Source organism: Diceros bicornis, chromosome 27 (genome assembly GCF_020826845.1).
Source record: "Diceros bicornis minor isolate mBicDic1 chromosome 27, mDicBic1.mat.cur, whole genome shotgun sequence".
NCBI classification, from domain to species: Eukaryota; Metazoa; Chordata; class Mammalia; order Perissodactyla; family Rhinocerotidae; genus Diceros; species Diceros bicornis.
This window is the reverse complement of record NC_080766.1, coordinates 33,081,032-33,134,293: the sequence shown is the minus strand read 5'-3', so window position 1 is coordinate 33,134,293 and position 53,262 is coordinate 33,081,032. Positions and strand designations below refer to the sequence as shown.

General features: G+C 47.0%; 1 protein-coding gene across 1 annotated transcript; it reads right to left on the bottom strand.

Moving 5' to 3' along the window:
* Positions 1-1,285: 1,285 nt before the first annotated feature.
* On the bottom strand, positions 1,286-52,779 carry EVA1C (eva-1 homolog C). Its single transcript, XM_058570619.1, has 8 exons — positions 52,764-52,779; positions 50,624-50,820; positions 47,508-47,631; positions 40,158-40,310; positions 20,143-20,286; positions 11,658-11,738; positions 9,877-9,966; positions 1,286-1,815 (listed from the first exon to the last, which is right to left on the bottom strand). The coding sequence occupies exons 1-8, from the start codon at positions 52,777-52,779 to the stop codon at positions 1,439-1,441; spliced, it is 1,182 nt and encodes a 393-aa protein (XP_058426602.1). The 3' UTR covers positions 1,286-1,438.
* Positions 52,780-53,262: the final 483 nt, after the last annotated feature.

The following is a 53,262-nucleotide window of genomic DNA, read 5'->3' as shown; positions in this document are numbered from 1 at the left end:
CTGGGGAACCGAAAGAGAAATGCCTTCTCTCGTTATTAGTCATTGCTCGGGTTCCTGAGGGAATAGCTAATATTTCCTGATTACCTTACAACGAAGTCAGCTCCAGCCCCTTCTCCCATGTGAATTGGGCCCCAACACTTAGCCTGCCAGCCTTCAGTTTCCTCCTCTACATACGCTGCTTGTAGGGTTGACGTGATGATGACGTGATGAAGAAGTAAGATAAGGCAGGGAGAGTGCGTTCATAGTGGGCATGTAAGATCACTATAACACCATCATTTTTATAGTCTAAGCCCGGCTAGGAAAAAAGAAAAAAAGAAAAGAAAAGAAAAAAATGTTTTATTTTCTACTCCACAGCTATAAGCCTCCTGTCCACAGGGGGAGCCTTCTAACGGAACCCACCAGGGCTCCCCCACCAGGAACCTCAGTTTCCTGATCCTCTTTCCTCTGCTCCTTCACCTGCCCCTCCCCTACAATACGGTAGGACACATTTTTTGCAATGATTTGAAAGGTGACTCTACTTGATCCTTGCCCAAAGGACTGCTGTGTAATCTGGTTGACTGCTTGTACTGCTGGAAGCGTGTAAACGCTAAACAAGGGGTCGGCTAACTTTTTCTGTAAAGAGCAAGAGAGTAACGATGTCAGGCTTTGCAGACCATACTTGATTTAGAAAATCAGGTGGCAGGCCAAATCCAGCCTGCTGCCTGTTTTTGTACAGCCCACAAGCTCAGAATGGCTTTTACATTTTAAAACAGTTGATTAAAAAAAAGAAGACTATATGATATGTGAAACTTACATTCAAATCGCAGTGTCCATGAATAAAGCTTTATTGAAACGCAGCCAGGTTCATTCATTACGTATCAGCTATGGCTCCTTTTGAGCTACACTAGCAGAGGCGAGTAGCTGTGGCAGAGACTATTTGACCTGCGATGCCTAAAATATTTATTCTTTCCCTTTAAGAAAAATTTTGCCAACCCCTGCTCTAAACAAATCATGTTAGTGATTAAAATCTACCACCAGTGAACGTGTAATGACTGAACTCGTGCCTGCTGTCCTGAATATTAGTATAATTCTTTCATGGATGTATAGGGATCTTGGATTTACTCATCTGTAAAATGGGGGCGATGGCACTATCTCATGAGTTTGTTGGGAGGATTAAATGACTTAATATGTGAAAAGCAGCTAGAACAGTGCCTGGCATTATAAGTGCTCAATAAATGTGAACTCTAATTCTGTTAATGTATAGGCATGAATTTAAATAAATACAGAAAACAAAGACTTCCTCTCTCCTCATTTATTTTGAAATGTGCTGTAAACAGTTTGAAATGTCCCTTTGATAGCTTTCTGGCTTCACCAGGATTGAATGACACAACAAATTCTCCTTCATAGAAGGTACAAGTGAAACAGGACCGAAGGGATGGCATCAAGATGCATCTCGTTTTCAGTAGAACTGGCCCATGTTTCTGGGGAGTGAAGTATCCAAACCACTGTTCATCCATATTTCCTGGATGATTTGCTCCCTGCGCTCAATCCTTTCTGCTAGCTCTGCAGCCTCTGTGGAACTGTAGACAGGATATGAAGTCCTACAAAACCCTGACAGTTCCCCTGGAAAATCAGAGTCAGAGGAGTCCTCCTCCCCTTCTTCATCCTCGCTGTCCTCCTCGGCCTTGTCACTTCCTGGCACCAGGTGCTCCCTCGCCAGCTGCAGCTCCTGGAAGTCCTTGGTGCAGGACACTCTGATGACCAAGGCGCACAATGTGAGCGCCAGACCGATACAGACACTGGACACGAACAGCAGGGCAGCTCTCTCGGGGTGGGCTGTGGGGGAAGAGGACATGTCAGGAGCTGAGGGGAGCTGTGAGTCTTCACCAGTCCCAAGTCCCACAGAAACAGAAGCCTGCCCAGGCAGGCGGCTAATGCAGAATGCCAGTCCTAGATAGCATCCTTGAGACCATCCTCACCTAAGTGATCATATACTCCCATTGATTAAAAAAAAAAAGGTTTTGAGCATATATAGTCAATGTAAGTATGTATACGAGAGGACATACAGCAGAGGGACTCAGAAGCTGGTCCCCCTGAGTTCCAAATCAGATCTGCCACGCATTAGCTGTGTAACTTTGAGCCAGTTACATAACCTCTCTGTGCCTCAGTTTCTTCATCTGCAAAATGGAGCTAATAGCACCTTCCTATTATAGACTTGTTATGATGAAATAGGTTAATTCCTGTAAAGCTTTCAGAACACTCACTGACACATCATAAATGTTCAATACACTGTTAGCTATTAGTAGTAATAAACTATGAAAAATTAATTTATAAATAAAGTATATATACAACTAAGTACAAATATAGTAGATGTCAGCAGAGCTTAATTTCTTTTAGATTAAAAAATAAATGGAAATATGGGGGCTGGCCCACTGGTGTAATGGTTAAGCTTGTGTGCTCCACTTCAGCGGCCTGGGGTGTACAGGTTCGGATGCTGGGTGCGGACCTACACACCACTCATCAAGCCATGCTGTGGCGGCGTCCCATATACAAAGTAGAGGAAGACTGGCACAGATGTTAGCTCAGGGACAATCTTCCTTACCAAAATAAATAAACAAATAAATAAATGGAAATAAAAGTTCTAGTAGTTTTTCCTACATCTAAATGATTGTATAATAATAACGGAAATAGAAATTATGCTAATTTTCACTATGTATCCTGGTCTAAATCCTCACACATTTAATCCTTACATTAACCCTGCACGGAAAAGACTATTACTCTTCCCATTTTTCAGTTGTGCGCCCCTTGAGGTGTCAGCACTCCCACTTTGGGAAATAATGATCCAGCTAACTCCCTCATAATATAGATCAGGAGTTGGCAGACTTTTCCTGTCAAGGGCCAGATAGTACATATTTTAGGCTTTGTGGGCCGTACAGTCTGTTGCACCCACTCAACTCTGCCGTTGTAGCTCAAAAGCAGCCACAGACATACAGGTATGGCTGTGTTCTAATAAAACTTTATTGACAAAGTTGGCCTGTGGGCCGTAGTTTGCAGACCCCTGATATAGAGGCTCAAGCTGAGGCCCAGGGGGAAGCCACTGCCAGACACTGGCGGAACGAGGACTGGGACCCAGATCTTGAGCTGTGAGCTGCTTTGAGGCGGGCATGTGGAACCACTGGCACTTGCTCGGTACATCTCAACTGAACGGAGCCTCCTCTAGGCACACCGCCTCCATTGTACTACATGCAAATAATGAAGACTGCTGTCTTTGGCGCCCCCGTCTTTCCCCAGAGGTGCAGACTGGCATTTCAGAACTCTAGGGCTGTTAGGTTTCATGTACAGGCAAGGCATCCAGCCATTGTGATCCGACGGGAGAGACCTCAGTGGGACCCGCTATCTTCCTGAAACTTGAAACCTCCCCAGTCGGCTTCCTTCACTTGCAGCTCAGGTCACTGGCGGAGTTACTGCATTCAAATATGTTTTTCTTTGTCACCATCACCCCTACTAGCACAATCTCATCACCTCTTTAAGGCATAGACGTCTTCATTCCAATTTGATTTTGGCTGCGGGAGGGGCAGCAAGTTGTGTTTGTAGTGCTGCTAATAACAATACAGTTTTCCTAAGGATTAAGATATGTTGAAGATTTGGTCAAATAGAGACACATATCCTGTGTGAGAGAAGGAAGGGCTATTTTCATTTCTGGGAGTGGAGGTAGAACAGAGACTGGGGACACTGGCACTTTGGACAAAGTCATTAAACCATAATATGCAAAATGATTACCCAGACAGGTGGGTAATTATGAGCCAATTACGGTACCTCTTCCTTCCTTCCCTTCCTTCCTTCCTTCCTTCTTTCCTTCCTTCTCCCTTCCTTTCCCTTCCCTTCCCTTCCTTTCTTTTTAAGGACGCCAGATGGACAGAATTATATTAATCATAATCCTTAGGATGTGACACATTCTCTTCATTGGTCAATACGTGGCCCTTTTTAATGTTTATTTACTTAATTACCTTTAATTCTGTAATCAGCCCCTGTGCTGTGAATAAGCCCCCCCATCCCCCCATGGGAGCGAGGGCCTTGACAACAACCTGCGTCCAACCTGTGGGTTCCCCCTCCCCCCAACCTGCTCCCATCAAGGTAACTACCCCCTGAATTCCACAGTCATTACTTCCCTGGTTGCCTTTTTATATAGTTTATTGCATCTCTATGTATTCCTAAAAACTTTATGAAAAGGGTATCATGTTATAGATAGTGTTTGGAACTTGTTGTTTTGTTTTTAAAAAACTTAATATTATGCTGCCGTATCTTATTGCATTTTTTTGACTATACCGTAGTTTATTCACTCACTCTCCTGCTGGTGGGCATCTGGGTTGGTGCCAGCTTTCTGCCATGTGGGCACTGTAGGTGTGAACATTCTTGTAAAAGTCCCTGGTGGACATATGCAAGTGTTCCTCTGGGGTACTGATCTAGGAGGGTAATTGCATGGGTTTTAGGGTATGTGAATTTTAGGAAATACTGCCAAAGTGGTTTCCAAAGTCCCTGCAGTGTGGGAGGAATCCTGCAAATCCTTGTCTTCTCCAGCACTTGGTATGGACAGGCTTATAAACGTTTTCTAATCATCTGGGTATAAAATTGTATCTTACTGGGGGGGGGTCTTGATTTTCATTTTCCTGATCCCAAATTATATGTATATCTCTTCAGATGCTTGTATATTTCCTCTTCTCAAAATGCTGGTTCATGTCACAAGCTCATTTTTTTCTTCCTATTGGGTTGCTTGTGCTTTTTGTCTTGTATTTTCACTTTCGTTAAGGTGTCTTTTTTGTGTGTGTGTGTGAGAAGGACTAGCCCTGAGCTAACATCCGATGCCAATCCTTCCCTTTTTCCTTGAGGAAGATTGACCCTGGGCTAACATCCGTGCCCATCTTCCTCTATATGGGACGCCGCCACAGCATGGACTGACAAGCAGTGCGTTGGTGCGTGCCCGGGATCCGAACCTGCGAACCCCGGGCCGCTGAAGCAGAGCGCGCACACTTAACCGCTGTGCCACCAGGCCGACCCCATTAAGGTGTCTTTTGATCTAGTGAATTTACCTGAAAAACAGGAATGATAATGCTACTCTTCTCCATCTTCCCTGCCTCCAGCTCATCTCCTCTCTCCTCTCTGGCCCCTTTCATCCATCTTTCCCACTGCGGCCATTGTAATCTTTTTAAAAATACACATCACTGCCCTACTTAAAACCTATAAATGGTCCTCCTCCTCTCCTAAGCTAAACATCAAATCCTGACCACAGCCTGTGAAGTTTGCTATGACATGGCCCCTGCCACCCTCTCCAAGTTCAGCTCCAAAGACTGGTCCCTTTTGCTTTCTGCTGTCCTGCCACACTGGCCTCTTTCCATTCCTCACAGGGGCTGGATGACTTCACACCTTGGCACTTTTGCATTGTTCTTTTTGCCTGGAATATTCTTTTTCCCCCTCTTCATAGCCCTCTGTGCCTGCACTACCAGACTAGGCCAAGTACCCCCATCATTGGGTCTCATAACATCTTGAAGGTCACTAAATCACCAAGTGTGTTTCCTCCTTTCTGTCCCCATAGAATGCAAGCTCCATGAGGGCAGGGGCTGAACTGTCTTGCTCTTTGCCAAATCCCCGGTGCCCAGCACAGAGCAGGGATTACACAAGTATCTGTTGAGTGCATGAAAGGAGGCGTCACGGACCTAAAGCACCAGGCGTGGTGCCCAGTGGGTGGGGCTCCATAACGTTAGCTGCCTCTTTTCCTCTCTCCCTCTTCTCCTGGGAAGTGAGAGTCTGCATTCTCCTGCCAGGAGAGCTTCTCACTCATCAGACTCTCGGTGCCTCTTGGCTCAGGTATGCCTCCTGCCAAGTGATCACTCTCTAGGCCATGTCCACACCAAGTGTGCTGAGATCCAATGATCAAAGATGGAGAACATGGGCAACTCTTGGCAAGCCCATTGGAACAAGGTTTCCTAGTCATCTGAACCGACTAGTTTAAAATCACAGTATCACTAGACGTTAGTGAGATGGAACCTCGAGGTGAGCTGGCCCACCTCCTCCGGTTACAGCCGTCTCACTTGTCCCAAGCCACCACTTGGCTAGGGCCCCAAGCTCGGGCCAGGGCTCTCTCCACAGCCCCAGGCTCTACACTAAAGATGTATCATCTCTTTTCTAGAATCAATTTGGACCACTCTAGGCTTTTGTGGCTCCTTTTCCTAAAATAAAGGCGTTAGTCTCCATGTGGTTAAAGAGAATCTTCACACAGTTATTGTTGGTATTGTTCCCCATTTAGCCTCGGTTCATCACAGGCTCAAGGAAATGACTTTAATTTCATCAGCTGTAAGCCCTTGGGAATCTCACAATGGTGGCCCGTGGCCTTTAAGGCCCCTTGACCTTTAGATCTCAGGTCTGGAGCCAACACATGCTCCAGCTCAAACTTAATTGTGTCCAAATAAGACACTGAGAGGCCAGGGTGAGGGTTACCTCCTGGGGCCCTGCTGCTGGCGGGTAAAAGCACAAAGTCTGTTGGCCCTGGTCTCGCAGCACTTAGGGATGTGACCATAACTTTCTGTCATGGAACCAAAGATTAGAGACCGTGGGAACACATCAGAATCCACACCTACGTGACAAGGCGGTGCTGATTTCCAATTGTCCTCCCTGACAGGGGATCATGTAACTCTGACTTTGGAATGTGTTGTTATATTTCTATTTCAGTGCGGGTTTGTCTGATAGCCTAGGATTCCTTTCATATAAAACAGTGATGCCTCCCAGCTCAAGGGAAGCTCTGCTTTCTTATCCGTGGCCCCAGTTACCCCAGGACCCTGCGAGTCCACAGCAAGCTCTGCCAGAGGGCTGAAGACACACATGGTCCCCAGTAGGGGCAGTGACAGAAATATCAGGCCTCAACAGGCATGCCTGCAGGCACATATGAGGTAAACACACAAAGTACATGTCAATGAAACACTAAATACGTAGAATGGGAGATGTCACATTCTGAGCAAGACTCTAAATAAGTCTCCTAAGCACAATCTGCCAGGCGACAATGGCTGAGCCAGCTAATAAGTTGCCTTCTAAGAAGCTCCAACACATACACACACACACACACACCCTTTTCCATTTCTATTTTTTTTTATGTGAGGAAGATCGGCCCTGAGCTAACATCCATGTCAATCCCCCTCTTTTTTTTTTTTTTTTGTGCTGAGGAAGACTGGCCCTGGGCTAACATCTGTGCCCATCTTCCTCCACTTTATGTGGGACGCTGCCACCCCTGACAAGCGGTGCATCGGTGCATGCCCGGGATCTGAACCCGGGCCGCCAGCAGCGGAGCGCGCGCACTTAACCACTACGCCACAGGGCCAGCCCCTCCATTTCTCTAATTTCAAATTTTTTCTATGAGCTTCTTCAGACCCATGACCTAGATTCTAGAATGAATTCAACAAGTAGGTCTATTATTGAGGTGACGGTAAATTCAAACATTCCTGAGAAGGTGTCTCAATGGCCACACAAGAGAAAACGTTCATCAGGGACCCTGGACGTTCTCATGTCCATTCCGCCAACCTGTATTTCAACATTCCAGGACAAGCTCCTCGATTTTGGTTTCTAGTGCACTAGTCCCTCGCATATACTTGGCTGCACTAATGTGTCAAAGCCACTGGCAACCTGAGCTGGGAAAAGTCCTTTTGGCTTCACTCAGTCTACTGACTATGTGGCTGGTTTTGCTGAACCTACCCTGCTCCCTCTCGGCTCCCCGCTGTTCCCGCCAGTGGCCTCTCCTTCAGAGAGGCCTCCTCCCTCTAGCTTGGGGAGATGAATGTGCCTAAACATCCCTCAATAAAACCAAGTAACAGCCCATCACGTCCTTAAATTTCTTTAAAATTAGATACCTATAAATGGCAAATAGGAGATGATAATAAGGCATAGGATAGCTCATGACACCAGATGGGGATTCATCATAGGGTCATTCATTAATGGCTCACTGTGCACCTACCCTGTGCCAGCACTGTCCTAGGTGCTGGGATATGACAATAACTAAGATGACAAACATCTGCCCTTGGGACTCTTACTGTCTAGTGGGGAGATGGGCACTTAAATCTCTCCTATGATTTCTGGGAGTGATGAGGATGCCAAAGGCAAGACAGGGATGGAAGGAAGCTAATTCAGGTAACTTGAGGTCAGGAGGTTTCCATCCCTGAGAATTCCGAAGGGCACACTTTTTGCTCAGAGAAGCCAGAGCACAGGTCTTGCATCTGCTGAGTCTGAATCCTGGCCCTGCCGATGTCTACGCTGCGGCCTCAGGCAAGTGGCTCACCTCTTCTGACCCTCAGCTTCCCTATGTGCAGAATGGGGGACCAGAGTCCCCTCTCTCAGGGCGTTGCTATGGGCTGAATTGTGTCCCCCCTCAAAAGTCATGTGTTGAAGCCTTAACCCCCACTGTGATTATATTTGGAGACAGGACCTACAAGGAGGTAATTAAGGTTAAATGAGGTCATTAAGGGTGGGGCCCAGATCGAATAGGATTAATGTCTTTATAAGAAGAGACACAAGAGCTCTCTCCCCCTCTCTCTCCCTGCCATGTGAGGACACAGCAAGACGGCAGCTGTCTACAGGCCAGGAAGAGAGCTCTCACCAGAAACTGAATCTGCCAGGGCCTGGATCTTGGACTTGCAGCCTCCAGAACCATGAGAAGATAAATATGTGTTGTTAAAGCCGCCCAGTCTATGGTATCTCATGATGGCAGCCCGAGCTGACCAAGACAGCTATTGAGAGGAACTGACAAGGCCCAGAGTGGCCACAGCTCGGTAGGTGGCCTCATCACTGCTCCTCTTTGTTATTCTCTGTGTGGAGGATTCTCATGATGCCTTTCCTCCAAGGGGCTCTCCAGGGTCTTTGAAAATATGGGGATATTTTTGACAATAAAAATCTTGACATCTCTTAATGTCGACAATTATCGGGAACTTCGAGAAGTGGAAATGGGAAGGTGATTAGAAAAGAGAAGCTTCTCAGAGGAAACCACCAACCACACAGGGAGGAATGTTGACGCGAGAAGACGATGGAACAGTAGAGGATCCCGACTCTCCTCTCTGTCTCCCGTGTTGAGATGGTTCCTTTAGTCTTTATTTTCTTCTGAGGAAGGCTTATCCCAAACAGCCCAGCCCTGGCAGGCCTCCAGTAGTAATGCCATAATGCATCATATTAATGTGTATTTTACAAAAGGCCTCAGAGGTTTGGCCTCCCTGAACAGAGTCAGACAGGCATTGCCGAAACTTGCAGAATCAACGTTCCAAAATATGGCCTCCCCTAAGATGAACAGAGAAGGTGGGGAGGAGAGATGGCACGCACATCCCCTCATTGACAGCAATTTTGGCTCCGCTAATTAAGGAGAGCTGAGTCTGATCCTCTCGGGGAAGATTACCAAGGGAAACCTTGGCAACCGTGAGAAGCAACACTGGTGACTCAGAAAAGGACTCTGCCTTCACAGGGCATGACCTGTTTTGCCTACTAAGTGATCTCTTGGCTTAATTTTCTTCCAGCCGAGGATGGCATTCAATAATCCTCTGCCCTTCCCAAATTTTAGAGCTGGGAAGTGCATTCCTCAGGTACCTACTTTCCAAAGCAGAAAATACCCATGGCGCCCACCTCCCAAATAGTGTGACTCTTTCTGTTTGCTCCCTCCCTCCCTATGTGGTTCTCCTACTGCGAGCCCACTTGGCTACCATTCCTGCACCTGAATTCAGGCTTCTGTGTTTCTGGATCTTAGAAGACTACGGTTGCCATGTCAAACTTAAAGTCATTTTTCTTTAGCTATCTGAGTGTTGTAATTAAACAGTGCATCTGTTAGACTTCAGTAAATATATTGGCATTCTAGGAAGCTTCGATTCATTGACCTACCTCTAATGTAAGCAAATGCTGCCAGAGAGTTGCTAACAATAACTCCGTCTTTCCTCAGAACTCTTGGTTTGTTTGGGTCAAAGTTTATACCTGTTTCATAAAAAAATGCAAGACTGATTAATTACAGCTGTTCACAGTACGCCTTTTGCTCCTAACTCAGGACTGCCATAATAAATAAAAAGTCAGGGAAATCAAATAAATGGGCCTCTAACTAAATTACGGAAGACTAAGCCAGGAAGAGCAGTTAGTAAGCAGTCTTTGAAAATATTAAGTGACGAAAGGGATTTAGGAATTCTACAATGTGTTGGTTCCAACTTCAGACGCCACTCATCCACTCGACTGTGGAAGGGAACAAGTTTATTTTCCCATCCTAAAGGCAATGGCATTCATCATGCCTTTGGGAGGCTTAATAATGTCTTACTTAACCACAGAGCTGCTGTCTGCTCTGTTGACCACAGAGGAGAAGGCCTTGAATTACGGAGGGAGGTTGTGTTGGGTTACTGTTTTGGAAAGGACAAACAAATGCAGGGCGGAACTGGTTCCAGATGCCTGGTTAAACTGCTGTGATGGGGGCCGGCCCGGTGGCGCAGGCGGTTAAGCGCGCGAGCTCTGCTGCGGCGGCCCGGGGTTCACAGGTTCGGATCCCGGGCGCGCACCAACGCACCGCTTCGCAAGCCATGCTGTGGCAGCGTCCCATATAAAGTGAAGGAAGAGGGGCACAGATGTTAGCCCAGGGCCAGTCTTCCTCAGCAAAAAGAGGAGGATTGGCAGATGTTAGCTCAGGGCTGATCTTCCTCACAAAAAAAAATAAATAAATAAAAATAAATAAACTGCTGTGATGGAGCTCGTGAGCTCCTGATGGTGCAGCCTAAGGGCTCTGGGGACCCCTGGGAACGTCAGACCGGGCAGAAGTCTCCGAGGAAGGATGGGACAGAGCGCTCAGGCCTCCACTGCAGGGGCACCAGGATAATCATGGGAGCTGAGTGGGAGCTCTGTTATAAAGAGCAACGGGGCTGCGAGAGGCAAAGCCCACAGAAAGCTGCAGCGGCGAGCTAGCAGAACCTGGAACATGAACAACAGGCATCTCCAAGCTTTGAGACTAGGGGTGAGTTCTGTTGCTGGTGCTTTCCTGTGTTTTCCACGTCAAGCACACTTTACTTTTATACTTAGGGGGAAAAGATCTCACAAATGTAATAAAGTAACGCAAAACAAACTCTCAACATGCAAAGTGCAATGTCTTAGACAGATGTTCTATATCTCTCTATAAAGGCCACAGGGACTCTGCAGTTGCTGTCAGGAGCCCCAGGGGTCTCAATTCCATTCTAGATTTGATAAGAAAACCAAAATGGTCATGCTCCCATTTACAAAAGCCCAGTGAAAACCTAAGGAAGAAGGTGGCCTGTGTACGGAGGCCCACAGGTCCAGCTTGGGTCTGACCCACCCAGGTTCCTAACGGGAGCATCTTTCCAACAAGCTCACGGTAGAATACAAGAATGTCAAATTTATTTCTGCCCAGATCTCTTTTTCAAAGTGATTTTTCTTTTGGGAAATAAGAGGGGAATGGAGGGAGGATTTATTCTACTTATAATTTAAGCAACAAAATGAAATGTTGGCCACCATTTGCAACCATTCACCACAGCACTCCCATTATTAGAGCTAGTAGCTCGAACACACCTCCTAACATCCCCTTTCATTCTAACCAGTGTGCACCCGGCGCTGGTCCCACGGGGCTGTTTACCTTTACTTAAAGAGAAATGCTGGTAGTAAGCCATAAAAATTACCATATTCACCATCTTTCTGCTTCAAAGAAGGTTTTAGATTAGCAACGGCTGGATCAATCGCTGTGAGTATGTTCTTGGGAACTAAAAAACAAAAAGAACTCTTTTAAATACATTATACGCTTAATATATTTTTTAAATGAAATGTAGTTAAGACCAAAAAAATCAATTTTCAAATCAGTCCATAAATCACTCTGCTTTTCAGATAAACTCACATACACCAGTGCTACATTCACCAATGGTACGATCATAAAATGTCCCAAGAAGGTAAAATTTTAGGCCAATTTTGAAGTACTAAAAAAAAAACACACCACAATAAGAACAAATAAACAAGATACGGTCTATCTATCCAGTAGAATAACATTTAGCAGAAACAAGGAATGAAGTACCAGCATGTGCCACATGGATGAACCTCAAAAACATTATGCTTAGTGGAAGAAGCCAGACACAAAAGGCCACCTATTGTATGATTCCATTAATATGAAATATCTACAAGAGGGAAATTCATAGAGACAGAAAGTAAATCAGTGGTTACCAAGGACCAGGAATGAGAATGGGGAGCTGACTGCAAATGGGCATGCGAGAACTTTTTGGGGTCATGGAAAGGTTTTAAAATTGGAGGGTGGTGATGGCTGCACAGCTCTGTAAATTTACTAGAAATCACTGAATTGTGTTTACTTAAAGTGGGTGAATTTTAAGGGATGTAAATGACACCTCAATAATGATGTCATGAACTTTGCTGAGATATAGTGAAACCAAATGACTGTAACTCACTCAAAGTCCACCAGCAACAACTCTGCTTTTTACCCACAGCTCTTTAACTCCTTGCTTCCATAATAAGCCTGAAGAGAATTCTAAGACTTCATGCTAGAATAATCCTCTAAGTATTATAAGAAAGGATGATAGGGGCTGGCCCGGTGGCGTAGCGGGTAAGTTTACGTGCTCCGCTTTGGCGGCCCCAGGTTTGTGGGCTTGGATCCCGGGGGTGGACCCATACACCACTCATTAAGCCATTCTGTGGCAGCGTCCCACATACAAATAGAGGAAGACTGGCACAGATGTTAGCTCAGGAACAATCTTCCTCAAGCAGAAAGAGAAAGATAGACAACAGATGTTAGCTCACGGCCAATCTAAAAGAAAGGACGATAGAAAGATGAGGAGAGGGCCGGCCCCGTGGCTTAGTGCTCCGCTGCTGGTGTCCCGGGTTCAGATCCCGGGCGCCCACCAACGCACTGCTTGTCCGGCCATGCTGAGGCCGCGTCCCACATACAGCAACTAGAAGGATGTGCAGCTATGACATACAACTATCTACTGGGGCTTTGCGGGGGAAAAAAATAAATAAATAAAATCTTAAAAAAAAAAAAAAGAAAGATGAGGAGAGGAGGGCAGCGTAATAGCCTCCTTGGGAAGGTGGTGAAAGATTCCGCCGAGCTGACCCTAAGAATAAACCACCTGATCTCAAGATCCCCAGGCAGAGGGGATGAGACGACAGCTCCAGCTGAACCTAAACCGTGGGGCAAAGCAAGAATTCTGAAGGCCAAGCACACTGCAGCCAGCTGGAAAGAGGGAGAGGAAACCAAATATTTTTGCTGCAGAAAATTGCTTATTTTTGTTTGTTCTTTATCCCCGCTGGTATCTGGGAGAAGTGGCAACAGGAAATAGAAGTGAAGCCAATATAAACCGGGTAAGTTCAACTGCACTGATTTTCTAAAAAGAGCTGGTAAGATGTATTCGGCAGTAAGAAAACCTTATTTCCTTTCTCAAAGTGCTTAACTAAATTCTTTTGGGGATGTCTCAGGATCGACAATCAGAGAACATTCCTAGATTGTGAATTTTCCACTTGCAGGAGGCCTGGCGCCTTCGTGCCCATCAGCAGCAAGGGGCACTCCCCAGGATGGCACGGTGACAATGGTGGAGGCAGCGGAAGCTGTCCAGGGTCCCCGAGGAATGCCCCTTGGCTGACCACGCTGCTGATCCTGGGACCACGGCAGCGCCCCAGAGAGCTGCCCTGTGCTGCCGCAAATGCTCTCTGATGAAGCAGCCTCTCCACCACTTCTGCGCCCTGAGAAGGACGCCCCGATTCCTCGGCAGGAGCACGTCCTCCCTGCCAGGAGTGGCACTTCCTTCTCACGTCTGTCTCTTGGCTTGTTCTCAAGATACGGCCTGAGGAGGGCTTGGCTCTCTGCACGTGCCAGAGGCGTTCTAGTTCCAGAAAGAGGACGACCTCAGAGAGGAAGGACATTCTAGGACGAGCTTTGCAGAACAACCAGGCACCCCACAGATTAAACTGCCTGCGTGTGATACAGGCTCACGTCAGGAAATTGTCCATTTACTACGTGAAAATGGCTCTGATGGTGGGAGACTCTTTTAGGACCTTTAACAACAGGTGTCAACACACCCGTCGATTCTCGATTCTCGCATCTCCTTGTTTCGAGAACAAAGATGGGGACTGAGGCCTGAGTTATTACCACCCCTCAAACTTGCCCCTCCCACTTTAGGTACATTAGTGAAAACACAAGCAAATCACTAACGGAGCTCCTAATATATGCTGGACCCTGGGCTCGACGCTTAAATGGTGCATCTTGCTCCATCCTTACGGTGACCCTGTGAAGATGTGTATCATCCCCATTCCTGCAGATGGGAAAACTGAGGCCCAGAGACACGCCATTCACCTAGGAAGAGGCACAGCGTCAAATCCCGGTCTCGCCCACACATGCCCTTGATCTTTCTGTGATGCTGTACTGTCCATGGGACGTTCAGCCTTTGGGAACCGGAAAAAGAACTATTTCAAAGGATTATAAAGAAGGCAAAGTGACTCCCACTCAGGCAGTCCCCCTGAGTCTGTTTAGGCAAAACCAGAGATGATGATTCTAATGGACTTGAATGGTTCACTAAATTCAGGCTGGGCTCCCACCTTAAAATTTTTTGTTTTTCCTGAATAAATCTTCCGGGTCAAGCTTGGGTCAGTGCAGACTTTAAAAAAGAAGCCACCACAGGTTGAATTTAGGGCCCCAAAGAATTCTTCACATCAGAGACAAAAATGATGTCTGCTTAACTGTTCCCCCTTCTTAATAGGTACCCAGGCTGCATGAGCACCTCCAAATGCTGGCATCCCCCATCCTGTTTTGTCCCCAAATCCCAGCAACTCCCTAGCCTCTAGCCCCCAAATTCTGGTACCAGCATCCCTCTTGTCCCCAAATCCCAGCACCCATCCTTCCTGTCTCCAAATTCTGGTACCACCACCCCTCCTGTCCCCAAATCCTGCCACCCATCTGCCTGCCTCATCTTCTGGGAGGAGCTGTGAAGGCCCCAGGCTGAGGTCCACACGTTTCCTGTGCCTCGCAGGAATTGTGTGTGTGTGTGTGGGGGGGATGCTGGCTGTGCCTCTGTCTTGGTGATCCTGGAGGACCAGTGGCTATGGATATGGAGAGGAGTCCTCACTGCAGAGGCGAGGGGGAGAGCTGGCCGAGTTCTCCGGGTCTACCTTGTCCTATCAGGAGGAAAGTCTAAAATCTGGCACGTCCAAGAAGGGTGGATGATGGTAAAACTTGGAGGGAGAATAGAGCCAGCGAGGACATCATTGGAGCAGCGAGGACCTCATTTAGCCGTGCATTAAAGAAGACTACTCAGTGACGCATCTCCCAACCCAATCAACGACCAAGTGCTCGGTGCTCTGAGTGCTTTGACATCAGCCAGACGTGCTGCCTACAGTTAGAAAAGCAAAGGGCTCTCAGCCTGACTCATTCCCCCAAGGATACTTGAAGATGCAGAAATTCTCCGCCCAGCCTAAAAGCTGTGTGGGAGAGAGCCCTGACTAATAGAAGCTCTATAAAATAGGGAGGAGTGTTCTTTTTAAAATGTAAATTGATTGTGTCCCCTGAGAAAACCTTTCAGTGGCTCCCCATTGCCCTCAGGCACAAGCCAGGCCTTACTTGCCCATCCCCCGAGATCCCTCCAGTCCTGCTCTGTTGCTCACTTTGCAGCCTTTGCCTGTGCTGTTCCTTCTGCCTGCCCTTCCCTCCTCCCCACCTTCACTTTGCTGACTCCTACACATCCGGTCTCACTTGCCTCAGATGCCACCTCCCCTGGGAAGCCCTCCTGGTCCCCAGAGCCTGGAATTCACTACATTCTATCCCATAGCCTGTGAGGGCAGGGACCATATTGCTCATGAAATTCCCCTACCCCCACCTCCCTGTCTGCACATGGCTGGGGCTCAATCACATGTGTGGTGTGAATTAAGGCGAGGAGGCCACAGCACTCCCTGGTTCCTTTTATGGCCCCGTGGGTTCAGCCACAGGTGGTGGTTCAGGGCCCGGTGAAGGCCAATGGCCTTCTGACATACAGATGCTGACCCCTCCAGAATATTCTGGCTGGTTGTGCAACAAGGGTGAGCCGTGGGTGAGGCACCCCTGCCCCCCAGCCTGGGTCATATTGGAGATGGGTGACATGTGTTTCCTTAGATATGAGGGTCCCCACAGCAGGGCCTGCTTGACGCTCAGCTCTTGTCCCTGACACACCCTGCCCCTAACCCATGGGGTGGGGTGTCCCCTGGGTGGGCATAGCAAGACTGCTGGGGAGAACAGCAAAGCCCGGCTGGAGGCTGTGGTTGGAAGCAGGGTATGGAATAGACCCCTAATGGGGTGGATCTTCCCTGATCCTCTTATGTAAGAGCAGCTTGACCTGAGGGGGGCATTGGCTGGGCCCCTCTCTGGCAGCCATGTTGATAATCATGTCACATGGTCTCTGGCCAACACCGATCAAAGGAGGGGGGCTACCTGACCCCAGCCCAGCCCATTAAATATCCTTCTGTTAGAAATTTAGAATTAAGATTGCAAGACTGCAAGTCTTCATGTTGTTAGAACTGTAACATAAAAATCACTCAGGGCTGTGGAGGTGGCCATGCGCCATGCAGGCCAGGCTCAGAGGAAGGCCGCCTACAGAGGGAGAGAGGGGCCGGGGGGTGGGGAGTTGGGGGGAGAGAGAATAAAGTAGTAGAAGTGCTGTGAGAAGCAGAGAAGAGAGACAGGAGAGATGGCTGCCATCGCCTTGGGGTTTCCGGCTTTAGCGCCACCTAGAGGCCTTGCTTTCCTGCCCTGGCTTCTGAGGACGGCCTTCTAGCCATATCATATCTCCCCATGCCAATCTTTTTTTGGCTTAAACCAGCTCAAATTGGTTCCTTCACCCACATCCAAAGAGTCCTAACTAAGACAGATCTACTTAGAAATTAATTATTGACAACCTCTGGAATCTTCGTATCAACCTCCATATCTGTTGTGAGAATTTTTGAAAATGTAAAATCTCTCAGGCCCACTTGGTGATCTATAAAATATGCAGATATTGCAAATAATTTTTTAGTGATTCAGGTTTCACAGTGAAGAGCCATCTGGCAGAGGGAAATATTTTTAAAATGTCAACCACTTAGATGGTGATTAGAAGGTGTCGTAGAAGATGTCTGCTTGAGGGGGGCACTAACTTGCCTCACAGTGGGAGTCACCTCCTCCCTTTGGAACACACTGATGGACAAGGGGGCACTTCCCGAGGGCGATGGGAAGAACACACTCAACACTCCATTTCCTCCATGGTCCCACATCCAAAACCAACATGCACCCCCTTCTCTCTGACCTCGGCCTTCTGTGCTCAAGTGGACTCACTCAAATGCCTCCCTCTGCGATTCTTCAACCTCCTCCAGATCCTTCCACTGATCTCCTACTTCCTCTTCATCTCGCAGCCCCTCCTGTCTACACGTGCCTCCTTCTCCAGCTGAGATTCCACCATCCACCATTGTGATGACTCACTTGGGAATACCCAGCTCTAGCCCTCTCTCCCCCTCCTTTCTCGTTGCCCAGGGAGCCTCTCCCTGCCTGCTCTTGAGAGCTGGCCCTGCTGGAGGGAGCCACAGCACTGGGCAGAAGAGGGTCCCCGAGAACTGTGACTGTTAACCTCCTGCCTCCATGGCACTACTTCATACCTTCTCTTATCTCCTCGAACCCCTCTCCCCTTCCCCCTGTGCTCATAGCTGAGGACCTCATCTCATACTTATTTTGAGAAGACAAAGACCATGCAATAGGAAATCCCAGAGCCTCCATTCCCAGAGCCTCTTCCGCCCTGTTACGACAAGGGAAACATCCTTCCCGCCTCTATATGGTCAATCCCATCCCTCTCATCTTCCACCAGACCCCAATCTTTCCAATAGGCCAGGTCTCTTCAGCATCCCTAATGTGTTTCTACTTTCCAAACATTCCTCAAATCCATCTGATTTTTACCATGTCTATTAGCACCGCTCTAGTCCAAGTCATTGCTGTCCAACTGGTCTAACTGGTCTCCCACTTCCATCCCACTCCAGCCCATTCTCCACGCTACAGCCAGAGTCGTCTTTTAAGAGTCCAACCATCGTGATCGAATGACTCTCCCACTTAAAACCCTCCACTGGCACCCCCTTCCAGGATGCCTCGGGATCTGGTCCTGGCCCTCTCCAGTGCCACCTCCTGCCACCTTCCTCCTCACCAACTCCTCTCCTCCCCCACTCAGCATCTCTGCACGAGTTGCCCCACTGCTCCCACTGTGCCGGCTCACACCTGCCCGCCCCTCAGAGCCCAGGTTGCAAGTTCACCCCAGAGGAAGGCTCTCTTTGAAAAACTTCTCAAACCACCACCCCCAAGCTAAATTAGGGCCCATCCACCCTTCTCCTCCTGCATAGTATCCTGCCCTTTTCTGAAGCAGCATTTATCACGATGGGTAATGACAGATTTATGCGGTTATTTGTTTAATGCCTGTCTCTCTTCTCCAACTGATGATTCCATGAGGACAAGGACCATGTCTTTTCTTTTTTTACACTACTAAATCCTTAGCACCCAGCACAACCCCTGACACACAGAACATGCCCATAACGTGCTGAATGAGGGAAAAGAATCTCGAACTGGGATGCGCAACTCCCAGGCCCCGAAAGCCCATTTTCTTGGCTTAGCTAAGAACAGCCACAGCCCTAGGAACTGCTCTTGCCTCATCCTTGAAGGCACACCAGGAAATTCACCTTATTTGCAGGCTAAAGTCCCGCTCCTTCAACACTCAGCTGGAGAGGCCTGAAGTTACTGGAACTTCATAATGATCTATGTGGCTTCTCGGGGAACCTCAGCCAGAATGGGCTCAAAGGTACCCAGAGCTGCTTCGACGTGGAAGCAGCAATAAAGACTGAGAGGGCAAGTAAAGTCATGCTTCCTGGAATGTAAGTGTGGCTGCTATTATTTTGGGAATACATTTACATAGTCACTTCATTGTACCTACTACAGCTTTGAAACCGCAGAGGACAACATTTTTAGCTCAGGGTATAAAAGGCTGGGGATGCAACAGAATATTATTAGGCCACAAAAGAGAATGAAGTATTGACACATGCTACAGCACAGATGAACCTTGAAAACATATGCTAGGTAAAGAAGCCAGGCACAAAGGGCCACACATTGTACAATTCCAACTATATGAAACATCCAAAGAGGCAAATCCATAAAGACAGACAGTAGATTGGGGGTTGCCTGGGGGAGGGGGCTGGGGGGATGGAGGGTGGATTGGGAGGTGACTGCTCAAGAGTACAGGGTTTCTTTTTGGGGTGATGAGGATGTTCTTTAATTGTGGTGATAGTTGTACAATTCCCTGAATATACTAAAACCACTGATTTGTATGCCTTAACGGGTAAATTGTATAGTCTTTGAATTATCTCTCAATAAAGCTGTTACCAAAAACAAGAGGCTAGGGGTAGCTGGTAGGGGGAAAAGGGGTTTCCATGATCACAAGTATCAGGTTCTTCAGCTACGGTGCTCTTTGCTCTTTGCTTCTATGCTCGTTTGTCAGGATTACAACCCAGAAATCCTCAGTACCCTCAGAGAACAATTAACTGCTGATTCACTTTTAGGTAGCTTTATAAAATTGGAATTGAATGTACCAGGCATTTCATTTTATTATTTGAAGACACAAGGAAAACACAGTCATGACTTCGTGTAACATTCTTAATTGTTTTAGGTAAGCATTTGAGCTGTTGACTCAACGCTGTGGGCCTGTAGATAAAAGGGCTGTTGGCAGCACAATTAGTCACTTAGGGCCTAAAAGCAGGACTGGGAGGTTAACCAGGAGCCAAACAACACTTCTGTGAACTTGCATGACATACCCATAAACTTCAGAGCCTCCTAAGAACCCAGATAAAAATCACTATTCCCAGTGCCATCAACTTCACCCCATTTGTTTGTTCTTTTCCTGTTCTTCCCATTTGCTGCCAATCTGATGGCTAGAAGGGCTTTTAAAACAAATTTCGATCCAAGAAAATTCTATCACTTATCTGATGTGAACGTCATAAACAAGAATAAAGGGTAGAAAAAGAGGCTCTTGAATATCTGGGATGACAACACAGTTTCAGGAGGAGGGTCTTTTGGTTTGCTGCAGGAACTTTTGTTCACGTGATCACCACCGCCCAAGAGACGGGGTGTGGAGGGTGTATTCTTACCACAGGCGTAGGTGACGGTGAGGTATTTTTTCACTCCGGGGAGACAGGGACTTCCGAAATGGAGGTTGTTGACAACGATTTTGCATCTCTGCCTCCCATAGCACCTACTGGATAATACTTGCAAAGCTGAGTAGGTCAAACAGTCTGAAAGGCAGAAAACATCAAGAGAACTTTCTGTTACATTCCACATGCGGCCACCACATATTTTTTGTAAATGAATATGCTGAGCTGGATTCCAAATCTCACGGAGATCGTTTCTCTGATTATTTCCTGTCTCATTAAAGCACCCAAGATGCTTTACCATACAAAGTGTATGGATTAAGTACAGTAGGGGCAGAGCTGGTTTCACAGGCATGTGCTAGAAGGGCCCTGAGCTTACTTGAATGCTCTGCTGTTGCCAGCTTGAAATTCTTATATATTTTTGAACAAGGGGCCCTATATTTTCATTTGGTACTGGACCGTACAAATTATATAACTGGTCCTGCATACACAGCAGGCAAAATATGTAGAACATTGAATGAAGATTCTTATTTCCTTTAAAACTCTTACCACTCTTTGAAATATTTATATATTTATTTTGAGAATCCATCTCCCCTCTATGAACATAAGCTCCATGAGAGAAGACTATTTCTATCTTGCTCATCATCCAATTTCCACTGCCTGGCCCACTATGGAACCCAACAAATAACTGGTGAATGAATGAATGAATGAATGAATGAATGAAAGGAACTAATAAGCCTGAGGATATGTTCTTCAGCACCCTGGTGCAATGTCATCACAATTAGTAAACATTAATTGAACACGTACAGAGGATGAGGCACTGTGCTATGTACTGTCAGAAAAACAAGCCAGAAGAAGCCTGCTTTGCATTGGCAGGACGTGCAATGGAGCTGGAGAGGCAACACCCATATGCGTGACCTGATGTACAGGGAGTGAGTGTCAGCAGTGAGTGGTCCAGACAAGAGGTGCTGGGGTCAGAGGCAACAGAGAGCGCTGTGGACTGGAGTGGTCAAGACAGGCTTTATGGAGGAGAGCGGCTTGGTCACGGGAGAAAGAGCATGAATCGGATAGAGGCAGGCAAGAGAGAAAGGTATAAACACCAAGCCAAGTGGGCCAGAGCACTTAAGGGGAGTCTAGAGGGCTGAGCGTGAGCTAGAATAATGGTGGGGGCAGGGAAGCCACAGAGAATGAGCCAGAAAAGCAAACTGGAGCAAGATGAGATAGCCTTTGAATGCTCAGCTAAAGACGTTGGACTTTATTCTGCAAGCAACAGGGAGCCTAAAGAAACGACCTGATGCTCTTGTCTTTTGGGGATGGTGTACAGCATACCCTGAGAGAGAAAAGGAACCAACGGCAGGAGACCAGTTTAGAAGCAATTTTAACCATACACCTTGGGAGGAGTTAAGGGCTTGAAGAGCAGGGGATGGAGAAGGAGAGAATTTTAGAGACCTTGCAAAGTTCGGTTCACTTATAATAGCTAACATTATGCCAGGTTCTGTTCTCAGCTCTCGTATGTTAACTGATTTAATGTTCCCAACAACCCTATGATATAGGTTGTTTATTATATATATATACATAAAATTGTTTATTATATATAATGGGTTTTTAATATAGTATATAATAGGTTGCTTATATTACACATACACACACACACACACACACACACACACACACACACACACACACACACACACACACATATATATATATGGAGGTTACGTAACCTCACACAGCTAGAGAAGTAGAGGATAGCAGGGTCTGGATGTGACTGCTGCAGAGGCTCCAGAGTCTGCAGGCTTTACCTCTGAGCTCTGCTCTCCAGGTCTCCAGTGGAGGGTGGGTGAGGGACCCATCAAGGATGATTCAGATCTTAAGTCTGGGAACTGAAGAGACAGTGGTGCCATTGCCAGGGACAGGGGAAATCAGTAGGAGGACAAGATGATAAATTCATTAAAAAAAATACTGTTCTTGCATTTCAGATAGGAGGAGCCTTTAAAGAGAATTTCCAGATCCATAGATGCCAGTGGAGGGTCGTGCCTGGAGAGCCCAAGGGCTCAGGGAGAGTGCTGGCATCACAGTGGCCGGGATCTGCAGTCATAGGACTTCTCCTGTGCTGTCTGCTCACGTCTTACAGATGACAAACTGCTCCGCCCTCTAAAAACAAAAACTCTGCACTCCCCATATCGTCGAACCTCTCTCTAGCCTTATCTCTTTCCTTCACAGTCAGGCTTCTAGAAAGGGTCCTCTACGTCCCCTGGCTCCGCTGCATCTCCTCCAGCCCATGTCCCATCCGTCCTCACTGTGCTTCTGTCTCATGCACGCCCTGACACTCATCCCTTCTCTCCAGTCACGGGGACCTACCACTGTCCTATCCAAGAGATGGGAGCCGGTCCTGACTCTTGCCCATCTCTGGAACCTTGGGGGCCTGAACACTCTTGTTGAAGGAACGGTTCCTCCCTGACCCTGGCTCCATGGTGCCCTTCTCCTGGTTTGTCTGTGACGCCTCCATCTCAGAGCCCCCTGCAGGCCTGCCCACCCAGAGCGAGCTCCTTCCTGTGCCTGGGCTCTCTTCCTCCACCTGCACACTCTATCTGGGCCACATGTCTATCCTGAACCTCCGAGAATGAGGACCCAATAGCTCACTTCAGCCCTGGCCGCTCCTGGGAACTCTACCCTGTGCGTGGATTGCCTTCACTCTCCTCCCAGGAACCTCTCATTGCTCACGTCTGTCTAGACCATATTCATCATGTCCTCCCATCCCCCACCGACGCCCAAGTGACCCAACCCAGCCCTGCTCCTCTCCTGATTCCTGCTCTCTATGCCTGGTACCTCATCCTCCAAGGAGCCCCAGCCGGAACCCTCAGCTCATTCCCCCTCCCCACGCCCTCCCAATCTGACGCTCTGGCTGAGAATCCACCCTCCTCTCAGTTCCCCAGCCTCGGCCTCAGCTGCAATCCTGTCTCTTTTGTTGTGAGTCTTTTATCCAGTCTCCCCCTCCATTTCCTTCCACTTCCAATGGTTCTCCCCTTTGCCCTCCAGTATGTTCTTTCTAATCATATCACTCCTCTGCTTCAGATCCGGCCCCCACCTGCCCTGCCCTTAAGATCAAGCCCAACTCCTGAGAATCGTGCACAAGGTCTGATGTGACTCACCTCCTCTGCCTCCTCTTAGCTTCCGTTGCAGCCATTCCTCTGCCCCAGCCTGTGTCCCCAGCCTGCCGAGCTCACTGCAGCTCCAGAAAGCCAGGCTGTGATCCTCGGTGTCCCTACGCCTCTGCATAGGCTCTTCTGCCTGCTTGGAATGCCCTGTCCCCTCTGTCTGCTCAGTGGTCACCTTCTCCATGGTCCCCACCCCCGGGTCGCAGTTAGTAGTTTCCTTCTCTGGGCTTCTACTGTTCCTCGTACAGCTGTTATCACGGCTCTACTTATTTGCTCATTTGTCTGTCCCCAGTCTAGATGGGGAGCTCCTGCTCTTGGTACCTTACACAGGGCCTGATGCTCAGTGAATGCTCAAAGAATTGCAGGACAAAGGTGAGGGTTACAGCCTCCATCCCTTTGGAAACTCCTCCTCACCTGCTGATACCCTCACCACCGGGCATTTGAGACAGCTGCTCAGAGGAAGAATCTCAAAGTGGATCACTCAGGAAGAGAGGGGAAGGGGTAAACCAGCAGTGGGGTACCGGGGTGCATGACAACCAGAGGAAGTGAGCTGCAAGAAGGATTCAAACGGACGGGAAGCCAGAGAAAATGCCCTGGCTTCACCCCCATGTTCGCCGCAGCATCATTCACAACAGCGAGAGGTGGAAGCCACCTAAGTGCCCATCAGTGGAAGAATGGATTACAAAATGTGCTCTACACACACAACGGACTATTATTCAGCCTTAAAAAGAAAGGAAATCACGACACATGCTACAACATGGATGAACCTTGAGGACATTATGCAAAGTGAAATAAGCCAGTCAGAAAAGGGCAAATACTGTAGGATTCCACTCATATGAGGGACCTAGAGCAGTCAAATTCACAGAGACAGAAAGTAGAATGGTGGCTGCCAGGGGCTGGGGGGAGGGGGAATGGGGAGCTATTATTTAATGGGTACAGAGTTTCAGTTTTGCAAGACGAAAAAAGTTCTGGAGATTGGTTGCACAACAGTGTGAATATACTTAATACTACTGAACTGTACACTTAGAAATGGTTAAGATGGTAAATTGTGTGTCATCAGTTATTTTAACTACAATTAAAAGAATATCATGGCTTAACTGTGAAGATTACCAATTTTCATAAAGTGCTTCGAGCAGTGCAATAAGTCAGCCATGATTAATGAAGAGGAAGGAGGAAGGATGAAGGGAATTAAGAATGTGGTGGAATAGGAGAAGGCTTTGATCTACCAGATATTAAGACTTGCCAGGGGCCGGCCCCGTGGCTTAGCGGTTAAGTGTGCGGGCACCCACGCACTGCTTGTCAGGCCATGCTGTGGCGGCGTCCCACATAAAGTGGAGGAAGATGGGCATGGATGTTAGCTCAGGGCCAGTCTTCCTCAGCAAAAAAAGAGGAGGATTGGCATGGATGTTAGCTCAGGGCTGATCTTCCTCACCAAAAAAAAAAAAAAAAAGACTTGTCATTAATCTATAGAAATTAAGACAGTATGGTGCCCTGGGATAGAAATATTACTGATGGACCAGAAGAGAGAACCTAGAGATTGAGCCAGGTGTGTATGGGACTGTGGTATGGGACAGGGGTGATGTGGCAGTGGGGTGGAGGATGGGAGGATGGTGGCATATCTGGTTATCCATAGGAAAAATGTGGGATTGAGTCCCCATAAAAAAATCAATTCCAGAAGGATTAAAGACTTAGATGTGAAAAGCAAAACTTGAAGAAAAAAACGTAGGATAACATTTTTCTGATCCTAGAACGGGAAACAATTTCCTTAAATTAAATACAAAAAGCACTAACTGAAAAAAAGAAGATTGATACATTTGATTTTGTTAAAATTAAGAAATACTGTCCATGGAAACATACCATAAAGAAAGTGAAAAGATAAGCCACAAATGGAGAGAAGATATTTTCAATACATATAATCAAAAGATTTAGTGCTTCTACAAATAAATACGAAATAGACAAATGATTCAATTTTTTTTTTTTTTGGTGAGGAAGACTGGCTCTGAACTAACAACTATCGCCAATCCTCCTCTTTTTCCTTGAAGAAGATTGTCCCTGAGCTAACATCTGTGCCAACCTTCCTCTATTTTTTGGATGTGGGACACCAACACAGCATGGCCTGACAAGCGGTGTGTAGGTCTGCACCCGGGATCCGAACCTGCGAACCCTGGGCCACTGAAGTGGAGCACGCGAGCTTAACTACTACACCACCGGGCTGGTCCCTGATCCAATTTTTTTAAATGGGTGAAAATCACAGACAGGTATTTCACAGAAGAGGAAACATATCTGATACAAATATGAAAAGAAACTTAGTCTTATTAGTAATCAGGGAAACACAAATTAAGACCACAATGACACCATTTTATACCTTCTAGATTGGCACAAATTAAGAAGCCTGACAACGCCAAGTGTTGGAGAAGATGTGGATCATTGGAAACTCTTGAACATGGCTGGTGGGAGTATTAACCATCCCTGGAACATACATCCTAAAGCAACTTTTGAATATTTGAACATTTTCACATCCTAAGACTCAGTAGTTTCATTACCAAGAGTATACAGGCCCACGTATCCCTTTCCTGAAGTCCTTCAGAATTCACAATTCTTCCGATTTTAGAGAGGTAATCCTATGCATTAGGGTGGAGACCCATAGTCAAACACATTGTTATTTCCCCAGTGAAACATGCAAATATGCATATTAAGTGAGATAAATGAAGATTAATTGAAACTTCTTGTCAGTTCTGGTTGGATCAGATTTTTCTGCCACATGAATTTTTTCAAAACTCTTGGTTTCTCAGAGCTTTTTGGTTTTCAGAATTGTGATAAGGGATTGTAGACCTGTACTTTAGAGAAGCTTTTACATACATGCCCACCAGGAAACACGTACAAAATTGCTCAGAGAAGCACAGTTCTTACCAGCAAAAACCTGGAAACAACGCAAATGCCCATTGTCATGAGAATGGATAAAGTATGCAGTGTCATTCAACAGCACAAATGAATGGACCACAGCTACACACAACAATATGGATTGACCATTGAAACAGTGTTGACTGAAAAACTCTCGTCCCAGGGGCCAGCCCTGTGGCCAAGTGGTTCAAGTTCCGCGTGCGCAGCGCGGCCCGGGTTTGTGGGTTCAGATCCCGGGCGTGTACCTGCTCTGCTCGTCAGCCATGCTGTGGAGGCATCCCACACATGAAGTGGAGGAGGACTAGCACAGGTGTTGGCTCAGGGCTGATCTTCCTCAAGCGAAAAAGAAGAAGACTGCCAATAGATGTTAGCTCAGGGCAAATCTTCCTCACCAAAAAAAAAAAAAAAAAAAAAAGCTAGTCCCAGAAAATTACGTGCAGTTAGACACCACTTTTATTAGCCAAAAAAGGAAAAGAAATATTAAAAAAATAAGTATGTATGTAACATACATACCTGTGGAATAAAACAAATACGAAAAAGGGAAAGGAATAAACACAAATCTCAGGATAGTGGCTGTCACTGGGAGGGACAGGGCGCTGGGACAGGGGAGTAGAGAGGCAAGTTATTTGCAGGATTCTAGTTCTTTGGGGTGTAAAGCATTATATATTCTGCTTTACAATTTGCATAAGTATTACACAGATTATTTTGTGTACATCAAATATATAAAAGAATTTAAAAATAAAAAATGGATTATTAAGGCCTTTTTTCAAGAAGACTTTTCTCCTAGAATCCTTTTAAGTTAAATGAAGACCAGAGATGTTGGAGGCAAGGAGTCAGGTAATAATAATGCCACAGGAAATAATATAAATATTTGTTTGTGGGCATATTGATCCAGAAAAGTCTCGTAGGGGCATAGAGGAAGCAGTGACATCTGGTAAAAACTTGAACACAGGGAAAGAGACTGGTAGGAGTCGAGAACAACAGTAAAATCAACAGTCCCACGTCCATTCTTTTCTCCTTTAGTCTCCTCAGGGTGATCAATTCAAACAATGCTGCCAGAGTCGACTCCTAATAGTACAACTGTGGTGATGCTCCATCTCTGTTTATGCTGAAGCCTCACGAGGCGGAGGAAGCCTGGATCCCTGAGTCACTGCCTGGAGGAGGGCTGCCCAGGAGAACCGCCCAAGCCCCACTGGACTGTGATGTGAGCAGGAAACAACCTTCCCTCGGTTAAGCCACTGAGTTGTTTGTTATAACAGCTAATGTTAATTACCTTGACTAATGCTTAGCAAGGTTATGCAACTTGCTCACAGTCTTGCTGCTTAGTGACAGTGTGGGCTCTAGACCCTTATCTGGTTGACATTAAAGACTAGGCCCTTAAATATGATTTCCCTACCTAGACAAGAATAGGAAAAGATTGGGAGAATCATGGGCTCAAACAATTTGCTAGAACAGAGATGATAAGAGACTGGGCCATGGCGAAGAAGAAATAGGGGCTCTGAATCCTGACAGTTCGCTCCAGGAGACAGGACATGAGGAGCCAGGACAGGGGGATTAGAGCGAGAAGGTTCTTTTTTTTTTAAAGATTTTATTTATTTATTTTTCCCCCAAAGCCCCAGCAGATAGTTGCATGTCGCAGTTGCCCATCCATTCCAGCTGCTGCATGTGGGACGCGGCCTCAGCATGGCCGGAGAAGCAGCGCATTGCTGCCCGCCCAGGATCCAAACCCGGGCCGCCAGCAGCGGAGCGCGCGCACTTAACCGCTAAGCCACGGGGCCGGCCCCAACGGGAAGGTTCTTAAGGGAGACTATCAGTGATTGACGTAAGGCAAGTTTCAGGTGTGCAGAATAGTTGGCGCATGTAAAAGATGTGGTCCAGCTAGAGGAAAACAAGACGTGGAAGGTCAGAGGAGGGGAAAGTCAACAAGGAGGAAGAAGTGTGCATCTGATGTATTTGTCTGAGGGTTTCAGAATGGTCCATGGGAGAAAGCGGGTTGGGCTCTGGAAGGATGTGGAAGGGCAAGGGCATACCATTGCTTGTGGAGTAAAAAAATCACCAAGGGAGGAGAGTCTCTGTGGTTCTGTAAGAGCGAGCCCCTTGCTATGGGGTGAGGAGGAATTTAATGGGTCTGAGGTAATAGGGGACCTGAATTTCTTCCAGCAGGGTCAGCCACTCGTGGACAGAGCACATGTGGTGGGTGATGAGGACGACAAGTCAGGGTGATGCTCAGCGGGCCTCATGGAAGAAGAACGAGAAGCCAAAGGTGCCTTCTCAGAAGACAGATTAGGGCTGAAATCACAGACCAAGGAGTCTGCTGAGAAAAGGCTCAGAAAAAGAGAAGTGAGACCTCCAAGTAAGAGACGAATTCAAGGCTCAGCTAACCTAAAAGGCTGACATGCAGAGACAAGGGCTAAACATGTGGTCAGATGGGTGAGCACAGCGTCCGACCCAAGCAGCTCTCAGTGAGTAAATGGTAGCTCCTTTTCCGAGAGCACTGGCATTCAAACTGCGTTCAGGGAGCCCCGGGGCTCTGAGGAGGTACCCCAGGGACCTTGCAAGGAGAGAAAGGCAGGAAAGCTCATGTCTCAGGAAGCTCCACCTTTAGCTCTTATATTAATTAGAGATTTGGGACAGAGTCCAGTTGAAAGGAAGGATCTATGGCTAAACACTAAAAAGTTGGAAAAATGATGCTCTTGAGGAAAGGACAATTAAATACATATACTATATGTATAATAATATTCATTTATATAATATGTATATATTATATATTTACATATATATGTATATGTATGGACCACATATATATGGACCATATATACATTTATATGTGTATATGTGCAAACATAAATGTATATATTTTTATGTTATATATTTAAAGGTATAAATGTATGTAATATATATATCTCAACAAATGGTGAGGAATCTTATAAAATCACTTGATTTGAATATATTCATGAAGGTTCTGATTTACTTTTGTAAGTACTATTCCACAATATCTGACAATTGGGTATTGTGGGCACACGGTAGGCAATCAACAATGCTGTATTTAAGGAACGAATCAGTGGGCTGAAATGGACACCAGGTAATGCAAACATCTCATATATCTGGACTTAGAATGCGGTTTTTTTGTTGGAGTGCCTGATCCATGAGTTTGAATCTACGCTGAGAAAAGCCGCCTCTCGGGAACTCAGGGAGTTGTCATCCTTCTGTTGGTCCCTGATCAGCTTTTCTCAGCAACTCACTCTGGGATTGGAATTGGTCTATCTTTTCTCTGACTGCTTCTGAATACTCGAGTCTAAAAGATGCATCTTGCTGGACCTAATTGGGTGGGTCCTCACAAATGAAAGAAAGGTAAACAGACCAGATCAAGAAGCCAACAGAGCTCTAATGAAATGTTTTAAGTGCCCGTCTATAGCAAGAGCCAGCAGTGTCAGGCACATCTTTGTGAAGAGTGACAAGTAGTAGAGTGAGCAGTGGGCATCGCCAGGGTCCCCACAGGCCACCCGTGGCTCAAGTGGGCAACGTAAAGAGGGCTTAATAAATGGACTTTACAGAGGTGCGAGTGGGAGGTACAACATCTCAAAGGACGGTGCAGGAGCCCCGGGCTAGAAGAAGCAGAGAGATGCTACCATCCCAAGCCTGAAGGGCAAGGGCAGTGGTTTCCAGAACCCAGAGGGGGACGCCCTGCAGAGAGGGCTGTGCCTGGAGCTGGGCTTGCGGGGAGGGTCATGACGCTCCCACATTGTGTTATGAAAGCTGCTTTTGTGCCTGCATCCCTCATCAGACTGAGAGTCCCTGGAGGGCAAGGGGTTGGGCCCTTCCCTGTGGTTCACCCAGCACCTGGTACTATTCAACTCACTGAGACTCTGTGTTCCTCCCCTGTGTGACACGAGGAATACCTTTTTCACTGTATTTCTGTGAGATTTGTACGAGGCAACTGCTGAAGTCAAAGTCCACATAAACTTGAGCTTTTCTCACCAGCTGTCTCTAAGCTAGAACGAAAAATCTGCGGTGGTTAAGATTCCAGAAGGCCCTCTGCCTGTGGCAGCTGCGAGGAGCAGGACGGAGCAGTGCGCACATTAGTCGCCTTGCTAAGCCCATTTCCTCAGTTGGCCAATGAAGATACGAGGAGCTGACTAGTTGGTTGGCATGACTATTACATAAAACGCTGCATGTAGGGTGTCCAATGCCAGTGCCCAATGTATGTCAGTTACCATTACCATGTCAGGCCACTTTGTGTTATATGGGAAAATCGTACTGTTGAAAAAGGCCTCTGGGACTTGGACAATTTACCATCTAAATTATATGCCTTCTTTGGTCCTGTTAAGTGAAAACAAGCATATATGGTATGGTATGATGAGAACTAAGTATTAAAGCCCAAAACCTGCATATAGAAAAAAAAAAAAAAGAACATTGGAAGGAGAATTGCCCAGATGGTAGCAGGATATTTTTGGCTGACAGGAAAGAGGCGGGCTTTTTAAAAAAATTTTCCCCCTATCAATTTTAAGATACTTTCCAAGTTTTTGTGAGTTTACATTGCTTTAAAATGAAAGTAAAAAATAAACTTTCTTAAAATGTAAAATAAAATTCATGTCTGGATAGAAGACAGCTTTTGAATGTGAGGGTCTCCGAGGCAATTTTTTCAGAACTGTAAAATTTTCTGCAATGTCATAATAAACTATTCTTTTATATAACTCAATTTGCCCCAGAAAGTTTATCTAGGAGTAAAGATATATCCTTTGAATTTTCTTCTAGTTTATTTTTTTATTATTTTTTTGGATGCACAGGGTTGATTTTTGGGATATTTTTGCTGTCTTTAAGATCCTCATTATTATTTGGGGTTCTTACTGAGCATGTTTATCACTTGAAAAAAAAACTCTTAATTCTCAAGAGATCTGAGAATGGGATGTATGATTTCTGTATAAGCTACCTGCATTGGGAAGAAGTAACAGTCTGAATTATGGAATTATTGTTAGAAGTCTGATGTTTTAAAACATAACTATTATTGTTCTTTCTGTTACAAAATAAATACATGTTCATAGTTGACTCTTGAAAAACAAAGATACGCCAAAACTAGGAAAATAAAAATCCCCAGTAAATCCCCCTATCAAGGAAAAAAACTACTTACCTTTAAAGAACATCCTTCTAGTCACTTTTCTACGTATAAATGCCCTTCCCCCTCAATGGGATCCTATACATATTACTTTGTATGCTACTTTTTCCCATTTATTAATATACTTGTGAAAGTTTTAACATAAGCATCATTTTAAAGAGCTGCATAGTTTCTCATTTTATGGATGCACCAGCTCTATTTACAATATCCTCTCAGCAGACAGTCAGATGATTTCCACTTTTTAATATTATAAACAATTCTACATGGAACATCCTTATAGCTAAATCTTTGCACACAAGCATGATCATTTCCACAGGAATTCTTGGAAGTAGATTGCTTTGTCAAAGGTTTTTCAAAATATTAAGGCTTTTGATACACACCGCCCAACAGTTATCCAGAAAAGTTGTGCCAATTTACGCTCCTGCCAGAATTGTAGGAGAGTGCCCTAGAAACCTTCTGTTTTCTTAGGACAAGTGCCTAACCATATTCTTGAAGGCTAACAGAGGAAGGAAAAAAAAAAGAGGGGCTGGCATGGTGGCATAATCGTTGGGTTCACGTGCCCCGTGTGGGTGGCCCAGGGTTCGCGGGTTCAGATCTCGGGCGTGGACCTGCACACCACTCGTTGGCCATGCTGTGGCGGCATCCCACATGCAAAATAGAGGAAGACTGGCACAGATGTTAGCTCAGCGACAATCTTCCTCAAGCAAAAAGAGGAAGATTGGCAATGGATGTTGGCTCAGGGTCGATCTTCCTCACCAAAAAAAAAAAAGACTCCCATGTATAAGACCACAGCCCTCTTTCACTCAGGAGGTCTTGTGACCAAGGTGATTTACAGAAGCATGCTTTTGCACTTGTAAATTACTCTGGGAGTGAAAGAATTTATCTTGGTGAGAGTAAAGAACTCACAATGTGTTTTCAGGAAGAGGCCCAAAGTAATCCAGGTCTGATTCAGGTCTGACCATTTCCTTGTTGACACTGAGCTCTGAACCATTTGCAGGAGTTTTTTTTTTAAGTGGTTATTTCCCTCCCAGGCTGATTTTGTTTGCACCCTCTCTCCCTGGCAAACTACCCTCCACCCCAAAACCTGTGATAACAAGATATTCAACCATTTAATTTTTATGTTTTTGGCCACCGTTTAACATGAAACTGAAGTTAATCACTCTTTACAACCTGCGTTTATTTAGATAATTAGGCTGGCTGCTCCTAAGTGACTGTCTCGGCAGTGGGAGCCCCCGGCACCTTGATCTTTGGCTGAAAAGTCCTGGCCTGTCCACACTTGGCCTTGGGATGGGCTTAGCCCAGCCCTTGAGGCCCATTGTGTGGTTTTCTCACTCTCTTAGTAAGGAAATAGAATCCCTGGAACCCACTCAGAAATGTAACTGCAGCAGGAAATGACGTGGCACGGCGGACGCCCAGCCAGGGGAACTTTCTGAAGCCCTGCTTTCCGAAGTGCATGCCCAGGTCTGTGGGAAGGTTCACTTCTTTCTCAGGTTAAGATGCTGCTTCTCTGGTGTTCATTTGGAGCCAATAATGATCCATCACTTTCATATCTTGCTGTCAGTTTGTCTTCCACCAGATGAGGCATGAGTTCTGACGGATCTGACTTGCTAGAAGATCTTTCAGAAATGCCTTTGGGTCAGGACCCTCGAGATAAGACACCAGATCTATCTTTATTTGAACTTGCTGACAGTAAGATGTCACTTTTTGAACTCGGTCTCATAGCTGGCTTGGTCATCAGTCTTGCCACTCTTCATTTTTATTTGATGGGTGTGGTGGTCAGCCTTTGTATTAGTTTGCTAGGGTTGTCGTAACAAGCACCACAAACTGGGTGGCTTAAACAACAGAAATTTGTTTTCTCTCAGTTCTGGAAGCTAGAAGTCCAAGGTGTCAGGAGGGCTGGTTCCTTCAGAGGCCTCTCTCCTTGCCTTGCAAATGGTCATCCTCTCCCTGTGTCTTCACATGGTCTTCCCTCTGTGTGTATCTGTGTCCTGATTTCCTCTTCTGATAAGGACACGACTCATATTAGATTAGGGCCCACCCATATGACCTCAATTTAACTTAGTCACCTCTTTAAAAACCCTATCTCCAAATATGGTCATTCTGTGGTCCTGGGGGTTAGGACTTCAAAATAGGAATTTTAGGGGGAGACAATTCAGCCCATAACAGCCTTCAAGATGGCCCCCAATGATCTCCACCTCCTGGAATTCACACCCTTGTGTAGGCTCCTTCCTCAACAAATCAGAGCTTGTCTGTGTGACCCATAGACTATGGCAGAGTGATGGTGTGTGGCTTCCATTTGCTCTTGTGCATCGCTTGCTCTGGGAGAAGCCAGCTGCCATGTCATGAGGACACTCAAGAGACCCATGTGGGGAGAACCAAGTCCTCCCACCAACAACCAGCACCGACTTGCCTGCCACATGAGTGAGTCACCTTGGAAGCCCAGCCCTCAGATGACTTCAGCCCCAGCCAACGTCCCAACTGCAACCTCATCAGACCCCGTGAGACCCTAAGCAAGACCTGCCCAACTAAGCTACCCCAGAATCTCTGCCCCACAGAAACTTAGGTAATAAACATTCGTTTCCATTTTAAGCCATTAAATTTGGAAATATTTCACTACATAGCAACAGAAAACATATACACATTTTGATACTTAGAAGTGGGTTGCTGGGGTAAAAAATCCTAAAAATGTGGGAGTGGGCTTTGGGCATAAGTTGGGAGGACCCAAAGGAGTGTGTTAGTGAGTCTACGGCCTTGAAGAGAAGCCCAGCATCTGTCACCTTTGCACCCAGCGGGCAAGTGCATGTTCAGGGCAGGACTTCCCAACCTCAACAGTGAATGGACACAGGTATGCTGGATGTTTCCTCTCTGGCCCCCAGGCTGCCCCCCAGCCATTGATTTTGGCATTGGGCAGCACCTCCCTTTAGCCCACTGCACCATATAAATGTAATTTTCTGTGTGTGATGATGGGGAAATGGCTGGGAAGTACTGTTCAAGGCCAGGGCATGATGTGTGACCAATGCCTCGCCATAGCCTCGCCTGCCCTGGTACATTCCAGATGAGACCAGCTTAGGGCATCGCACATAGAACGTGGAGGCTCTGTCGGCCCTCCTCTGGGCCCAGACTTGGAGGCCTTGCTGAGGACAGGCGTGAGCATCCAACACCTTGGGAATACCCAGTGGGAGCTGGTACTGACAGCCAGGCCTCGGGCAGCCCTGAGGGTGCTGCAAGAGCATGAAGGCGTCACATCATGACTTGGGGGGTCATGAAGTTGGGACACACACCCCGACTTCCACCAGAGGTGTCCCCCTCTCCACCACCACTCAGTCTCTACCTCTTGAATTTATCCTGCATACGAAGTACACAGAATCAAAAAAGCAAGCAACCCTATGTAACAAACCCAATTGTAAGTTCAGAAAAAAGATACTGTGGGGTGGGAGACTGACAGCAGAAAAAGCATAAAGGGTTAATATCTCTACTGTGTCACGAGCTCGTAAAAATTTGTGGAAAAAATAAAGATGCCAGGGGCCAGTTAGTTACTAGTAGTTAAGTTTGTGTGCTCCACTTTCGCGGCCTTGGGTTCGTGGGTTCAAATCTTGGGCGCAGACATATGCAACACTCATCAAGCCATGTGTGGCGGCATCCCACATACAAAATAGAGGAAGAAGGACACAGATGTTAGCTCAGGGCTAACCTTTCTCAGCAAAAAGAGGAGGTTTGGCAACAGATGTTAGTTCAGAGCCAATCTTCATCACCAAAAATAAAAATAAAAATAAATAAATAAATAAAAAATAAAGATCTCAACAGAAAGAAAAGGACAAAGGCTTGAGAGACAATGTGTGCAAATACAATAACCACAAAAACATGGGAAATGTCCAAGGTCATTAATATTCAAAGCAAGGAAAATAAAAATATACAGCAAGACTATTTTATAACTACTAAATTGGAAACATGAAGAAAAATCATACATAACTCTCCAACGCTGCAGGAAACCCACAGTCGTACATCAGTTTACGCATATAAATTGGTACAAAAAGTTTTTGGAAAGAACTCTGGTGATACGTATGAAGAATTGTAAACAAGCCCATGCCCTCTTTTGATATAAAACTTCTGGGAATTTATCCCAAGGAAATAATCCAGAAGAAAGAAAAAGCTACAAGCACAAGTTCATTATACATTATTTGCAATATTTGAAGATCAGAAATACTCCAGCCACCAGGAATGGTTAAGTACATTACGGATATATCCTTTCAACAAGCTATTAGGAAGTGATTGACCTTGTTAGGATTTTGCGGGCCATGTGGAAAAACACCCATGATGTAAAGTTAAAAGCAGAATTCAAATATATCTGCTTTAGAATTGCTATTATGTAAAAATTGTTCTATGCTCATCCACCAGGGCTTGGAAAACATTCTAAAAAAGAAAACTCTTTTCAATTGATGGGTAAAATTTGTGGTTGAATCTTTTTCTTATCTCCGTTAAATGTTATTATGGTGCTTGTGCAGAGTGATGACAATAATCATAACAATTATCTTTTAGAAAGAACTGGAAATGCTCTCCCTCCGTATCTGAGAGCTAAAGCCACGCTGGGCTGTGGTTCCTGACCGGAGAGCTTCACCGAGGCCCAGCTGGTCCTCACCGCGTGTGCTCCAATGGGGTACCAGAGTCTGCAGGATATGGGGTTTCACCAGACTTCAGCTTACGTGCAAGAGCAAAAGTACACATGCCACCTTTCAGAGGCGCACGAGTGGGTGCGAGCCCACCACTCGGACCTCAGGCAACTATCCTCCCAGCTCCTGCCAGGTTCTAGGGTTAAGAAGAAAGAGCCCTTTCCCCTTCAAAGCGCTGCAGCCGAGCTGCAGTAACAACTGGGAACTCGGTGCAGAGATCACACACTGGCAGCTGGGGACCGGATGTGGCCTGTAGGCATGTTTTGCTTGGCTCATACGGTGCTTCAAAAGTTGGAACGTTTCACGTTTTTAAAAATAGTCTGGATCTCCAGCATCTCCTGAGAGGTTGGAAGCCGTGACAAGACCAGGTCCACATTCCAGGCTGGCGTCCCTCCACCCGCAGGAGCCCAGTGTGGGCACCTCACTTTGAGGGGCTCTGATTCATCACACATCTCACTCATATTCACATGGGCCCCTACTCTGTGCCGGGCACTGCCGGAAATTCCCCAGGAAAGGGACAGACACCGTCTCTGTGGTGCTTACTTTCTCCTGGGAGATAGACCATATGCACATAAGTGACTATTTCCATGTCATGAAGATAATCAAACAGGGGACAGTTGGAGAGGGGACTGCAGGGATGAGGTGCCGTGCTGGCAGGGTGCCCAGGTAAACCTCTCTGAGATGACATCTGAGTTGATTCCCTAATGACGAGTCGGAGCCGGCCACACAGAGACATGGGGTGAGAACATTCCAGGCCAAAGGAAGAGCTTGTGCCAAGGGCCCAGTGTATGAACGAGTCTGGAGTGCTCCAGAGACAGCGAGGGAAGGAGAGAGAGGGGCAGGATCACAGCTGGGAGACGGGACTTATTCTAATTACAATGGACAAAGCAGAAGGCCAGGGGTGGAGGGAGGTGATGTGATCTGATTTAACTGAAATAAAATGCCTCTGGCTGCTAAGTGAAGAAGAAACCGAGGGCAGGGAATCAGGGCAAAGGGAGGCCAGGAGACCAGTCAGGAGGCAGCCGGATGGTCCAGGTGAGAGAAGCCGGGAGTGGGCTAGGAGCAGAGTGGTTGGATCAGAAATACTCGGTGCAGGGAGCCCACAGGACTTGCAGAGGGAGTGCATGGGTAGCCAGTGGGAGACAGAGGGTCAAAAGAGTGTGCTTTTTAAAGTGGGTGATATTAAAGTGTGTTTATACAAGAGGGATAAACCCATGATTTTGTGGGGCAAACAGGCCAGGTGCAGTTTAAAGCCTTCATGTACGGTCTACTTGGGCCAAGGAGTGAACGATTTCTTAGCATTCGGTTAGATGGAGAAAAATGTGTCAGCGTGGGCAGCCAATGGTTTGTATTTAGCATGCAGGCACGGTTCTGCCTTGAGCACTAACCTGAAAGGTGAGAACAGAGTCAAGGCTTCCGCGTGAGGCTGGGGCGTGAGATGAATGGGCATTCTCAAGATGATGAGATGACCGGGCACTCTCAAGGGCCCTTTCATCTTCCCTTTGAGCCTCTTCCCACTGCAAAGCACAGGGCCAAGGGTCTCTGGCATTTTGGCAGTGGCTCATGAAGGCAGTGAAGAGCTGGATCCTCAGCCTCAGGCGTACTCAAGGGGCAACGGACAGAACTTGACTGTGAGGGCGGGAGGGGGGAAGAAAGACGAGCAGGTCGTTTTTGTGACTTCACCAGGGCTCAAGCTTTTAAAATTGAACAGCTAAGCAAGGGGCACTGTCTTCCATTCACAGACCTTTCCCGCGTCAACAAGGGTCATTCACGGCATTACAACAGCTGGCTGATCCGAGGATTTCTCGAACTCTCTATGGAAACCTGTCTTTTAGCCATGGTGTCTGCTAGCGTTTTCTTTGGCTGATTACTTTTCCCTTTAAACCCAACTCCCATCCAACTTTCCAGGGAAGTAAGGCGGCGAGCTTCCGAAAGTCAATCATTTGTCTACATACACAACTACCTACTTGGCTAGCCCACTTCTGCTCAAAAGAACAGCTGAAATAGATGTTACTTATTGCTGCCTCCCAAAACCCATGTGGCTAAGTGAGCTTTAGTAAGCCTGAGAACTGGGGTGCCCTGTCCCTATATTAAAAAGCAAAGTGCCTTTTTGCAGAAATGCGTCAGATCACCAAGGGTCCCTTATCCAGCCAAGGAGACCAGAGAATATGGGGAGCTGGAAGGGCAGTGATCAGATTTGCCTTTCGGAAGGATGCCTCTGGCCACCCAAGGGAGACTCATGGATGACCAGGCAATGGTCCCTTGACCTCACGCAGGAGCAGGAATAAGGGAGGAGGTGGTGGAGACACTCTGCACACACGCAGGTGTTATGTGAGAGGGAGAATGGAGTTTCAGGAACTCACAGGTCACTCTCTGGGGCACAGGGCAGAGGATGTGCCATTGACAATGGGGAGCCACCCTCACAAGTGCCTCTCCGCCCCGTTTGGCAGCCGAGCCTGTTAAGACGGGAGCCCTCTCCCCCAGATCTAATTAAGAGCAGCTAGATGCCCACTTCGGCCTGCCTTTGTGTCTGCCAGGGCTGCCCTTCAAGACCCTCTGCCACCCTCAACAGAAGGGATTTCCTTCCCAGAACGCTGGGCGAGGGGCCTTGGTGGCACACGGTCCTTTGTGAACTGCTTTCTTGTTCTCTCTCCAGTCTTGCCTGAGACTTTCCCTGGGCAGTTAGGTTACGTTATGTTCTTCTTTTCAGATCCAAGATCTTACTTACATATGAGTTTCTTTTTAAAATTAATGTTTAATTTCACATGTGATCCATAAATAAATTGTAGCAATTTAATACCTGAAGGAGCTCATTTTAGATTTTGATGAATAAAGAGCAACTCCTCGGCCTGTTTCACAGCTGGGTCTGTTCTGTCTGGTAATATAGGGGGTGGCGATCGGGCTGTTTCATCACAGAGTGGGGTGCGTAATGGTTAATTGTATGTATCATTCTGGCTGGGCCATGGTGGCTTGTTTGGTCAAACACCAGTCTAGGTGTGGCTGTGAAGGTATTTTTAAGATATGACTAACAATAAATAAGTAGACTTTCAATAAAGCAGATCACTCTCCACAATGTGGGTGGGCCTCAAGCAATCAGCTGAAGGCCTTAAAGCACAGACTGAAGTTTCCGGAAAAAGGAATTTTTTCAAGGCTGTAACATAGAAATTCTACCTGGGTTTCCAGCCAGCTGTCCTGTGGAATTCAGACTCAAGATCGAATATCGACTCTTACCTGAATTTCCAGCCTGCCGGCCTGCCCCGCAAATTTCAGACTTGCCAGCCCCCACAATTGTGTGAGCCAATTTCTTAAAATCAATCTCTCTCTCTCGTTCTTTACATATATAGACATAATATATTCTGATATATACATGTATATGTATACCTCCTATTGGTGATGTTTCTCTGGAGAACGCTGACTAATAATAACACAGGACGACTTCGATGGGTGGAGCTATCAGGCCCAACTCTCAGCCATCATCTCTTAGCTCCAAACTGCAGACATCTGAGAACAACGACTCGCTGAACCCTTCTTGACACAGAGCACGCTGGCTACGGTCCAGTCTGGGGGCCTTGAGCCGGCTCTTCCCGCACCTGGACACCTTCCCCAGGCACCTGCAGGCTCACTCTCTCTCCTCCTTCAAGTTTCTACGCAGCCTGCCCATCACTCCATAGAAACGCACTTCTCTATAGCACACCCCTGGCCTTCCCTCTCTCCCTTCCCCTCCTTCTCCTCACACTTATCCGCACCTGAAATACGACATATTAGCTCACCTACTATCTGTTTTCTCATTGCCCCCTCATCCACTGCTGGAAGGTCTGTGCCACGCAGACTCTGTGTTGGTCACTGAATACTCCCCAATGCCTAAAACAGGGTCTTGTATACAGCAGGTGCTCAATAACTGTGCAGTGTGGAATGACTGAACAACAGATGGATTCAGGAATGTGGGGCAGAAGGAGCCCGACCGTGGTGGGTGGTTCCTCCCTGCCCTCGATTTCCCCTCTAATCCACGTACTGGCCACTGCGTGGCTTCCTTCCTGGGGGAGCCAGCACCCTAATTAGAGCCACCTGAAAACACGTACAAAGAGGGGGAGCCAGCACCCTAATTAGAGCCACCTGAAAACACGTACAAATGGGGGGGAGGCAGCACCCTAATTAGAACCACCTGAAAACACGTACCAAAGGGGGGGAGCCGCTCTGCTTCCGAGGCGCAGACGTCCCTCTCCTGGGTCCTCCTGCCGTAGGTGGCGGAGTAGATGTTGAGAAACTTGGATTCGTGGCAGTGCAGCTTCAGCTCTTCGTCTTCACACACGGTTTTGTTTTTTAATTCATCTGAAGCAGAAACGAAAATCGGCGGCACCATCAGCTTCCCTGGGAAGGAATCGAGAGCGCCGCCCACATCCCGGCCGCTCATCCCCCTGGGGCCGCCCCTGAGAAGCGACAGTCACGGGGGCCCTGCCCGCCCATGGGGGTCTCTGACCCTGGAGAAGAAAGCCGTCTGCAGGGAGAGGGTGGGAAGAACCCATCGACAAGCGCAGACCAGGCGTTGCAGTAAGGTGCAAACGGAGGAGAGATGCCAGGTGAGGCAGGCGGGGCTTGCTGCGCTAAGTCCTGGCCGTAAAGGAACTTTCTCTCCCTCCCCACTTGAGGTCCCACATTCCTTCATTGAAGGGAATCCTTCCCTAAACGTTGGCTTGGGACCCACACAGGTAAAGACCATGAATTACCTGATGGAAGATTAACCTCTGGAGGGAGCCCAGTTAAACCTCACCGCCCGACTTCCTAATGTTCTAGCACCCGGTTTACATATTTACAGAGAGAGAGATGATATAAAAAGCAAAATTATTTCCTTTGCTGGGAAAGGGGAAAAAACAAGGCATGGAGTCTGTGAAGAGTCGGTCTTCAGAGAAATATGAAGAGCCTGCCCCCAATCTGGTGCACCGGGAGCAGGTGATGCTCAGACTGACGTGATGTTCCAGGGTAGGACCATCTGAACCAGGTCGTACTTTGTTCCCAGAGAATTTCGTGAAAATTTGTTTGTTTAATCCAAGTGCCATAGTAAAATTTCCCTTTGCAATGTCATACAGAGTTGACATTATGAATGCACTGCTGAAAAAAATATAGTTTATTGCTTTTTCTTAAAGAGTGAACCAAAAAACTATTCAATTAATAAAAATGTTTAATAACAATTTGATTTTTAAAAGTAATAATAGTTAACACTCCAGACACAAAAAAAACACATAGCGCATGATTCTATTTATACTGAGCTATCCAGGAAAGGCAAACCTATAGAGACAGAATGAAGGTTGGTGGCTCCCTGAGGCTGAGAGCTGGGAACACAGAGGGACGACAGCAAATGGACACAGGGAAATTTTTTAAGATGATGGAAATATTCTATAGCTGGACTGTGGTGATGATTTCATTACTCAGCACATTTACTAAAAATCATTCAATTGTACCTCAAAATGGGCAAATTTTATGCTCTGTAAATTATACCTCAATAAAGAAATTTTTTAAACAACAATAGCTACTATTTAGTGAGCATTTCCTCTGAACTAGGCCCTCTTCTAAGATCTTTAAATGTATCAATGAATTTAATACTCAAAACAGCCTGTCTGAGAACCAGCTCTTCATATCCTTTGCATGTTGTGTTTTTAAGTTTTAGAAACTGTTTGCAGCAGTGATTCAGATATTCTGGATGTGAACTTCTGTCTCTTATATGTTATAAATATCTTTTCCTAGCCTGCCACTTAACCTTTGCAAAAGCAAAGCAAACCAAAACATAAAGGGAACCATGGCCATTTATTTGCATGTGTGGTTCTCTCTCTACCCCCCAATGTTTTGAAAAGAAAAATCATGAAAAAATGCTAGCCCCACTCTATCACCTCCTGTCCTAGTTTTCTCTATTTTGAAATGCAACTATCTTTCAGCCAAACAAGAGCAAAATTACAGGAACTGCTCAGGTTGTCATGGGCTGCCTGGGATGGGGAGGAAGAGTATGTTAAGAGGAAGGAGAAGTAGGCCACTCCCCACCCCTTCACACACACACACACACACACAGACACACAGACACACACACACACACAGACACACATAGGCACACGCACCCATCTTTCACTTCTCTTCTTTCCTGAATTGGAGGCGCAGGCTGATTCCAGGTCCCTAATAAACCTCAAGCCAAAGTTTTTCAAATTGTGATTCGAAGCCCATTCATGGTTCATGAAATCAGTTTAATGAATTGTGACCAGCAATTTTAAAAAATAAAGAATAGTTTAGAAAACATCAAAGGCATCACGTGAAGAAGGATAAACACTATGTTATAATTTTTAAAAAACTTTTCAGTCGTGTGTGTGTTATGCTGGGCCAAAATGTCAAGTACTTTTCTTACTCTGGGTTGCAATCAAATCACTTTGAAAGTCCCCACCTGAGGCCTTACAGGAAGGCCTGAACAGTTAACGTTAGGGTGACGGTGGCTGGTGGGACCTTTGGGGACCTTGTATCCTAGAATCGGTGATGCTTAAGCCCCAAATTTAAAACATGAAAGAAAATAATTTCCAAATATAAATTCTACTTTTCAGTAACTTGTAAATTCCCACACCTTTCTATCCTAAATTGAGAAGCAGCAGTTGGCATGCACGAAGGAAAACTTTTTAGGATCTCAAGATTACCATCAACTTTGGTGCTGGTAATCTTGGCACTGTTCTTTAATATGTGATGACGGAAACATTCGAGGTTAATGAAAGGTGTGGAGCAGAAACCAGGTTACAGATGCTCAGAAAATCCCCACCCTCTCTAGTATCCCAACATACACAAGGAACCATCAGAGGAGGAAAAGTTGAAGTGGTAACTAAGCAAATGTTTTGAATTGCCCTTTACCCACTAACTGGAATCTTAATATAACAGTTTAAATTTAGAGCCAAGAAAAGTTTTGTTTTCTTTTTCTAAATAAAAAGAACACTGAGTCTGACCCTGACATCAGAGGGTTTGCTTTTGGTGAGTCATATCCGCCCTGGTATGAGTTTTTCAGTGCATTTTATGAGGAAATGCTAAATCCCACCAACTGAAATATTGCCTGACTTCAAAGGCCCAGAGTGAACGATGGTCTTTGATGCCAAACAGAGGGCACGGGTAGAAACACCAAAAGAGCTCAGGCTCCCTTGCAACCAGGAGAATACCAAAAATGTTAAGAATGCCTTCCAGTGATAGAGTTTGCCAAAAAGGAGGGCGAGAGAAGGCAGGATGAAAACGCAGCCTTATCTCAGCAAATCGGAAACTTCTTTAACAGGAATGGTTTCTTTCTTTTTTTTTTTTAAATTGTAAGAATTTTTTTTAAGGTATGTCATGAAATGCATTTATTAGCCACCATCTCTCTGGTGTATTAAAACCCATTCATTCAAGGTAGCCTTGATGCCCGCCAAACTCACCCAGACTAACCCAACACCCACACGCAAACCTCCAGTGATTTGTCCCCAGATTATGGGCAAATCATCTCCCAGAATGGAGGGGCTGTGAGTGTCACATTACGTGCTTGGGGTTACTGTTGTGGGATGTTGAGTCACTTGGTTCTTTGGGAATGTGCTAATTCACTGTCGCCTAAGAGTGACATTTCTGAATTCTAACAACAACAGGATTACTAACATAATTGCTACTTTTGTTGGAGAATGAGAATTTGTTTTAGGGCTGGGTTAGAGGCTCAATGGTTTCAGATTAGAAAAGCTATGGGCAGCCTTCCAGAAATGGGTCGCCAACAGCCCTGTGGCTTGGGATGGGGAGAGTGACAGGAGCCTGGGCAGAGGCAGAACATGACTCTGCTTAAAGGACAACAGACACAAGTGATGTGGGCCCTCCACTCCTTTTTAATAACACAGACATTTGCATAAAGCAGTGGCCTTTCAAAGGTGGGCAGGAGGAGCGATCTGCCATGATGGGAATAATTTATTACTGATGTTATTTACAATTATCTGGTGCATGGTGATATCAACAAGCAGACAGCTATCTTTTATTGTGGTTTTAAATTCTCTACAGACAGTGCACCCTGCTATTGCCTGCCCCCAGGGGAGATCACATCCCTCCGATCCTTGATATATCACTGCCTTTCAGTCATTCACATGTTTAGCAAGAATTAGTCTGCCTATTGGAAATAATAGCCATCAATTACCGAGTTCAACCGCATGACAGGTCCTGTGCTAAGCATTTTACGCACAGCACTGGTTTTTTACAGTCTTTATAACAGCTCTATGCAGAAGGTGCCTTATCTTCATTTTACAGTTGAGTCATGGAGCCTCAGAAAAGTTTCCCTACACTGTCCAAGGTCACACAGCAGCTACACGTGGACAGGGATATGAACCTAAATCCGAAGCCTTACTGAAACCAAAATTCCCCAAAGGGATGAGGTTTAGGGAGGAGGTGAAGCATGGTGCACACTTGGGCAAAAGAAGGTTCCAGTGAGGACTGCTGGCGAAATAGCTCTCCAAACACCAAACATACAAACAAGCCCTGATTTGTAGCGTTTGCCAGTTTCCCTGGTGTAAATACTCCCATCACAGCAGATTTCACTGCACACAGGCAGAGGTGGGAAGAGATGCGCATCACTGGATCTCATGATCAGAGCTGGCTCCACGCACCCCTGGAGGCAGCAGCGGAGCCTTTGACAATCAGTGTCAGGCAGGGGCTGGAACTGGGAGGAGGGAGGAGAAGAGCCTCAGGAGGTGAGAGGGCTGCAGGAAAAGAGGCAGGAGGGGTGTGGACAACCTCAATTTCCCCTCTATTTCACAGCAGCAATAGGCACCACCTCCCCAACTAGAGGTCCACCTCAGGTCACCAATGCCCAGGTTACACAAGGTCCTCTGGTCTGAGTGTTTGTGTCCCCCTAGAATTCATATATCGAAATTCTAATGCCCAAGGTGAGCGCATTAGGAGGTGGGGCCTTTGGGAGGTGATTAGGTCATGAATGGAAGTAGTGTCCTTTTTTATAAAAGAGACCGCAGAAAGCTCCCTTGCCCCTTCTGCCATGTGTGGTTATAGCAAAAAGACAGCCGTCTATGAGGAAGTGGCTCTTCAGCAGACATCAAACCTGCTGGCACCTTGATCTTGGACTTCCTAGCCTCCAGAACTGAAAGAAATAAATTTCTGTTGATTACAAGCCACCCAGTCTATGGTATTTTGTTATAGCAGCTGAAACAGACTAAGACACAAGGCTCTGCCCCTCTAATCTGTTATACATGGGCAGCCAGAGGGGGCTTTACAACCCCAACCGAGCACCGTCCCTGCTTAAATGCTGTGCACAGATAGAGTCCACCTCCCTCCCTGGCCGTCAGGGCCCGGGGTCCTGGTCCAGCTCCTGCTTGCTCCCTCCAGCCCGCTGCCCACTCTGGCCACAGGCTCCTGTATGGAGTGCTCTTTCTGCACCCATCCCAACCCCTGCGGTTCTCAGCTCCATCGTCACTTGCCAGGAAAGCCTTCCCTGAAGCCCTGCTGAGGTCAGTTCCTCCTTTGAGCTGCTTGCACAGTACCAAGGTCACAGGGGTCTTCTTTAGATGTTTTTGCACAGATATGGTCTTTCCGGAGAAAGGTGATATTTGGCCTAGGACCTACAGGACGAGAAGGAACCAGCTATGCGAAGATCTCAGTAAATGCTCGCTGGATGAAGGAACGTTGGAAACTGCCCAAGATGGAGCCGCCATCCAGGAAGCCTCTGCAAGATGTGAGTTCTCTTCATATCCAACACCTAGCCTAACACCTGTGCACAGTAGGTGCTTAGTAAGTGTCTGCTGAAATGAAATTATAAACAGACCTAACCACACGCCACAGTAACAAGGCTGTGGCCCAGCACTGACTTATCCAAGGTTCTGCCAATTTCACAAGGGCCTTTTTACTTCTGTTAGAAGCTAGTCCTTCCCAACTTTTTATTAGAAGAAATTTCCAACATACAGAAAATGTGAGAGAATCTCACCATAAACAGTTATATTCCCACTACTTAGATTCTCCAATTGTTGACATTTTGAACGAGGGCTGCTTTTAAAGGGTTATCTTTTTCACCATGGAAGGAGGGTGGAAGAGAATAAAAAGGCAAAGCTAAGGTAGTCAAGGGCGTGGCCAAGGGCATGGCCATTTTTTGAGATTCAGCCGTGGGAGGGAAGCGACTAAGAACATGGAGATCTAGAAGTGATTTTCCTGAGTCTACTGAGTGAGGCAGAAGCTGATGAGAATCCTGGAGTGGGTGGGGGTAGGCCGTTCTGCAAAGTTCGGGCCTGCTTGTGGGTGTTTGTGAGTGTGTGTACGTGCAAGTATGCGTGTGACAGTGGGTATGTGTATAATAGACTGTATGGGTGTGATAGGATGTATGTATGAGTGACTAAGTGCGTGCGTGATCAGTGTGCGATAGTGAGTATGTGTGTGTGAATGAGTATGTATGTGGGTGTATGTGTGAGTGTGAATGTACATTTGAAGGCACGGTACAGAAGCAGAGCCTTGGGGCAGTTCTGAGGTATCTGAGCCCTAGCAAGGAAAGGCTTTTAGCCAGAAGCCTGGATATTTGCCAGAAGGATCCAAGGCTTTCTCTGCAGATGTGCACTCGAGACTGTTACACACCTGTGGCCCAATGCCTCACCCACCTCTGGCATCTGGGCCACCAGTGATGGGGGCGATGCTGGGCTCCAGAGGCAGAAACCAACAGAGAACAAAATGCAAAAAACAAAAATAGTGGCATTGGGGTGGCAGCGCAGAATTTGAAAGATTATTATTCCTTACGTTTTGGTTAAATGTCGTTGCTATAACATTGCTTTCTTTTCCATAAGTTTTCGAGGATTACCAGGAACCTCTAACGCTGCAATTACCTACAGCTTCTCTTAGGCAGACCCTCCACGCCTGGAGGTGTGATCTACTCGCTGGAGAGCAATTATTTTTGGCCCGCAATGTGTTAATCTGACGCACAAAACTGATGTGCGTCAGAAATGGCCAAAGTCAATGCAGAACAGAGCAAGAATCAGACTAAAAGAGGTTGCTCCAGCTGGGCCCTCTTCCTCTTTTCTTCTCCTTAGGAAAAGATACTGTGTACGGAGCCCCTGCTGGAGATGGAAGTGGGAAGAAGCCAGTTCATGAAGATCTGAAACCTTGGGCTCAGGTGGCAACCGTGCCACCACTGCACCCCTTGAAAGAGCAAGCCGCCCTTCAGCTGGAGGTGAGCCTCAGCAAAACCTCCTCTGAAAAGGAGAACCGGTTCCTCGTTTTAAGGAAAAGCACCGGCAGCCTCCTGCCACCCCTGCTATTTTTAGCATCGGTACAGCTGAGTTTTACATATTAGGAAAGATTTTTAAAATTCAAGGATTTGTAAGAACGCACATGGATATGTGGGTGTACACACACACAAATACACACAAACTAGAAAATTGGGTAGGACGGGGCCCCGACATTTCTATTAAGAGTTTCAAAGTCAGATGAATGCCAATTGGCAGAGAATTTTTGTCAGGGGTATGAATGACACAGGGAAGCCACACCCCAAACACACTGTCCCCCTCGAAAGTTACTTACTAGGTTGGCATTTAAAGGAGACCAGGAGGTATTTACTGCTCCCTGGACAAAGGTCAGGTCCAAAAACACGGCTATTGACTAGGAGGTGGCAGGCCCGCTGGTTCTGGCATTCATCCAGCACCTTCTGAAATGAAAGGGTAGAAAAGGGATAGGCTTGAAAACCACACACAGTGTCTGTGAGACCCCACACCCGGGCTGCTCTGGGCTCTGAGGAGGAAGGGACACCTGCCTGCCTGGCCTGGGGTGCACACGGAAGACCTTCGCGCTGCTATGAGCTGTGTCTAAGATGAAAGGAAGCACACGCACGTGGGTGAGCAGGTTGGCTCCCTGTCTCCCTGTCTTTCCAGATGAAGAAACCTGACCCAATAGTGCCAGGTCCCCGTCAGAAAAGCAGCCTCGGATTCACCTCAAGTGGCACCGCTGCTAATAGTTTTGGCAAAAGCTACACCACAGAGTCTCCAGGGGATGTGAGCAAGATCAGAATGTCTTAGAGTGTCAGGCTGGAAGGGACTTGGAGGTCCCCTTCCAGGAGGGGTCCCTTGACTTGAAAACTGAGAGAGCTCTGTGGGGAGCAGGAACCATAGTCATAGCTCCCCATCCTTAGAAACAGCCCGACACAGGCCACAGGAGAGCTCAGCGTTTGGGGAGGCCTTGGAGACCCAAACCCCAACACAGGCCAACAAGAGAAAACTAAAAAGCTGATTCCTGCCCTTGCCAACCTCAAGGGCATGGACCCACTTCTTCCCTGTGGAGCGATTTTCTTAGTGGAAAACTCAGGCTTTCTGTTGAGCATCTGGTTTAAAAGCTTTCCTTCAGATCTCTCTCTCTCACCTGGTTTTGTCCAGGCAGCTCACTCCTTCGTGAATGAATCTGCTCTCTGGAAGCTCAGGGGCCACCCTATGCCGAGCCACAGAAAGACCCAGCATCTCGCTGCTGTTCTCCCAGTTCCCTAACGGAACAAGCCCTGCCCATGACCAACACAGAGGTCCTACACTTGGTAAAAAGGACACCAGGCCCAGTAAAATGTTCTCAAGAATCTACTTAGTACGGTTGGACTGAATTTAGCGCAGATTCACGAGACTACGTGAGTCACCATGTTCTCATGGTGGCCCATGGAATATCTCCATGAGGGATGCTGGCCCTACCAGGTATCACCTGTCACCTAGGGGTCCAGCGGATGTGTATAAAATCAGGAAAAATGCTTACAGAAACCCCGAGGACCCCCAGATGATGGTGCACTTTGTCATGGCCAAAGGTCATCACGAAATGACTCAGTCCTTGGAGAGCTCTGCGTGTTACAACCACAGAGTGGAACTCAAGGCAGGGCTGTTTCCAAACTGTGTTACAGCTGCAAAGTGCAGAGAGGACTTCCTGTGAGCACTGAGTCCCAGGTTGGATCAGCTGAGGTGCTCCCGTGCCAATCTCAACCTGTTCTCGCCTACATTAAGCAACCTCCCTCTGAGGAAGCATCTTGCCTCAGCTCCCAAATCCAGTCTAACAGACAAGAAGTAAAGGATCTCTTGATCTCTGGATGAAAGAGCAGTGCACGGGGATGTTTCTGGCAAACACACCCTCCAACAACATCAGAATTGTGTTCACAGATGCTAACTTGGCCTGGTTATGGGAACATCCTCTTCCCCCAGGGCTGCCTGGCAGAGGCAGGCCCCATGCTGGAGGAGGGTGGTGCCCATGCATTGGAGCTCCAAGTGCCAGGACTTCATACTTTCACAAAGTAGGCACTTCCACCCTGTTGGCACTGGCCAACATTCTTTTTATGTGTCTAGGAGGGCAGCAGACAGCCAGAGTACCAGGGATGGGTGGGCAGGGCAGTTGGGGTGACACATGGGGCAAGCCAACAGGGATAGGGCTCCTGGAGTGGCACCCAAGGGGAAGGATTGGGGTAGGGTGGGGTGCACAAGGAAAGGAACTGCTCTCCTCCAGGAGCAACATGCTGTCTCTCCTCAGGGCATAGAAACCACGTCCAGGGGATTCATTCAAACATATTCTTTTGGCTACTCAAAAGTTGGTGTCTTCACCAATAACATGACTACCCAGAAATGACGATGCTTGGAATGGAAGCAATAAATGGTGTGAGAAATAGAAAAATCCTTACATGATCACAGTATTTTTGCTTCTCCTCTTTTGGCCTTAAGGAGAGCTACACAGCATTAAAGCTAATTCCATTTCTCCTTAGTCCTCCTAGGAAATTTATCTTTACCCACATTTCCTACGATAGACAAAATCAAACACACATCTAATTTGTCCCCTGCTGTAACCACACTGACTTCAACGGATTCATATGGAACTTTGGAGGCATTAAAAAAATCCAAGTGATTCCATAATCTCGGCCAATAGCTATAAATGTTGAGGAGCGAAGGACAGTAGAGCAGAAGTTGCTTGGATAATTGAAAGTCATGAGTGGTCTAAAATCATCATTGAAATATTAGTTTTGACCTTTTCCTATACCAAATCTTTCCCTGATGCCAACCAAAAAAAGAATGACTCAGCACCCTCACCCCCAATTCCTGGTGCTACCCAGTAGAAGGATGAATCAGCAGAGACTGCCCAAAGTTGCTCCAAACAAGAATAACATGATTATCTACAACTGGAGAAGCAAACCATCAAAACACAAAAGACAATTATCAATATTTCCCTTCCTGGAGTGCGTTCTCTAAGAAGTTGATCATGACCTCAGATGTCCGCCTCACAGAGACCCTTGTGGTTTTCACTACAGAATCCACAGGCTTTCTCTCTCTATTGGGGTACTGATGGGGGATGTGGGTCCAGAGGCTGAAGCCCAACATGACTGTACTTCGCTTCACTGCACGGAGGAGTACGCCTATGAATAAATTCATACGGCAAGTATTTTCAGGGAGCTCTCCAGGAAGTAGGAATTCTATTTAGACTTGTTTGGTAAAGAATCCTTTTGAGAAGCAAATAATAGCTCACTCGCCAAATCGGTGATTTGTATAAATTGGGATTTTCGCGCATCAGGTTTGTTTCGAGTGAACTATATAATCATAAGTATATATACAGAGAGAGAGGGACAGAGGGAGAGAGAGAGAGAGAGAGAGAGAACCATTTTATCTTCTTAAAACATCTACAAAAGGCAATACCTGCAATGTGGTGGGTGCCACACAGGTTGAGCTGTCTTCCCTCTGGGAGGCAGGCTGCTGAGCACTACACACTTGGTGATCTTGCCCGTAAAATGCCGACTGGACACTTATCGTAGAATGCCGAGGGCACTGGAGAGTCAAATGGTCCCCGTCACAGGCATAGGCGGTGTGGTTTTGCAGGAGTTTGGTGAGGTAACCTGGAAAATATTCAGCCGGGTTACAAGAGGCCCAGGAACTCACCACTCCTTCACCGATTCCAGAGCAGGAGGACCTCAGCTCCCCTGGGGAAGGGGCTGGTCAGTCAGGAAGATGTTGGGGACCTTCCTTAGCATCTCCCATGGAGAGGACACCAAGCTAGGCCCAGAGCGGGGCTGGGAACCGTGGTCTGGGATGGCTCAATGGAAGGCTCGGAGGGCTCTTTCCCTTCAGGAAGCACTAAGGGATTGGCCAGGAGCCAAGAGGTCCTGAAGCATCCCTGTAAAGCAGGAAAAAATTCGGAGTGGGTGTCCACTGGGCATGTAGACGCCTGTCCTGAGGGAGATGCGGGTTCTCTGACCTCCCCCAGTTGGGCCAGGCTTTCCTGGAGTGAGGAGATGCTGTTTAATTTTAGGAAACCACTCCTGGGCCTGCCTCAGGCCTGGAGGGGCAAGGCAGGACATGCGGCACAGGGTAAGGGACTGCCCCGAAGGGAGGGGACAGGCTGGATGGTGGGGCTCTGTTATGGGTCAAACAGCATCCCCCGCAAATTCACGTTCACTGGGAACCTCAGAATGTGACCTTAATTGGAAATAGGGTCGGTAGAGATATAATTAGTTAAGATGAGGTCATACTGGAGTAGGGTAGGCCCTTAATCCTATATGACTGGTGTCCTTACAAGAAGAGAAGAGACACAGAAGGAAGACAGTCATGTGAAGACTGGAGTGATGCAGCCACAAGCCAAGGAATGCCAAAGATTGCCGGCAGCCACTAGAAGCTGGAAGAGGCAAGAAAAGATTCTTCTCTAGAACCTTCAGAGACAGCATGGCCCTGCCAACACCTTGATTTCGGACTTCTAGCCTCCAGAACTGTGAGAGAATATATTTCTGTTGTTTTCAGCCGCCCAAGTTTGTGGTCATTTGTTACAGCAGCCCCAGCAAACTAATACAGGCTCCCCCTCCCAGCCTCCCTGGTCCCTTCTCAACCCGGCTGGACGAGCCGCGAGGGCCTTGGGCTCTGAGGAGCTCGGCCGATGACCTGGCAGGCACGGGTGGCCTGGACTGTTTCTCAGAAAGGAGGAAGGAAGGTTCATCTGAAATGTAGATTCCTTTCCTCCTTCTCACACCTCATGAGGTCAATCGCAAGGCGCTGGGAGGGGAGCCAGGGACTTTTCGGTGAGGTGTGTGGGAGCCGGGTTTGGCAGCCCTCCGTCTCTGAGGGGGTGGGGGGTGGGGTGGGAAGGAAGGCAGCCTCAGAACTCCCCAGTTCCCACACAGACGGGCCTGTGCTTCAGTCATTCCTGTCAGGTTTCAAAATCCTCTCAGAACCTTAATTCTCTGCAAAAGGCACCCACCAGCTCCCTGGGCGTCCCTGAAGGTCACAGTAAAAGGGACTGAGACGGTCTGCCACAGGGTGGGCACACTTGCCAATCCGCAGATGAAGTCTGGGAGCGCCCACCAGCACACTTAACCCAGATCTTTGGTCTCTCACTGCAACTCCTGTTTTTCTTCCCGCCCTTGAAAACCATCATAAGAACGGCCAAGAGACCAGCTACCCTGAGTTAACTGCACTTAGAGAAGCAGCTCGAGCAGCAACACTGACATCAGGCACCAGGCACGTGAGTCAGGGTCCTGCTGGTTGGAACAACACCGTCACTCACATGGTGCACCCCGCCAGGCGCCGAGAGAGGCCAGGCAGAGACATGGTGGTGGTCCGAGGGCCGCAGGGCAGTGTCTTCCTGCAGGACACACAGGTGGGCCCTGATAAAGCCACGAGTTGTGAAAGTTCCAGCCTCCTCTGTGGGATCTCAGAACACTGTTATGAGCCACACCAGGAAACTCAGGATCCCCCAGGCCAGCCCCCACCCTGAAGCTCCCCAGGCTGGTACCCCTGTACTTGGGTCTCTTCAGCCTCGTCATTAAAACTTTCTAGTGCAGCACCCCACCATTCACCAGGACCATGCTGGATGACCAGCTGACTAAAACGTTCAATTAATTCCAGGACTATGACTTTGGCTTAATGTTTAGGGTTTGTCCAAAAGGCCATGTGTTACTCTAGCTACGTGAGGGTCATGGTAAGGCCCTGGGGGTGGTGGAGCCACAGATGGAAGGGGCTTGGGTTCTGGATTCACGGAGGGAAGAGCTGCCTGCTCCACAGACTGTTACATGAGTGCGAAAGAAACTTCTCCATGTTTGAGCCCTCACCTTTCTTCACTCTGTCATGTAGTCTGTCCCCAGTAAACAGAACCTGATCTCCGTGAGACTATTTACATCAAAACACGACGTGAGCGCAGTGCCATGGCCCGAGCCCCCTGCATACCGTAGTCATATTTGAGAGTGATATTCTGGAGGCAGAAGCTCAACATGCAGAATTGACTGACTTGAGGTCTTTCAGGTCCTTTTGCTCTTTGAGGGGAGAAGGGAGCCCCCTTCCCAGTATATCAG

Bases quoted from the DNA above. Each gene is read 5' to 3' on its own strand.
- EVA1C (XM_058570619.1), bottom strand. The intron at 47,632-50,623 runs GTATTGCCTTTT...CTTTCATTTCAG, and splicing joins TGGCACCCACCACATTGCAG to AAGGTGCTGGATGAATGCCA. The intron at 9,967-11,657 runs GTAATTTTTATG...TTTATGAAACAG, and splicing joins GCAGAAAGATGGTGAATATG to GTATAAACTTTGACCCAAAC.